General features: G+C 46.7%; 2 protein-coding genes across 2 annotated transcripts; one reads left to right on the top strand and one right to left on the bottom strand.

Annotated features, from left to right (window-relative positions):
- The first annotated feature begins 1598 nt into the window (after positions 1-1598).
- LOC136537553 (uncharacterized) lies at positions 1599-3957 on the top strand. The gene is made up of 4 exons (XM_066529486.1): positions 1599-2154; positions 2268-2319; positions 2425-2492; positions 3256-3957. Exons 1-4 carry the CDS (start codon positions 1981-1983, stop codon positions 3721-3723), a joined length of 762 nt encoding a protein of 253 aa, XP_066385583.1. The 5' UTR covers positions 1599-1980; the 3' UTR covers positions 3724-3957.
- Positions 3958-33069: 29112 nt separating this feature from the next.
- LOC136537554 (pumilio homolog 24-like) lies at positions 33070-38896 on the bottom strand. Its single transcript, XM_066529487.1, has 17 exons — positions 38628-38896; positions 38462-38515; positions 37972-38033; positions 37817-37898; positions 37593-37716; positions 37384-37467; positions 37145-37259; positions 36735-36885; positions 36418-36630; positions 36113-36184; positions 35899-35949; positions 35748-35798; positions 35543-35653; positions 35327-35467; positions 34545-34619; positions 33693-33931; positions 33070-33466 (listed from the first exon to the last, which is right to left on the bottom strand). Exons 1-17 carry the CDS (start codon positions 38844-38846, stop codon positions 33337-33339), a joined length of 1974 nt encoding a protein of 657 aa, XP_066385584.1. The 5' UTR covers positions 38847-38896; the 3' UTR covers positions 33070-33336.
- Between the last annotated feature and the right edge of the window lie 33193 nt (positions 38897-72089).

Below are 72089 nucleotides of genomic sequence, written 5' to 3' on the forward strand. Positions count from 1 at the left end.
CGGCGCGATTAATTTTGAAAATGACTATTCACTCTCTTCTAATCCGCCATCTCGACCCTATACACTAGTGTAACACTGTTTTGTAACTAAAAATATAAAATGTGATCCCAACATGATTTTGTAATAATGGCCCTGTTCATTTCGCTAAAATTTGGCTTATATTGATGGTTATGCTAATTTATTGTGAGAGAAAAACATAGTTTGTTCACTTAAAAGTATTGCTGAAGTAGTGTTGAAGAACAGAAATCTTTTATTTGATGGAACATGACGAATGAATGGGAAATAGAAATTGGTTTCATTTCAACGTAGAAATGTTATTCATCGTGTGATTGTATTGTAACATTTTTTTTGTTGCGACGTGACCATGCCTAATTAAGAAACATAAACTAGCATGTCATGGAAAGTTGATTTTAGACTGCAAAATTTTCTCTTGCCTGGTGGCCTTCCCTAGAGTGCGCAGCCGTTGGTCGCAACCAAAAGGAATGCACACATGCAGATAAAAGGAAGCAATCGATTATTTATTTTTTTTTCTTTTTTAATAAATGTTTTATCTCTCATAATATTTAAAGAACTAGAATAATGTTAAATCAAACAATTTGAAGTTCGACTAAACTTATTTAGATATAAAAACATCGTTATTTTGTTTTATAGTGAATAAGTAATATTAGATTCATCATAAAGTATATCTTTATAGTATACTATCTGGAGTCAATCATGCTGACAATATTATCTACAAGCTTATTTAAACTTAGAATAGTTTGACATTGGCTACAGCTAGAATTGCATCTCTTTGGGGGGAAGCTAGTACGGGGTCGTTTGGGAGAGCTCCAGCTCCAGGTTCTCCAAAGAGAAGCATTTCTAACCAGCTAAACGCTCAAAATACCAATTAAGAATCATTTCTTCATTTACACTAAAAGCTGGTAGCTTAAAAAAATCTACTTCACCCTGCTCCATGTTACATTCTAGTAGGGATCAGGGAAGAATTAATTCTTGTCAGCTCTCCACCTCGCTTCCTCCTACGAATCCAATAAAATCACTCGATGGAGAATCAAGGAGCAGACCAGATTAGGGAGCGGAGCTCTCCCGAATGGAGATGATTAATCCAAACACCGAGTTGTCTTGTCATTTCGCTGCATATCAATCTCTCTCCAAAGTCCAAAGAGGAGAACAAAACTTGAGGGAGGACTTTATCACCAAAATAATGTCATGTTCGCTTTTCTTATAATACATACTTTTCAGCTTGTTTTTTTATCCGGAATAATGTTTTTCTCTCGTAACAAATTAGTCGGAAAAGTGTTTCGGCTTATTTTTTAGCGAAACGAAACAGAACCTAAAAATAGAGGGAGGAAACGTCAAACGTGCACGTACGGTACGGGCACAACACACGGTGATCAGCTCGAGACGGGAAAAAGAAAAGAAAAAAGAAGCGTGCATCCTCTGTTATGTTCCTCTGCTCTGCTCGGCGCGCTCCTTTTTGTCTCTGGGGTTTGGTTTCGAAACGGCCGCCCCCGCAATCCCCGCAGAGGAGACCCAGCGTACCGATCCCCCCAACCCAACCGCGAATCTTTCTCCCCTTCGCATTTCTCTTCCGCGTTCGCACGCACGGCGACCCAACCGCCCGCGCCGAGTACACCCCCGAGACAACCATCACCCCAGGCGCCCCCGGATCCGATCCTCCTACTCGCTTGCTGTTGCTGGGTCATGGCCACGACCACGCACGGCGCGCGTACGTGACGTGCGCACGTGCATGCGCTCTCGGCCTCGATCGCCCACTATTACTAGCGCGCCGTGCCGTGCCACCGCTGGGGAGTCTGCTGGGAGTGGAGTTGTGGGGTGATCTTGGATTGCAAGCGTTCGCCGCGCTCGTGCATGGCCGCCATCCCCCGCCGATCGCGGATCGTCGTCGTAGTCTAGATACCAGTTGGGCGGGCGCGGGCGCGGCCGGGGCTAGCGGGCGGGCGACCGATCGATCCAGCAACAATGGTGGGCGTTGGCGTGGGGCGGGACGCGGGCGCGGACGCGGCGGCGGCGGCCAGGGCGCAGGCGGCGCGGGAGGTGTGCGCGGCGTCGGCGGCGTTCGCGTCCTGCACGCACCGCCGCCGCCGGTCGTCCCCGCGCGGCCCGCACTTCGTCGACTGGTACCTCGTCCTCGCCGTGAGCACTTCGTTCCACTCCCTCCTCCAGTCCTCCTCCCTCCCTCCGATTCATTCACCCCACCCATTCTGAGTCGTTTCGGTTCGTGGCGCCGTGCGCGCACCAACGCGCAGATCGGCGAGGCCGCGTCGGAGGACGCCGTGCGGAGGCGGTACCGGCAGCTCGGTGAGCACGCTCAATCTCGCCACGCCGTGGGCGCAAATGGATCTCTGATTCGTTTTGCTAACAGCTCATTTTGTTCCGTGGGTTTGGACGCACGCACGCACACAGCGCTGCAGCTGCACCCGGACAAGAACAGGCACCCCAAGGCGGAGGTGGCTTTCAAGATCGTCTCCGAGGTACCGTACCACACCACCCGCATTCCATTCCCCAATGATTTTCTAATGAATTCTTGCTGCAATGCCGCCCCCTCCTCAATCCTTGTGACGCTTTCGCCTCATCTACTTTGGATTGGAATCGCCTCGTCTGCTTTGGATTGGAATCTCCATTTCCGTGATCCACTCCAAAGTCCTAATCCCAACAAGTAGCAGTTATTCGAACCAAGTCAAATTTGTGTCAGCATTTATGTATCAAAATATATCTAAATCTTAAGGATATGTATTTGATATACAGTATTATAGATGGTAGTGCCTTTTTTTTTGTTATAGATATAGATGTGGTCAAATTTAAAATGGTTATGCCTCTAAAAGAACGAGAATTCTTGTGGGAGAGGAAACATGCATAAACACCGGCAACTGCTAGCACTAGCAACTTCTGCGTCTCCAACATGTCGTCTTGCATTGCATTGCATGCGTGCGTTGGATTCGCCATATACCATAGAGATTAGAGAGTTACAGATACTGCTCATGGCGGTTAATGGAGTCCTCCACACATCGCCCGTGCCGCCACGGTAGCTAGTACTTACGCGGCCGGCCGTCGTGGTCCGGTCCGATGCGACGCGGTGCCGCCGGCTGCCGTACGCGTACCGGCGCTTCGAATCCGACCTCGTCACGCACCGCTGTTACTGCCACCACCACTACTCCTAGCATTTACAGCAATCATGTGGATTGTGGAGTGGAGTGGTGGCCTCTAACTGTGTAATTGATCTCCGCGTGCAAGCAGGCGCACGCGTGCCTGACGGACCAGGCGCGGCGGCGGGCCTTCGACACGGAGCGGCGGGGAAGCTTCTGCGCCGCGTGCCACGACCGCCACGCCGCCAGGTGGTCCAAGCCGCCGATCCTCCGCGCCGCGGCAGCGGCGGCCAGGAGCAGCAAGGCAGCGCGGGAGGTGCAGAGCCGGCTGCGGGACGAGTGCCGGGTCATCGACGGCTGCCTGCGGGCCAACGACGCCGCGGCCCGCGCGCGCCGCCGCCAGTCGTTCCCGCTCTTCGACCCCTCCGACTACCCGCACGTCCGCCCGCCGCAGTTCGGGCTCGGCGGCGCGGAGCTCCGGCGGTCCGGCGAGCGACTTGGTCGCCCGGAGGTGGATCAGCAGGCCCTGAATCGGAGGTGGTGCAGAGACGGCGGCGAGTCGCCTGTGTACCAGATCAGGACGGCGGCGACGGAGTGCACCGAGAGGCGTGCATGGTGAACTCGTCACGTCATCAACATGAGCAGCAGGGATTTCCTCTCTTTTTTCCGTCTCATTCTTTTCCAGTTTTTCAGCTCGAACAGGAAGTATCAAACCAGCTTTAGACCAGAAATTCTCGTAAGGATACAGATTACAGAACAAGCAAGAAAAGCATTACACCATTCACTTGTTGACATGAGCAATTTTTTTTTTTTTTTTTTGAAACGAGACCTCGTCACGATTTAGCATCATGGGACCGAGAAATATGATGTATCACAAACGCACTCGCTCATAGTTTGTTAAATTTGAAGTTAGTAGTCCACTACCGCCTTATTCCTCAATAAGTTCTATATAACATCATGAATAATGTTAGGTGTTGCTGCATATCACTGTTGTGGCATGAACATCAATAACGCTGAGCAACATCTATAGAACTCACAAAATTTTCTTGTTAGTTTTTTTCCTATGCAAATGCATCTATCATATTTCGCAAAAAAAAAAATGCATCTATCATAAGCATCATTGCATTCATGCACCAAATTTGTGCGCTGATGCTCCCAATAAAAAGAGTAGAGAGCTCCATATCTTTATATTCCTGATCAGGCATGTAACCAATGGAACTGACAAACGAGCATAGAGCTCTATATCTTTGTGTTGCCGATTATGCCTGCAACCCGAGGAAATAAGAAAAGAGACAAGGCTCTAAGACCTGTTGCTAAAAACACGTGCGAACAAAGTATACAACAAGAGTTAAGGCTCACAACAAATTGAGCTAAAGCTCAATCATTTTGTGTCGCCGAAAACATGAGCGCCAAAAGATATGGAAAAAGTCATGGTTCTACATCTTCATGTTGCCTAAAAATTGGGCATAAAAATAGAGTTGTCAAAGAAGAAGAAGAGGAGGAGGAGGGGACATTGAAAGTGCATCTAGCCCTTTAGTGAGTTTTGGATGATTGAATGACAATGTGATTAAAGGTCTAACCGTTTTACTAAGTGTTAGACAGGAAATGGACTATCTCACAGGTATTTGATAAAAGCCAAAATGATGTGTTGTTGTATAAACAATCTAGTTTAAGCACAAGACAACAATGTAAATATAATTCATGCAAGGCTTATTCATTGTGGGATATCTATGATTCATGAGAAAGCAAGCACATTAAGAATTGGTTGACGAGACATGAGGGATTGCTTATAGAATGGTCTCATATTTGAAGCTTGCCAAACAAATAAAAGGATGGATTATGGACCTAATAAATGATTCAACATAAAGTGTGACTTGATGGCTTAAGATGGTGAATATAGCAAGGAAAGGCTTCGAGGTACTAAGCAAGGGTGAAGGCAAGCGACGGCTTGGCGATCGAGGAACCTAGCTAGGGTGAAGAAGAACGTACTTGTATTTAGTTGAGATACTAATCAAACTATGATGATCACATTGAAGTGGAGGATCAAATATATTGGATAAATCGTAGAAAGTGACTTGATACATTTGAAGTTAACTCATATTCATTTAATGGAATCAAATCACGTGCTCAAGATGGCTATGCTTAAGAAGAAAATCAAAATTGACATGGTGACATCCTCACTTGATGAAGATTGAGAAGCTAAGGCATTTGGTTTGAAGGAAATCAACTCAAGCGCTGCAAAATCCGTTTTCATTTGATCTTGAGTAAATAGGTATGTCGTACTATTAAGAGGGATGTGAAAGCATCTAGGCCCCTAAGTGGATTTCGGTGATTAATGTCAATATAATATTACTATGACTAACGTGTGTTTTGCAGAGGCAATTAAGTTAGGTCATGGTAATGGAGATTAATTGGGCAATCGAGGTTGTCATGCCCCTACGATGGAAATCGTTTCGGTTTTCAAAGGATGGACGACAAGGTTAAGGATAACTAGTTCTAAGTGTCAATTGAAGTTGGAGAGACACTTAGAGTAGTTTAGGACTTTGTTTTTTCCTTTGGCCGTACTATGAAGGGGGGTATGAACGGGTAGCTTGACCTAGTTGAGTCTAGTGAGTTAGGTGTGGTGCACACTTGTGAAAACTAGCTCTAGGTAGCTCCTATGAATGCCTAAAATCCTTTGGAGCAAACTTCATTCACATATGATCGAAAGTTGGAAGTGAATGGAGGGTCAAATACTGACCGGACGCTGGCTCCGGTGCGACCGGACGCTGGCCGCAGGGTCCGGTCAGTTCATTTGACTGTGAAGAACAAGTCTGGTGTGACCGGACGCTGGAAGGTCGTGTGACCGGACGCTGAGGGCCAGCGTCCGGTCGACTCTAGTAAGGGTCCAGACTTGAGAAAGTGCGACCGGACGCGTCCGGTCAGTGGTGACCGGACCCTGAGTATCCAGCGTTCGGTCGTTTACAGTAAGCATCCAAGAGCGACCGGACACGTCCGGTCGTTACTGACCGGACCCTGACAGCGTCCGGTCATCACTTGAAAACTGTTCGCGGGTTGAACTGACCAGAGCGTCCGGTCAAAACGATCGGAGCGTCTGGTCACCTCGCAGAAGCTCATAACAGTTCATTTTTTAGGCTGCCTTATAAATAGAAGCTCCACTCGTGAGTGGAGTAACTTTTGCTCATTCCAACAGCTAAGAAACACGTTTGTGAGTGCCAAGAAGAGCAAGGTCCTAGTGAGGTGTTTGTGATTTGAGAATCCAAGAGAGTAGCCTCACTAGCAAATCAAGAGTAGCAAAGTGTGCATCCATCTTCTCATTAGGCTTCGCATGGTCAAGTGAGAGTTCGTGCTTGTTACTCTTGGTGATCGCCATCACCTAGACGGCTTGGTGGTGATTGGGAGCTTGGTGATCACCCGGCGGAGCTTGTGGGTGACCCAACTCAAGTTGTGAACGGCTTTGGGTGATTCGCCGCGACGGAGTGTCGAAGAATCAACCCATAGAGAGCACTTGATCCTTGCGCGGATCAAGGGGGAGCTACACCCTTGCGCGGGTGCTCCAACGAGGACTAGTGGGGAGTGGCGACTCTCCGATACCTCGGCAAAACATCGCCGCGTTCCTTTCTCTCCCTATTTACTTTGAGCACTTACTTTGAGTATTTACTTTGAGCAATTCAATACTTGTTTTACATTCATAGAATTGCTATGCTAGAGTAAGTTTGGAACATAGGGTGCAAGTCATTTGTGCGTTGATTTGATAGAAACACTTTTCTAGGCACAAGGGGTTAATTGGGCTATTCGTAGGATTTGATTATTGCAAGAAAATTTAGAATTAGCCCAATTCACCCCCCCCCCCTCTTAGGAATCTTGATCCTTTCAATTGGTATCAAAGCCTCGTGCTCATGTTTTTAAGCCTAACCGCTTAGAGCAAGATGTCTCATGGGGATGGACCTCCTCCTATCTTCGAGGGGGATGATTTTCCATATTGGAAAATTCGCATGGAGGCTTACCTAGAAGCTCTAGATGTTGGAATTCTTAGAGCCGCCTCTCAAGGGTTCCCAACACCTAAGAATGCCGCACAACTTCAAGGCGATGAAGTAAACTATAAAAAATGGAATGCAAAGGCTCGCAACACCATCTTTAGAGGCCTTTGCAAAGATGTGTTTAATCGTGTAAGGAACCACAAAGACGCCCATGCACTATGGTCGGACGTTTGTGCGCTCCATGAGGGAACCAAGAGTGAGCGTGAGGAACGCTATCATCTTGTGATTAAAAAACTAAATTCTTTTGAGATACTTCCCAAAGAAAGTGCTAATGAAATGTATTCTCATTTAAATGTTCTTGTAGAGGAAGTCAATGGGCTTGGACTTACTCAAATGTCATCATCCGACGTTGTGAGAAAGATCTTGAGTGTCCTCCCCATTGACAAATATGGGCACATTGTGACCGTGCTACATCAAGGTGATCTTTCCGCCGCTACACCGACACAAATCTTGGGAAAGATCAATGCTCATGAGATGTACATGCACATCACGCCACAAGATGGCTCATCCTCTACAAAGAAGAAAGAGAAGGACTTAGCATTCAAAGCTAGCTAAGATAAGGGCAAGGCAAGACTTGAGTATGAGAGCTCAAGTGATGAAGATGATGAAGAAAGTCTTGCTCTCATGGTGAAGAAGACCGCCAAGATGCTAAAGAAGCTAAACAAGAGTGGCATCAAGTTTGACGGCAAGAAGAAGAAGTTCTTCACTAGCTCAAGAAGAAAGCCAATCTCCGAGATGGATTGCTACAATTGTGGCGAACTTGGTCACCTAGCTCATCAATGCACAAAGCCCAAGAAAGACAAGTTCAAGAACAAGGGCAAGAAAGATGATTCAAGTGATGAAGATGAAAAGAAAAAGAACAAGCCATACAAGAAGAGAGAAGGCAAAAAGAGAGACTTCTACAAGAAGAAGAAGAGTGGCAAGGCCTATATTGTCGGTGATTGGCTCACGGACATTGATTCATCAAGTGGATCATCCGATGATGAGAGTGACAATGAGAAGGTGGCCGCCATTGCTATTGATCTTGCATCCTCACCGCCACCATCGCCATCATCCTCTACACACCTATGCCTTATGGCCAAGGATGAATGCAAGGTAACTAAGAGTGATGATAGTAGTGATGATGAGCAAGCTAGTGATGATGATAGTGATAGCGATGATGATTCACCCACATATGATGATCTTGTCAAAATATTAAGAAAATACACTAAGATCATTAGAAAGAGTAGAGCTACAAATGAAAAACTTGATGCTAAAAATGATTTACTTTTAGCTAAGTGTGATACATTAGAAAAGGCTAATGATGAGCCCAAAGAAACAAATGACTCTATATCATCCAAACTCAAGGAGCTCAAATCTTCTAAGAAAGAGCTTAAAGATAAACATGATAAACTTGAGTGGGTGCACAATGAGCTTATCACTAGTCACAACAAGCTAAAAGATGAATATACGACTCTAAAGATCAATTATGATACCCTTGTTATTGCACAAGAATTCTTACCAAATGAGCCACATGATGCTACTAACCATGTTGTTAAGATTGATATAGCTACTTCATGTGATGATTTAATTGATAAGAGCATTGAGCATGGATCTAGTAGCAAAGGCAAGTAAGTGGTTGAGTGCAATGACTATGATGAGTATGTCAAGCTCAAGAGTGACCATGAGAAGCTCATGAAAAATCTTGAAGAGATGAAAAGTCACAACACCATTATGCTATAAACTCTTGATCATGACAAAGAGTTGATCCTTGAGAATGAGAAGCTCAAAGAAGAAAACAAGAAACTCAAGGAAGAGAAGAACAATGATATTCTCAAGGAAGAGAACAAGAAGCTCAAGATGGAGAAAGAGCATCTCAAGGTGGGATTGAGCAAGTTTGCTAGAGGCAAGCATCTCTAAAGTGAGCTACTCATGAATACCGTCATGAAGATGGATAGAAGTGGTATTGGATATATGGCAAGTGTAGAGAAGAAGAAGGCTCAAGCTCAACATCAACAATCAAAGCCAAAGCTAAAGCCAAAGAGATGTTTTGAGTGTGGACAAGAAGGCCATTTTGCTCATGAGTGTCAAACTCCACCACCACAACCCTTGCCCAAGCATGCTAGACCCTTTGCTTTCAATGCTCACTATATGCTTAGAAAAGATTCTAGTGGAAAGATGAAAGTCATGTTCTTAGGACCCCTCAACAAGAGTAGACCTAAGAAGATTTGGGTGGCTAAGTCACTTGTTGAGAAGGTGAAGGGCCCTCAACAAGTTTGGATCCCTAAAGCTTGAATCTCTTGTATGTAGGTGAACTACAAGACCGGTGGAAGTCATTGGGTTATTGATAGTGGTTGCACTCAACATATGACCGGTGATCCTCGTATGTTCACCTCACTAGATGAAGAGGTAGATGGACAAGAGAAAATAACATTTGGAGATAATTCTAAGGGCAAGGTTAAAGGATTGGGCAAAGTGGCAATATCAAATGATCATTCCATCTCCAATGTGCTCTATGTTGCCTCATTGAGTTTCAATTTGTTATCCGTTGGGCAATTGTGTGATCTTGGCTTCCAATGCTTATTCACCGAGAAGAAAGTTGTTGTATCCAAAGTAGATGACAAACAAGTGATATTCAATGGATTTAGATACAACAATTTATATCTAGTTGACTTCACCTCCGAAGATGCAAACTTGAAGACTTGCCTATTCACCAAAACAACACTTGGGTGGCTATGGCATAGAAGACTTGCTCATGTTGGGATGAGCTCACTCAAGAAGCTTATGAAGAATGATTTGGTGAGAGGGTTGAAGGATGTGAAGTTTGAGAAGGACAAGCTTTGTAGTGCATGTCAAGCCGGCAAGCAAGTTGCAAACACTCATCCAACCAAAGCTTTCATGTCAACCACAAGAGTGCTAGAACTCCTACACATGGATTTATTTGGACCAACAACATACAAGAGTTTGGGAGGAAATCTCTATTGTCTTGTGATTGTGGATGACTATTCAAGGTATACATGGGTGTTCTTCCTTCATGACAAATCCGAAGTTGCATCTTGTTTCAAGAAGTTTGCCAAAAGAGCTCAAAATGAATTTGAAGTGAAGCTCAAGAAGATAAGAAGTGACAATGGCAAAGAGTTTGACAACACAAACATAGAAGCTTATTGTGATGAAGTTGGAATCAAACATGAAGTCTCCGCAACCTATACTCCTCAACAAAATGGTGTAGTTGAGAGGAAGAACCGGACTTTGATCACTCTTGCAAGGACAATGCTAGATGAGTACAACACCCTAAAGCTCTATGGGCGGAAGCAATCAACACCGCATGTTATGCATCCAACCGCCTATTTCTTCAAAAGTTCCTTATCAAGACACCGTATGAGTTGCTCAATGAGAAGAAGCCGGACGTCTCCTTCTTTAGGGTGTTTGGTTGCAAGTGCTATATCTACAAGAAGCGGCAACACCTAGGGAAGTTTCAAAGACGTTGTGATATAGGTTTTCTTGTTGGTTACTCATTGAAGTCTAAAGCATATAGAGTATTTAATCATGCCACCGGCTTGGTTGAAGAAACATATGATGTGGAATTTGATGAATCTAACGGCTCCCAAGGAGCACATGAGAATCTTGATGATGTAGGTGATGAACCATTGAGGGAGGCTATGAAGAATATTCCGGTGGGAGACATCAAGCCAAAAGATGATGAAGATGATGTACAAGTCATTGACCAACCTTCTTCATCAAATGTACCACAAGATGGTGAAAAAGATGGGAGAGTAGAAAATGAAGATACTCATATCTCCCATGAGCAAATGGTGGTACAAGCACAAGATGTTGATGCTCCACAACCTCCTTCTCAAGTGGTCAATAGAAGAAATACACCTCTCCTACAAGATCATCCACAAGATCTCATCATAGGGAGTCCAACAAAGGGTGTGATGACTCGATCTCAAAAACTTACTTCATTTATTGCTCATCACTCTTTTGTCTCTTGCTATGAGCCTACCAAGGTAGAAGAAGCTCTTAAAGATCCGGATTGGATCAATGCCATGCATAAAGAGTTGAACAACTTCACTCGCAATGAAGTTTGGACTCTTGAAGAGCGACCAAAAGGTGCAAGAGTCATAGGAACGAAGTGGGTGTTCCGCAACAAGCAAGATGATCAAGGTGTTGTTGTGAGGAACAAGGCAAGACTAGTTGCAAAGGGGTTCTCTCAAGTTGAAGGTTTGGATTTTGGAGAGACCTTTGCACCGGTTGCAAGATTAGAAGCCATCCGTATCCTTCTTGCATATGCATCACATCATGAAATGAAACTATATCAAATGGATGTGAAAAGTGCATTTTTAAATGGCTTTATAAATGAACTAGTCTATGTTGATCAACCTCCCGGGTTTGAAGACCCTAGATATCCTAATCATATTTATAGGTTGTCCAAGGCACTATATGGGCTTAAGCAAGCCCCAAGAGCTTGGTATGAGCGCCTTTGAGACTTCCTCATTGAGAAAGGCTTCACCATTGGGAAGGTCGACACCACACTATTCACTAAGAAGCTTGAAGGGCATATCTTCATTTGTCAAGTATATGTTGATGATATCATCTTTGGATCATCAAATGAAGACTCATGCAAAGAATTTGGTGAATTGATGTCAAAGGAGTTTGAGATGTCAATGATTGGTGAGCTTACATTCTTTCTTGGTTTTCAAGTCAAGCAAATGAAAGAAGGCATCTTCATCTCTCAAGAGAAATACACAAAAGATCTTCTCAAGAGATTCAAGATGGATGAATGTAAGCCAATCAAGACACCAATGCCTATAAATGGACATCTCGACCTAGATGAGGGAGGTAACCCAGTTGATCAAACTCTCTACCGTTCTATGATTGGTAGCTTGTTATATTTAACCGCATCTAGGCCCGACATCATGTTTAGTGTGTGTATGTGTGCTAGATTTCAAGCTAGTCCTAAGGAAACACATTTAATTGCCATAAAAAGAATCCTTAGGTATCTTAAGCACACACCAAGCATTAGTCTTTGGTATCCCAAAGGAGCTTTATTTGAATTAATTGGCTATTCTAATTCGGATTACGCTGGATGCAAAGTTGATAGAAAGAGCACATTCGGAGGGTGCCATTTGCTTGGTAGATCACTTGTGTCTTGGTCCTCCAAGAAACAAAATAGTGTGGCTTTGTCCACCGCCGAAGTGGAATACATTGCCGCGGGTGCTTATTGTGCACAAATATTATACATGAAACAAACTTTGCTAGACTATGGTGTAGTTCTAGAGAAAGTACCTCTTTTGTGCGACAATGAAAGTGCGGTAAAACTTGTAAATAATCCGGTTCAACACTCTCGCACCAAGCATATAGATATCCACCATCACTTTCTAAGAGATCATGTGGCTAAAAATGATATATCACTAGAAGGTGTAAGATCCGAAGATCAATTAGCGGATATCTTCACTAAACCGCTAGATGAGGCTACATTTTGTAGATTGAGGAATGAGCTCAATGTACTTGATTTTAGTAACTTCACTAAAAATTGAGCTTGTGTTGTCCCTTGCATTCATTGTAATATACAACATGTTTAATTTGTGGCAATGCACATAGGGCTTGTCTAACATGGTTAAGATAACCGCTGAAAAGCGTGTGAAGAAGCTTAACCTTGGATCAAACCTGACAAGCAACTAGATTTACTTACAAGTATTGCATATGCATGAATGTTGTTTTGTCGTTTTGTTCCACTTGCCCTCTTGTTGCCTATTTTCTTAAAAAGAATTATAGCCTAAGGCAAAATATTTTGAAAAATATGAGGGGTTGAGAGCGGTCACTCACATCAGTCCCAATTGGTGTTTATTTGGATCTTATTCAAGTTGGGACTTGATTGGGAACAGGCAGCGCGAAGGAAGTTTGAAGAATTGCTGGAAAAGGTGCACCGGACGCTGCACCGGACGCTGCTGTCCAGCGTCCGGTCAGTTCACAGGAGGTGAACTGCTACTGAAGGAGTGACCGGACGCTGCGTCTGTGCGTCCGGTCAGGAAGGGTTCAGCGTCCGGTCGATCGAAGGGTGCACAAGTTGTACTGACCGGACCCTGCCTGCGTCCGGTCATGGACCACCGGACGCGTCCGGTCCCTATTCCAGAGGATCTGGACCTCTCTGGAATCGACCGGACGCTGGGTGGTAGCGTCTGGTCGCTACCACCGGAGCGTCTGGTCAGTGGATCTCGTGTGTTTTTAGGACTCTTTTCCGTTTCCTTTTCTATCGCGTTTGGGGGACTACTTAACCGTACCACTGCATAATTTTTTTTTGATCTCGTCGCGACCTTGCCTCGCCGCCATCTCGCCGCCGCAGCCAAGTGCGCCGCCGTGCTCCTGCCTCGCCACGCCGTCCCACTGCGCCCAAGCCTCCCCGCGCGCCCCCACGCCAGCACGGCCCGCACCTCCCTTGCCCGCGCTCGCCTGGCCCCCTCGCCAGCCGCGCGCCACTAGAGCTCGTCGTGCCGCCATGACTCCCCGCGCGCCACCGTGCCTCCAGTCTTCCAGGGTCATCAAGAATCGTCGTGCCCTAGTCCTACCTCCTTCATCGTTGGTAAGACCAAATTTTTCAATCTTGATCTGTTGTGACCTAGATCAAATTGCAGTCATTGATTTCCCATTTCATTCAGGCTGTTTGACCTAACCCTAGCCGGTTCCGAGTTCCCCGCGCGACAACTTATCTTTTCTCGGTTGGCAGATCGTCAGGTAGAAAGCCATTCGATTCAAATTCGCATCTACATTACTTTCTCTATTAGGGTTTCGCATCTATTAGACATGTGGTATTTATTTGTATATCCATCTATTCTATCGTGCAGCGAGTCGGTTCCGTTGTGGTTCTTGTGGCAGTTGGTAGTCAACTCGGAGCCAAGCTCGCGAGTAAGGATCGAGGCCAAGCCTCGAAAGCGGCAGTTTGACAGTTGATCTTCATCAGCGGCAGTTCACCATCTTGTCAGCTCAGATGGCTCGCACCAAGAACGTTGGTGGTGGCCCAGGTGATGATGATCGGAGGCCCCCACCTCGCCAGCCAGCCGAATCTAAGGGCAAGTCAACCAAGCAGGTGACATCCAAGAAGCGGAAGTACCCCGATGCAGAGACAGCGAGAGCAGCAGCTGTTGCAGAGGCCGTAGAGCGTGCTGAGAGAGGTGGTGCCCGCAGCAGAGTTGTCATTGCAGATCAGCTGGTTTCACCAGCACTGAGAGCTACGATTGAGGATGTTGAGCGTCGTCACAGGAGTCCAGCTGGGACTGCCACGTTTGCAGGACGACGTGTTGCCATTGAGGAGGGTCCATCAGCTCAGCAGCAGCCCCCACCAGCAGAGCCTCAGCCAGCCCAGGAGACTCAGGAGGGTCAGGAGACCGAGCCAGCACCTCAGCTACGCCGCTCGAGTCGTACCAGTGCTATAGTTCCACCGAGGCCAGTTACACAGCGCAGAGGTTCACATCCTCCGCCCAGACCTCAGGGTTCGCCTCTAGTGGTTCACCTCGACTTGAGGGCCGCCACCACCAGACAGGTTCAGCAGCTACGATGTGTTGAGTTTGAGGTTTGGTTTCCTCCAAGGAGGGATGAGAGAGCAGCTGAGGGTTTCTACACGCCACTGCAGGAGGATTTCTACAATGCTTATCTCAACAGTGGGGCAGTGTTCAGATCTCAGAGAGTCTATCAGATATAGTCTATTGTGGCAGCAGCCGGAGAGAGCATTCGGCCATACTTGTCATATTTGCCAGGACTGTCAGATCTGATTGGACGGACAGGGATATATGTACCATCTTGGGTCCGTCGGTTTTATGCTTCGCTCTACATCGATCCACATCACAGATTCATTCACTTTGCCTTCAAAGGCAAAGACTATAGAGTGATGAGTGGCAGAGTCAGAGAGATACTAAGGCTACAGGAGCAGCCTGTCAAGATGCATGAGGTTTGTTATGGACAGCAGGAGCCTCCTAGGTGTCCTCATGGAGGGTTGGTGCCCCCTACAGATTTAGTGCGACATTGCTTCAAGGAGCTGTTTGGAGAGGGGTCGAGCAGGAACCCTAGTGACTTGACTCCTATAGCTAGGGTACTAGAGGCCATCATCAGGAGGACACTGCTTCCCAGGTTGGGATACAGGGAGGGCCTGACTCGCTTATAGCTCTGGCTTCTTAATGCCATCATGCAGCAGACAGTATTTGATATCTGGGATCTCCTGCTTTCAGAGATGGAGGATACTATAGCTGAGGGATTCAAGGGTCGCAGGTAGCTTCCCTATGCTCACTGGATCACGTTCCTCATCCATAGAGTAGTGCTTGATAAGCCCCCTAGTATGATGGATGAGTATATAGGTGCCACCACAGAGTTCTCAGCTTACAACCTGTCACAGAGGATCAGACACACCACTCCTCAGGCACCTAGATAGCCTAGCCATCGTCCCGACGTGCCAGAGTCCGCAGCTTAGCAGGATGAGATCATCAGAGGGATTGTAGCCACTAAGGAGGAGGAGTTAGAGGCACAGCAGGAGGTGAGCGAGTACAGTGATAGCTCTGACGACGACTACCAACCTATACCTCAGATGCCTCCACGCAGACACGATGCAGAGGCTGGTAGCTCCAGTTCTGCTCCACCTGCTCCGCAGACAGACCCCGCTCTCATTGCTATTCTTGAGCGGATGCAGCAGGATCAGACACAACAGGCACAGGAGACAGCTGCCAACTTCGCACAGTTTCAGGCTCGTCAGGACGAGTTCTAGCGGCAGCAGCAGCTCCTTTAGCACCAGCAGTTACTTATGCAGCAGCAGCTCATGGGATTCATGCAGCATGTAGTGACAGCCATTGGGATCCCACTACCACAGCCTTCGCCCCAGCTTGCATAGCCTCCTACCACTTCAACGACTCCAGTAGTACAGCCTAGTGGGCTCCAGAGTCAGGGACAGCCTCCAGCTCAGTTTGCTTCACCTCCTATATAGGTGTCCCAGTGGTTAGCCTCACCTGTGGTAGCCCCGCAGTTCACTCCATTTCAGACGGACTTCACACCAGAGCAGTCTTCCTCGCTATTCGTGCTAGAGACGTCAGTCTCCAGGAGTCTTGGAGCATCCTTCAGCGAGTTGACCGGCATGCCTACTCTGCCTCATATGCATACCACCGGTCTGTCTACAGCAGCTCCAGTCGCAGTGACTACTCAGAGGCTCCCCTCGTGTGTCGCCTCGTCATATCCTACGACAGACATACTAGTAGCTTCCCAGGCAGCACCAGCCCTAGCTCAGACCTAGACCGCTTCAGCAACACTTCCTGCTTCAGAGGGTCAGTCAGTTCAGAGCTCAGGGTCAGATGATGATGGCGCCTAGTTCCATCTTGCTCCATGTACTTCAGCGCCCGACTCGTCCGCTGCAGCCCCGCCGACCAACCCTTAGGTTTTGGTGTTTGACGCCAAAGGGGGAGAGGGCTTGAGTATGTAGACTCAGGGGGAGCGAGTTTTAGGGGGAGCTAGTTTTCTAGTATTAGTTTATTATATACATTTGGAGTTTTATTTGTGTGATACACTATTACCTATGCATTCGTGTGTTTACTTTCATGCATACTATTATATATATGTGATAGTGCTATCTACGTGATTGTGATAGTTGACATGTGTGATTTCTACTTTGCATTATCTATATGTCATATCACTTGTGATGCTCATTTGTTTTTGCTTCCGCGTTTATACTTCGAAGCAAATGAGCTTTGTTACTAGTACTCATGCTTAATTCATATTCTTTGAGTACATTGTGTTGGTTTGGGTCATATAAGCTTGCCTAACTCTTTTGTTCTTATCGATAAAAGCTTATATGAACCAAGCCCATCAAAAACCTCACTCCATATAATACTCGAGGTGGTATTGTCATCAATCACCAAAAAGGGGGAGATTGAAAGCATCTAGGCCCCTAAGTGGATTTCGGTGATTAATGTCAATATAATATTACTATGACTAACGTGTGTTTTGCAGAGGCAATTAAGTTAGGTCATGGTAATGGAGATCAATTGGGCAATCGAGGTTGTCATGCCCCTACGATGGAAATCGTTTCGGTTTTCAAAGGATGGACGACAAGGTTAAGGATAACTAGTTCTAAGTGTCAATTGAAGTTGGAGAGACACTTAGAGTAGTTTAGGACTTTGTTTTTTCCTTTGGCCGTACTATGAAGGGGGGTATGAACGGGTAGCTTGACCTAGTTGAGTCTAGTGAGTTAGGTGTGGTGCACACTTGTGAAAACTAGCTCTAGGTAGCTCCTATGAATGCCTAAAATCCTTTGGAGCAAACTTCATTCACATATGATCGAAAGTTGGAAGTGAATGGAGGGTCAAATACTGATCGGACGCTGGCTCCGGTGCGACCGGACGCTGGCCACAGGGTCCGGTCAGTTCATTTGACTGTAAAGAACAAGTCTGGTGTGACCGGATGCTGGAAGGTCGTGTGACCGAACGCTGAGGGCCAGCGTCCGGTCGACTCCAGTAAGGGTCCAGACTTGAGAAAGTGCGACCGGACGCGTCCGGTCAGTGGTGACCGGACCCTGAGTATCCAGCGTTCGGTCGTTTACAGTAAGCATCCAAGAGCGACCGGATGCGTCCAGTCGTTACTGACCGGACCCTGACAGCGTCCGGTCATCACTTGAAAACTGTTCGCGGGTTGAACTGACCGGAGCATCCGGTCAAAACGATCGGAGCGTCCGGTCACCCCGCAGAAGCTCATAACGGTTCATTTTTTAGGCTGCCTTATAAATAGAAGCTCCACTCGTGAGTGGAGTAACTTTTGCTCATTCCAACAGCTGAGAAACACGTTTGTGAGTGCCAAGAAGAGCAAGGTCCTAGTGAGGTGTTTGTGATTTGAGAATCCAAGAGAGTAGCCTCACTAGCAAATCAAGAGTAGCAAAGTGTGCATCCATCTTCTCATTAGGCTTCGCGTGGTCAAGTTAGAGTTCGTGCTTGTTACTCTTGGTGATCGCCATCACCTAGACGGCTTGGTGGTGATTGGGAGCTTGGTGATCACCCAGCGGAGCTTGTGGGTGACCCAACTTAAGTTGTGAGCGGCTTTGGGTGATTCGCCGCGACGGAGTGTCGAAGAATCAACCCGTAGAGAGCACTTGATCCTTGCGCGGATCAAGGGGGAGCTACACCCTTGCGCGGGTGCTCCAACGAGGACTAGTGGGGAGTGGCGACTCTCCGATACCTCGGCAAAACATCGCCGCGTTCCTTTCTCTCCCTATTTACTTTGAGCACTTACTTTGAGTATTTACTTTGAGCAATTCAATACTTGTTTTACATTCATAGAATTGCTATGCTAGAGTAAGTTTGGAACATAGGGTGCAAGTCATTTGTGCGTTGATTTGATAGAAACACTTTTCTAGGTACAAGGGGTTAATTGGGCTATCCGTAGGATTTGATTATTGCAAGAAAATTTAGAATTAGCCCAATTCACCCCCCCCTCTTAGGCATCTTGATCCTTTCAGGATGCATCATATTGATAGATGATTATTCATAAGTGCTCAAGCCAACCCATGTGAAGTGTGAGTGAGAGAGAGACACTAGAACTAACTTGACCTTGCTGTGGCTGGAAATATCGGACATGTCCGGTATTGGCCTGACCGTAGCAACTTTCTTGGTGTTCTCGGTTTCGTTCATCGGAAGTCCTGACAAGAGTCAGGAGTTTCGAGAGTTGGAAGTCCTAGCAAGAGTTGGAAGTTCCGATGGCTCGTGCAGCTTCTAACGGTCCTATTTTTAGTATTGTGCTAGCAATACTAGACGTGTCCGGTATTCCAACGGCTAGAAAATGGCTAATTTTTGAGTGAGGTCTATAAATACCCCCAAGTCTCCATCTTTGGAGGCTGCTGATTCTGCTAACTTCTATACATGTTTTTTGAGCCTTGAGAACACTCTCCAACCTTCTCTTAGTGATTGATTGATCTATTTTACAAAATCTATCTTGTGGGTTGAGTGAGATTCAAAATAGAGAGGAAGCCATCCTTGAGCATTTGAGCATATTTGTCGATCTCGTGATTTACATTTGTTACTCTTGGACTCTTTGGTCCCAGACGGCTAGGCATTGCCAGAGAGCACCCAAGAGATTCTAGTGTGCCTCGGAAAGTTTGTAACGGTTTGATTCCACTGTCGCAAGAGAAGGGATCAACTAGTGGAAGGAGGAAAATGAGTTAGAATAGACTCCGGCTAGAGTGGCCTTTATGGTTCTCTAGAGCTGACCTTCGCTGGGTTGCTCGTAGCCCTCTCAATGGAGAGTAGGACTCGACAGAGTCCGACTTCGGTAAAACAAATATCATGTCTCAATTTGTCTTCATTTGATATTTGTGTTTCACTTGTGGTATTCGAGTTATTGTGCAGGCTCTCGGTCATTTTATTCTCCAGTAGGTACCTGTAGCCTAGATCGAAAAGCAAAATCAAAAGAAGTAAGTTGGGGGACTAAGCTGACGAACCCGTGAATATTGAACCTGTCTGGTATCAATATCGGACGTGTCTAGTATTTGGAGCCTGTGCTGTTTTATTTGTTCTTTGCTCTAACTCTTGTGTTGTAGGCTTATGGCTCTTAGACTTATTTAGTACTTGTTATATACTATGTGGTTAACTCGTGAGGGGTTTACTTTCTCTGATTTAGAAGTTCTGAGTTATAGGAAATTCCAATATTAATTGTTTCTGTATTTGAAGGTGTTAATTTTTAGAAATGCCTATTCACCCTCCTCTAAGCGGCATCCTCGATCCTTTTAGACATGCAGCACATGAACTTATCCTAAAGTCAGCTTATCATGAAAAAGGTGGATGTCCATCTTAACGTGCTTGGTACGATGATGATGGACAAGATTAGCGGTCATCAGCAGCGGAGCTTGACGTAAAATCAAGGAGGGTGTAGGGTCGAGATGGTGGATTAGAGGGGGGTAATAGTCCTTTCTAAAATTAATCGCACCGACTAACCAAAACAAATGCAGAATTAAAACTAACGGTCTAGCCAAGACTACACCCATCTATCTAAGTTTACAAGCATCTTAAAAGATCCTAATTAGGCAACAAAGGTGCCGAGCTAGCTAGAGCTCACCTAATCAATTCCAGTAGCAAGGTCACACAAACCTATGCAACTAGTACTCAAGCAACCGGGGGAGCTCCTACATAATCTAGTAAGCAAAAGCACAGAGCCACCTAAGCTCACTAGCAATGCTCAATAACAAGGCTACACAAGCCAAATTAGAGAGCGTAAATTACTTAGCTACACAAACTAAGCAATGTGACTAACAAGGTTACTTAAACTAAATTAGCCACACAAGGGAGCTACTTCTATGCTACACAAGCAAGAAGGTAACTAGCCAACTACACAAGTCAACTAATTACTAGAGCAACTACACAAGCACAAGTGTTTGAAAGTAAATACAAGCTTGTGTAAAGAGGATGCAAACCAATGAGAAGACAAGGTTGACACGGAGATTTTATTCTGAGGTTCACGTGCTTGTCAATATGCTAGTCCCCGTTGTGTTGACCGCTCACTTGGTGGTTCGGTGGCTAATTGGCATATGTAACACCCTCGGTGTTACGCCCTAAATAAATTACTAAACCTTGTCATGAGCATCATGTTTACGTGATAATGCATCTGATAGAATGAATAGATGAAGTATTGCAACCTAAAATGATCAATAAAAATGCTAAATGAGAAGCTATTCCATAACTCAGGCAATTATCAAGTAGGGTTTTAAATCATTTTTTATGGAATGAAATACTATAGAACATGTGTGTGATGCTTAAATAAAGTTTGAAGTAGAAACTTTATAGATGACAATGAAATACTTGATGTAGAAAAATAACATTCTAGCTAACATTTCTAATAGCCTAAAAATAGAACTTGAAATCAAATTCAGCTCAAGACCTAGAAAAATTCTTAAGTCCAATAACAGTATGGCAATGCTATGTTGGTGAATTAATTCTGGAAAATTGAGCTAAAGGTCAGTGCTATGTTTTTGCTCCTTATGGTAGCCTGATGTACCTCCTTCAGCATGGTCAAGGTGGTTTAGCCGCAACCGAGTTGGATGAGTGTTGAGAGACACTTTAAAATATGTGCACGAACATAGTCTTGAGCTTCCTGGCCTGTGCGCGCGGTCACCACGCGCGGCCACTCTACGTCACCGTGCCGTGCTCGCACGCGCTGGCCAGCTGAGGCCGACCTGGCTCAGCCACGGCTTGGCTATGGTCTGGCTGCGGCTAGCCGCCACGCCTATCGCTGGTCGCCTGCTCGGCCAGCTACTGCCGACTGTGCCCCGACGGCCGCCGCTGCCGCTCTACCGATCTGATACCCCACCCGCTGTTGCACTGCTGCTGTGCTACTGCCCTCCCTGCCTCGCACTGTGGCACATCCGCTGCCGCTACTACTCGCCTCACCGTGCATGTGGCCTTGTCCCTACTGCTAGCGCCATCGCCTCACCATTTATGGCACTGCGGCCGCACATGTCATGCTCGGTCGTGGGCACATGCATGTTCCCTCTGGCCGTGAAGGCCCATAGCACTTACACGTCTACCAATTTGCTAGTGGCTAGTCGTGCCCTACCAAGGCGAGGATGAGCTGAGCTCTGACCTACCCCCTCCCCTCTCTCTTCTCTACTGCCATGGTGGATAGAGCCATGCCATTAAAACAAGCAGGGAGAAGTCACCATCGCCTGATTCGTCGCATCTCTGGCTTTGCCATCAAGCCGCCTAGCCGACCGTTCCCACCTCGCCTTAAATGGTGCCCGGTCGAGCATCAATTTTGGAGCTTTTCCCCACCACCGTGCCGATAAGGCCGAGTCCGCCCATCACCGAGGGTAGCTCCCATCTGACCACCTCGAGCAAAATTGATTGCACCGCTAGACACACCTCGAACCCCTCTTCGCCCTGCACGCCTTAGCCAAACCTCTACCACCTCACCGTCATCGCTGACGCGACCGTGCCGCCGCAATGTGTGGCCGCATGGCTCGATCGCACGTGGCCAGCCCTCCACCATCGTCCTCCACTCCAACCGTCGCTTTGGCTTGGTCCATGGTAGCCTCCTGATGCTTGTGCACTAACCAATTAGGTCTATAGCTGCCCTAGCTCATCGGAACAGTGGCACCACCATCGTGGATGGCCGCGCGCCGCTACAGCCTTCCCCCAGTAAGTCATGTCACTCGCATCGACGCTTAGCGTAGCCGCTCATGTCAGAGATAGTGACCGGCCCGTTAATTGGGCCGGTGCAAGTCCTAGGTGGCCGACGTGGCCGCGCTATGTCACCATCGCCACGCCGCCATGCACTAAGTGGTCGAGGGTGCACGTAGAGGAATTCCAGGAAAGTCAGGGGGTTAAGTGAGAAGATTTGAGAGAGGGGGAAATAGAATTGGGGCTTAGGTGTGATTTGGAAGAAAATCGGGGACTCTTTTGCAAAAACGCCAGCACGCAGGCTTCCCCCCATGGGCCGGCCTAACGTGGGCCATGGAAGCGTGCCGCTTCGTGCGCGCGCCGGCGTGGTCCGCGTGTGTGGGCCACGCGGCAGATTGGTTTTTCTTTTTCTAGGAATTTGTGAATGGTTTAATAATATAATTCTGAGCTTATCTTTGGTAATTAATATAAATTCATGTAGGTGTCCAAAAATCACAAAACAAATTTTGTTAGGTTCCTAAAATCTTGATCTATCTGTTGGTGTATTTAGTTCATGTTTATATGTGTTGACACTAGGAGCTATTAAATCATTTGAAAGTGCTTCATAATATTAATTTCATTATTGTAGGAATTTTTGTGGTGAATTGATGATAGTTTTGATCCTAAAATTTTTATAGCAGTTTTATTGTATTATTATGTGCTCACTGTAATTTTTGTAGCTTTAGAATAGACTAAGCATTATGGTAGTTAAATGCTCTTTGTTTCAATATACATTAAATCACTAGTAGAAATAAAGTTATATCCTTAAATTGCCAAGCTAAGAGTTTGTTAGTTGAAGCCAACACTTTGCTTGATGAAAATGATAGTTAGCTTAGTATCTTAGTTATTAGAGTTATCTTAGTAGCTTAGTATGTGTATTCTTATTTTAAGAGTTGTTGTTGCATAAATGCTAAATGTTGCATCATCATCGCATGCATGTAAAGAATGAGTTGGCGGAGATCGTGACCACCGGTGATTATGAGTTTGAGGAGATCATTGAGGAGTACAAGGAGGAGATTCTCATGCAGGAGGAGGCCTCGGAGCCACCACTAACTGACTCAGCTGACACCGCGCCTATCCAAGGCAAGCCCCGGTGCATAACCTCTATTTTATAATTCACCGTATATATATGTGTGTGTTGTGCATTTATGTTACAGGAATTTTATGGAAACCACATGCATAGATATACTTGTCCTAAGAGTCTTACTAGTGTAGGTTCGAGTAGCTGCTATGCTTAGGCTTTCGGTAGCGTGGGTAACCTACCGTTACTCACAATAGGTGATTATTATTACTCTCATAATAAAATGATGAAAAGAAAATAGAGACCGAGCAGGGATATGGTATGGGTTATGGTGGGTGTGACGAGTTGTGTCCCATGGCCATGGGGCTTAGCTTGGTTTCACTGTTTTTCCTGTCCATGTCGATTGAGGACCGTCCGTTGCTATGGATGGTAGTCAGGTCACAGACTTATTATCCTGAGCACATACTTGCTTATGGGAGCGGGAAGGCTCGTTACGTCCTTGTCGTGGGTTCCAACTCTTTTTGGACCGACTGATTGGAGGCGGGGAAATGTGGAGGTCTAAGAACCATGTTGAGACCGGGTCTCAAATGTGGGGGCTTGGAGTCCAAGTTTGGACGGGGACTTGGACCCCATGACAGGAGTGGAATGGGTTGGTATTGCTTGTGCCTGGGGTGCAAACAGGGCGTGTGTTTTGGGGTACCTAGCTGGGATACATTGGTTATGGTCTAGCACCGTAGTAAGAACTGGAAGATGAAAGATGGTGAAATGGTTCTGATTGCTTAACCCTTACTTGAAAATAGAACAGGTGCTTACCTAGAAATGTTAGCTAAGGAAGTAATCATGACTGCTAATAAAACGTGACTGTAAGGATGAACTATTAGTAATGCTTTCTGCAAACAAAAAGAAAACAACAAACCCATATTGCCTATCATATCCTTGAGAGTCAAGAAACTATTCCCACTAGTCGGGTAAGTCTTGCGAGTATATTGTGTACTCATGGTTTATTTTACTCCTGTTGTAGGTGCAGTTTGAGGAGTAGCTCTTATATGGAGGATTCTTCTGGTGGGTATAGACGGATCCTTGTATCATTTCCGCTAGATGTTTATTTTTATTCCACTGTTTAATTATCGCACTCTGAACTCTGGTATTGTAATAAATAATTTCAAAGAACTCTTGTTGTATGAAATGGACTAAGTATTGTAAGCTCGTACTCATTATTGAATTCTAGATGTAAAACATGGATTGTTTCGAGTTCTTCCTTAGGGTGTGCTCGACGGAACTATCCGATGTTGCTCACTTTTGTGGTGCTTAGTGTCAAGTGGAAGACGAGCGCCTCCGAAAGCGTGTTATTTCAGGTGGTTCTGCCACAGCATCACCCACCAAGCCCGCATGTCGGGCACCGCAAGAACCTACCCCAAAAGTGAGGGTAGCTCAATGACACGCTTAACTAGAGTTTCTCTTCGCGATCCTCGTGGGGTGAGCACAATCCCCCTCACAAATCCTCATCCGAAGTACCGAACAATCTTCTTACATGCTTCAACGGAGTCACAAGCCACCAAGCCATCGAGAAGGTGGCAACCTCCAAGAGTAACAAGAACCACCAACTTGCAACTCGATCACCTAGTGCCACTCGATGCAACCTCACGATGCAATCGCACTAGAATCACTCGCTCACTCGATCGGATTATCACTATCAAGCACAAGTGAGTTAGAGGGCTCCTAAGCACCACCACATAATCCACCAAAGCTCTAGTGTGCTCAGCAAACAGCCCATGGCTGGCCACCACTTCTATTTATAGCCCCAGGGGCTAAAATAGCCGTTACCCCTTCACTGCTAGAAATTCACAGCGACCGGGCGCGCCGGTCATGATGACCGGACATGCCAGGCCCTACGTCTAGTCACTCTTGGCAGTCCATGTGTCACCTGGATTCAATCAGGGCTGCCCGGTCCCAACGGTCGGCTTTGCACGCCAACGGTCAAAGAACGACCGGACGCACTGCTGGCCCAACCTGACGCTCCAAGCCACGTCCGATCACACGTTCATCCATGCTGCTGAGACACTGACCAAATGCCCTACTCTAGCACCTAGCGCTACGCCACCACCGAGTAGGTCGACTCCATAGAGGGTCTAGATCTGGCAAAATGCGACTGGACGTGTTAGATCCACAACGACCGGACGCAGTGCCCGAATCCAGTCCTTCTTCGCTTGCCACGCATCATCGCCATGCCTTGCGCTACAACATCAGCGTACGTCATGGTGACCGGACGCTGAAGCGTCATGTCCGGTCACCTCCATGCACCAGCGTCCGGTCAATTGACTGAGAATGAGCCTCTTCTACTTACATTGATCAGACATGCAGGTCCTGCAGAGGCCAGCGTTCGATCACCTATAGAGACCTCTTTTCGAATCCTTTTCTTCACTGAGTTGATCCACACCAACTCCAACTTCTCCTTTGCAAATGTGCTAACACCACCAAGTGTATAACACCTTATGCACTTGTGTTAGCTTTTTATAAACATTTTTTAAAGGATTAGTCACTAAACTTGTCATGCCACTCGATCCTAGCAACGACATAAAGTTAGATCACTCAAGTGGCACTAGATGACCGATATACAAACAAGTTTGCCCCTCTTGATAGTACGACCATCTATCCTAAACCCGGTCATAATCTTCTCTACACACCTATGACCGATGAAATAAAATGCCCTATAGGTTATGCCTTTGCCTTGCGCATTCCATTCCATCTCCTCCATCGTTGATGCAACACATTCACCAATCAATCACAAATGATATGATCCACTTCATATCACTAGGTGACCTTGTTGGTTCATCGATCTTGACTTCACTTGCTCTTCATCATTGCCTCGATCCATTGATGCCAAGTCATCACTCAACTTGCCCTTCACACTTGCAACTGGTCCGTCGAGCTAAGTCTTGTCTTGATCTTCTCCACCTTGATCACATGACTCCATGTCATGTCTCATATGCAATGAGCTCCTTTATCACATGTGTGAGCTTTGCATCAAGTTCAAGCCATCTAACATCTATGACATGTATTGCTCACACTCATGAACCTATGGACTAATTACTTGTGTATTTCACTTAAACACATATTAGTCCACCTAGGTTGTCACTCAATTACCAAAACCAAACAAGGCCTTTTAGAGGGGCCAAACATAGAAGACTAGCTTCTTAACTAAAAATAGAGTTGGAAATGTTATGGGTTATAGATGAGCTAATGCCTGGGACCTAGAACTAAATGAATAGATTATAGCCTTGCTTTAGAAATATATTCAGAGAAGGGGGCAGTTGCCCAGCTTCGCCTCCAAGAGGCTCTACCCATGGCGGTGTAACACCCCTGGTGTTACGAGCTTGCTTAGCACCGAGATTGAAGCCCGAGAGAGAATAGCCAAACAAGTTTTCGGGTTTTAAAAATTTAAAATGCACATGAAATGATAAGTGAATCCTATGTAACTCACTTTTGTGGACTCAACTAAATATCCAAGTTAACTTACTTAGTGCGTAAAAGTGCTAATGAAAATCCTAACAAGAAGAATGGGATACGTCGTTTTAGTTGTTTGGCACAAAAAATAATTTATATAAACAAAAATAAAATATAACTTGTGTGTAGTACTTAAGTAAAGTTGAAGATGCAACTTTAATTTTTGAAAACAAATGTTGTTAACCAGTGTTCTTGGGAGCTCAAAAAGCGAATTGGAAATTAAAATCAACCCTTTTCGTTAAGTCGGTAAACACTTGAACTATGTTTAAAGTGCTATTTTGGCGAATTATATTGAGCAAAATAATTAAATAGTGCTTAAATGTTTTGTTCCTATGAGTTAGTATGAAGTATGGACTATTGCATGGCTAGTGGCTGTTAGTCCAAACCTGAAATCTTTAATTTTTCTAAGTATGGAAAGGCAGTAGACAATGCCATTTTGGCAATTAATTTTTGAAAATTTTAGTTAAACACTATAGCTATGTTTTGGCACTATTGATTGCACTGAAGTGTGATCTTTGTAATGGAGTAGGGGTTAGAGGGGTTTGAGCTCGTTTGGGCCATGCAAAAATCTAGTGAAGTTGCAAGAAGGTCATGGTTGTTGGCGGTTGTGACTTGTGGCCGCGGTCACCACGTCGGTTCATCACGCCATAGCCGTTAGCCACGCACTGTCCCATAGACTATGCCCGTTGATGCGCACAGCTATCGGCTGCGGTGAGGTTGGGCCGCAGCACTGCCACGCTGCTGTTGCACGCCGCGGTCATGACCTTGGCAGTGCTGAGCACGCCACCGAGGCTCCTCGTGCGTGCCACTACTGTGTGCCGGGCCAACACCATGATGTGTCGAGCCATTGTGCCTTGGTTGCGGCTGCCCCATCATGCGCAACGCGCTCTCAGCCGTGCACCTCACCTATGCGCCGCGCTGCTCTTGTCGTGTCGCCTGGCCTTACTGAGCCGGTCCCACCACAAAGCTACAGGGAGGGTGCAGCCTCGCGCACGTGGAGCAGTCATCGTGTCACTGCCCTCCCCCCATGCCATTTTGTTGCACCGCCCCCGCGCGACAGCCTTGCGCGCTATCACTATTTTGCTACCTCCGTCCGTGTCCTGACAAGGCCGAGCCATCCCATCCCGGCACTCCATGACGCGCTCTCTCTGAGCCTCACCCATGTGGATGCCCTCGTTTCATTAACACAACCTCAGCCAAAGTTGGTCGAGCCTTGAAGGATCGTTGTCCTGTCTTCCCTTTACCACCGATGGAACCACGCCGCTTCGCAAGTTAAATGTGCGCTATCCATGATATCTCATCTCGGTTTAGTGCTCCAGTAGCTAGGAATAGAAGCTAGCTAGTAGCCCGACCCACACCAAGGCGCAGGCAAGCCCTATTGCCAGCCAGATTCGAGTTTTTGCTCGCCTCCGATCGATTTCACTGCCATGCCGTACTCATGTTGAGGGTGAGCCTCTTGTCACCAATAGCAGTTCAATTGATGGGTGTTTTGAGGTCTCCTTGACCCCCTCGTGCTAGTGCTCTCCTTCTTTTGGTCAGAAGCTTCATCGGTGACGAGGTGACGCGCCGGTGTCCGCCTCAGAGCATCGCTGCCCTGCCAGCTCGCACGTGGCCAGACCACCTCAACCCTTCCTGGTTTCAACCATCACCACCACGTGCACCTCGGTGAGCTCCGACTGCTTTTCCGCCACTGCGTTACCTCTGTTAGGGCTCTAGGTCACCGGTATGGCCTCGTCGTCGTCACGAAACATGTTGTCCTAGCCGCCACCGTGGTAGGCTATGTTGTAGTGCCTCTCCTAATACCTAACCATCGCCTCTAGAAGCACGCTGTTGAAACTTAGATGCTTGGTCACCGTAGGTCACCGAAGACCCTTGTCGATGGCCGGCGTAACCGTATTTGTCGCTGGTGTGCCACGCCGTCGCGCACGGGCACGCCGGGGAGCCGCCCATTATGAAGACAACACTTTTCAGGGTGTTTTGTGCAAAGCTTGAGTCTAATGAAATAGTGATTCACTATGTCGCTTGATTGTCTAACAGTGCGAGACCTCTTTTGCAAAAGCGCGAGCGCGCGTGGGCTCTCCCGCCTTGGGCCGTTGCTGAGCCAACCGGCCGAGCACGACCACACCACGTGCGGGCTTCGCGGGCCACTAGGCCGGATTAGTCGCCACCGGCCTTTTCCTTTTTCCTAAAGCGTTTTCTAATTTAGTTTCTAAAGCAAACTTGTAAATTCCATATAAATTTGTGTAGTTGATCAAAAATGGTGAAACTAATTTTGTTAGGTTCCTAAAATCATGATCTATCTGCTAATATATCTTGTTCACATAGCTTCATAGTATTTTTAGGAGTTATCTAATTAAATTAAGATGCTTAATATTGTTAAGATATAAACTTGTAAGAATTTTGTAATAAATTGGTGATAGTATTGGCTCTAAAAATTTCATAGTAAATTCCTAATATTATTAGGTGCTCACTTAATTTTTATAGCTCCATAATAATTAGTTTGCTAAGATAGCTAATGAGCCCTAGTTTGAATATATATTAAATCAACAAAATGAAGTAAAGAAATACCTTGGGATTGTAGAACTAAAACACTTATCGGGAAACAACGCCTTATGCAACAACGTGAATACATAGCCTAGTAAGTTAGTCATTAGAGCTAGCTCGTAGCTTGAGAGGCGTAATCGTATTTTAAGAGTTGCGGTTACCGTTGATTAATTGCGTCTCTGCGCTGCATCCACGTATGTCATAATAGGAATAACGATGGATCGTGGAGATGATCGGAGTAGCGAAAAAGATGGTGCATTGATGATCGTGTCATCATGATGTAATGCTAACTTTTGGTTATATCTTACTCAGGCAAGCCCCGGTGCATAACTAATATTATTCTGCATTTTAGTTTATGCTTGTGCATTAAGTTTAAAGGAGTTGAATGAAATCCACTTGCATAATTATATCCTCATCCTATGAGTCTTACTAGTGTAATAGGATCATATAGATTGCTATGCTATAGGATTCCGGTAGAAGTCGGGTGATTACCTGTCACTCGCGAGAGATAGAAAATATATTATTGTTATTATTACCATCACATGGAATATGAATGGATAATAATTGGGGACCGGGCGGAACTGTACTTTAGATTTGAAATTGGATTGGGTTGGGCAATCGAGCGAGGCTTTGGTTGCACTCGTTCCGTCTGTGTCAATTGAGGACCGTCCGTTGCTGTAGATGGTAGTCAGGTCATAAACTTATTATTCTGAGCACATACTTGCTTATGGGAGCGGAAAAACTTGTTACCCTCTTGTCATGGGTTCCGGCTCTTTCCAGACCGACTTTTAGGGGTGGGCATTAGGTGAAGGTCTAAGCACCATACTAAGACCGGATTTCAGGTGTTGGAGGCTTGGAGTCCAAGTTTGTACGGGACCTGGACCCCTTGATAGGAGTGGAATGGGTTGGTCTTGTTTGTGCTTGGGGTACAAACGAGGTGTGTGTTTCAGGGTATCCAGCTAGGATACATTGATTCGTGAATCGCCGTTTCTGTGAGACGGTGCGACTTGGCTATGGTCTAGCACCGTAGTAAGAACTTGAATACGAAAGATGGTAGAATGGTTCTAATTGCTTACCACATGCTTAAAAGTAGCATAGGTGCTTACATAGAATGGTTAGTAAATGAACTAATGATGACTGCTAATAAAATTGAATATAAGGATCCACGTTTAGTAATGCTTCCTGCAGATGCAATAACCCACAAGCCAGATAGCCTTGTATATCCTTGGAGTCTTTTATTTTCCTCCTATCGGGTAAGTCTTGTAGAGTACAATCGAGTACTCAGGGTTTTATTCCCCCTATTGCAGGTGATCGGAGGATACATAGATCTGACTCTTATGTATGGAAACCTTCTGGTGGGCTCAGAGAGGATTCCTTTTACGCTACGACTGTAGTGTTTATTTATAACCCTCATTAAAAGTTTTTAGAAGAAAAGTTTTATGATCTATCATCATATCTGGTTTATAAATGTTCACTATGTTAATGATTTGCCATTAACTTTTATTTCCGTTGTAACTCTGATCATATGTTGTTCTCCGCTGCAAGATAAAAATGTGAACCTAAAATGTATAAACTCTTTCACAAGTAAAATTGTCTTAATTCCGCTATTGCATTCAACTTGTTTAAGTACTCTAATGTTGTAATAAAGTGATGTAAGAAATGGTTAAGAATGTTGTAAGCTTTATTCTCTCATTTATGATCTTAATGGAAGAATGTGGATTTTCGAGTTCTCCTTTGGGGTATGCTTGACGGAACGGCACGATTTAGTGCACTCTCTTGGGTACTTAGTGTCTAATGAAAGACAAATACTCTTAGGAGGACATTAGATTAGACGGTTCTACCACATACGGTCATATAGAGACGCTAATATTGTCACAGTAAATGACGGTCGCAGAAATAATCAGGACATGAAGCTCTTGAAGCAGTGTGCAACCAACAACACTCAACCATAGCATGTGTGATGGCCCAATACTGAACCTCGGCGACCAGGAGACTGTTGCCTAATGCTTGACCTACTAGGACACCAGGTTCTTACACAAGAAGCTCTTGAAGCAGTGTGCAACCAACAACACTCAACCATAGCATGTGTGATGGCCCAATACTGAACCTCGGCGACCAGGAGACTGTTGCCTAATGCTTGACCTACTAGGACACCAGGTTCTTACACAAGAAGATGCATGACTCAAAGGCTATGGGCAACGAGCCAACGACCAACCCAAGGCATCGTGAGTCACTCACGGTGATACAGGCTTGTTTGGTTTGAGCTCTGGCAGGCAATGCCTATCGAGGCAAATGATCGTGGCCTCAGGAGTCCAAAATCGGACGCCTGAAAGTGTTGTTTAGCCCATGTAGCTCTGGCCAGGAGCCACTCTCATGTGTACTTGCTGATAAGGGCACGCGATGACCTGTAGGAAGCAGAGGGATGTGAAGAAGGAGATGGTCGGATATTAAAGGCACTAACAAGTGGAGCCATGCCACGATGATGCTGACATGTTGGCCCTTGTTGTGCCATAAAGCGAAACCACCAATTAAAACGACTTGTGGGATAGATGAAATGGTTTTAATAGGTGAAAGGGTAGAATATATGATATTTAGCGGGTTAAATAGGTTAACATTAATATTCAGGAATTATATAGAAATTTTATATTCCTCATATACACCAGATTTATAGTATGAATAACAATTTCTACACCTAAAAAGACTCTAAAGTCATCATCTACCCAGTGATACCAAATCTTGATCCTTACTCATGTGTTTGCGTCCAATACGAATTATGCCCTACTCGGAGCTCATATGTATAAATTCAAAAAATTATGACTCTGGTGTAACGTACGGGCATATATCTAGTAATAGAATAAATTTGTCATGACGAACGACCTACGTTAGCAAAAGAATATGGCTCATGTGTTCCTACCACTACTTTTTGAAGTCTAATTATGATTTTGTCCTATTTATTTAACTTTGCAATTTTGCTCATGCTTTTTTCAAAATAAAAATCAGAGTTAACATTTGTTTCGTTTAGAAGAGTCAACTGTTTCAGTTCGTGAGAAAGATAAGAATCAGAGTTCACATTTGTTTCATTTAGAAGAGTTACTGTTTCCATTCAGTTAAGAATCATATACAGTTTTCCTATGAATTTCCCTCGGGTCCGTTTGCATCATTAAATTGAATTAATTTTAATAACCATAATTTAGACACATGTTAATTAAGTTAATATGGTTATATATGAAATATATTTGTATATTATTGTGGATCATACGAGAGAGATACGTATGTGTTGCATTTCTACATAGGGGAGTGAGTTGAACAGCATGTTAAGTCGCAAATAGAAAACACATGTACATCTATAGAATCAATTTCCTCTCCCACACTATAAATTTGAGATAGGCTTATATGTGGACTTTGAAAAGTTGTGAAATGTCATATTTCAGCCAAATAGCCTAGTCTATTAACTAGATTCCAATTCCCAAAAATGAAATGATCCAAACGTTTTCTCAAAGTTTTCCCAATACTGTGATTTATCATATATTTTAACAACGTATAAAAAATAGCATCAAACTTGCAAATATATCATATCTAAACATAGTTTAACAAGTTGTCTTCTTCATTTTTTTCGTTCCTTTAATTTATTCATTTGACTTTTGGAGTCTAGAACCAGAGCGAATGAGAGAGAAGGGTGCCTTAGGATTAAAAAAACAAGGATAAAATCATTATTGGCCTTCAAAGTAGGACAAGAACACCAATCTCCCAATACAATTACTGATAAAAAGGAGCATTCAGAGTTTAAAACGAAATACTGGATCTGGTTTACTATATATCCTATTACAAGGTTACAGCGGACTGGCGTACACTCGAACGAGTGACTAAACATTTATGGGCAGAAGGTGCTCAAGCGACAAAACCCTATCCAGATCCCTTACACAAGAACGGATGGCCCTTGAGTCCTTTCCTGACGCAAAAAGGTCCGCGCGCATGAGTCATTTCTGAACAACCTTAGGGTCTGGCACTTTAAGGATGCCAGCATCAACCAGTGGCTGCAGCTCAGGTTTTGCAAGATCCTTGACCTCCTTACTTGGCGATTCCAGGAAACCTGCAACCACCTTCGAACTGCAACCAGACGTCCAAAATATAATTTGTGAGGTAGATCCAATAACACCATGTAACTATGCAAGTGCAGCAATATGTTGAATTGTCACAACTTCAGAGTCAATAATGGAAAAAGGGTTAAACATTAAGCCATAATTACACAAACAAGCTACATCTGCACTGCATGAGTTTTGGAAGCACGAGTACATGGCAATATGGCATCACATTGAGAAGTAAAACATTGTACCTGTGTCCTTCAGCCCATATCTTGCACTTCCCTTCAAGAGCCTTTCTCCAGAGAATGACTGCAAACGCTGGACAGTCAATTACCATTCTTCTGATTACACGGCTGGAAAAGAAGTTCTCAAATGCATGTTCAATATCTTCAGTCTTCGGTTGGGCTGCATCAGACACTATTGCATCATGCAACATGTGGATCCTATCAGTGAGGCCCTCCAAAACATTGTCTTTACCACCAACAGCGATCTTCAGGTTTCAAAAATAGCACCACGCAATTCAAGTCAGGATAGTCATGAAATTTATACAAATGATAACAGGGGGAAAAACTATAGGTAGGTCTGTATGAAGCATTATGTACATAGTTATTCTCCTGTCGACTCAACACTTCAAGACACTAGGAACATCCCAAAGAAAGTAGATTGCATTAACTGATAGAGCTTTCTCCACATTAGATAGAGAATCAATAGCCAGATTAACATAAAGGTCCACAAAAGTCATCATTTGTCAGTCCAATTTTGTACTTGAAGATAAAATTAATATGGAATGGACAATGGTCATTATTAGAAAAAATGGTTATCTTTCAAAACAATGCTATAGGAATTTTGGACTTCTACATTAAATTAACATGGCATGAACAATGAGCAATGGTCATTATTGGGTAAAAAAAGGTTATTATACAAATCAATGCTGTGGTAAGGAATTGCTTTGGTAAAAAACTACCAGAGGAAAAAGGTTTATGCCATACTAAGGACAAATTGAACATCAAGATCATGATGGCAAAAAGAGTTGCACATAAAAATCATAAACAGTAAAGAGCAGGTTTCCCATCTCCATGGAGCCATGGATAACAGCAGATCACCTCATATAATACTTCTTTGCCAAAATTTGTTCGAAGTAATTCTCCAACATTTTCAAGGCATGATTGGATGAGCGCCTGCAAACAAATTTAAAAATATATATTAGGAGGACGAAATCCAGTCATCAAGTGCATGAGATGCTTATAAGGAGGATAAGATGTTTATGTTTACTCCAGGTGCTTGAAGTGTACTAACAAGTTAGTTGAGCTTATTTAAGAACCCGTTTGCATTGGTGGGACTAACTTTTATAAGGGCATGCTTAATGATGTAGTATTCTTTCTCTTTAAGCACTAATGCAAACAGGAGTGAATGTAATCTCCAATACATCAATTTCCATCCACAAGATTATTTCATATTTGGGTGCCATTAGTATTTAGCATGTATGCTTCCACAACATAGTAAATAGAATTCCATGGAGATATGTGCAACCACAAGAAGACAGGCCAAGGCACAGAAATATAATCAGAATCATTGGTAACTTCAGAAACAGAAGGGCAATAACCTATCTTATTTCAAAGGATACAGAATAGTCACTACGTACACAGACAAAAAAGGGTGGATACACAAGAAATGCTGCAGGTGACCTACTACTGCACATAATTTACTGTCCACTTATTTTGCTTGCTTTCTATAACCATGGCTGTTCAGACAAAACATTGTGCACTGAGATCAGCAGCCTGGAATTAGAGTTTTTGTGATTAAACTATATCTACCCTAGTTGCAAGAATTAACACATTTCTTAAAAGAATGATATGTTCTTTAATGAAATAGGTACGGGCATCACCTCGGCCAGCTCACTCTTGATCAACAGTTCATGTCGCCTTTGTAATGGATCCTTCTTGCTCTCAGACACAATTTGCATGCCTTCTAAGCCATTGGGATCTTCATCAGTCACACCATCTACTTCATTTTCTGATGTGTCACCCTGAACCAGAAACGTCAACTATTTAGGATGTCTTTCTCTATAGAATACTTGGAGATGAAAGAGTAGCTAACTTGCCTTTGTTGGACTAAGAGAAGGTACATTGTAGTTCAGACAAGCCAGATTATCCGGAGAAAGATAGCGTGAGCAAAGAGGGTGAAGTAGTTGCAGCAATGGTCGTCTCCCATTCTGTTCCAGCAAGTAGATCCATTAGTACTAGTCTTAAGTGCACAAATTTACAAAAAATCCAAGATAAACTATTCGGACAAAGGGAAACTATTACCTTGTCAAAAATGAGTTGCTTTATATGTTTTGCCAGCTCTTGAATGACAATCTACCAGGCCAAAGATAAACTGTTAGTGTTGCCCATTTCTAGCTGCTTTGCAACAAGAGGCATGATTCTCAGAGAAAGCAAACTGTAGGTGCTAACCAACCTTAGAAACAAGCTTTGTGTCATCAACAATGGAACTAATGCAGATAAGGAACTGGATAAAAAAGAGATGTGTTAGCAGAGGACTGAGGGTAAATCGAATCCATTTGTAAGAACAAACTTGAATCTTGTCTAGAAAAGGGAGAAACGCTTAACAGGTCACAATATTCCCAATTTAAGAGCCAAAATAATTGTAAATAAATACAGTCATTACTCACAAGACATCCAAAATCACTTAGAGCAAGCTTCATAATGTGCCCCTTCAAACTTTTAATGATCTTCTTCCTGTCCTGAAATACATTGCCATGTCCATTAGTCTTGTTAATGAAGATAGTACATACAGCAGAAAATAAATACGCAATAAGGAGTACTCGGTACAATGTAGTGCATAATCAATTTGCAAATATACAAGCACCACAAAATTTACAAAAATAAACCAGCACCAAACAAAACACCAGTGGATAGTAGCGGAGAAAGTGATTGAACTGGAGTTAATATATAATAAGAACCTGTACAGAAATACCTTTGCACTGCCATGCTTGAGGCAACTAATTCCTAGTTTTAATCCTTCCCTTGTCTGCATGATCCTAACAATAAGTGGCTCTTTCGACCTTTTCTTCTTAGCTTTTGTTTTCTTTGGTAGTTCCGGAGCATTTGATGGTTCATCTCCATCTATGATTAATGCTCCTTGAGTAAGAAGGGGGATAAGTTGACAAATAACGTCCGAGGCTGAGGTCTAACAAAACAGACATAGGTTACAATGTGATAAACTGAATACTTAGTTCACAGATGAGGGCAGGTAAAATAAACATTGCACAACAAAGGATACAATGCGATTACCTTGTCTGCAATTGTAAAGTACTCCAATATGGCCGTGTGCACTATTGAATACTCAACAGTACCTTTCTCCAGGATTTTATGAATCACAATAGTCATGTACTGCAGGACAGATGATATCTGCAACCCAAGCTTGGAAATTGTATCTATCAAACTGGAAAAGGAGTTGAACATTAGGATTTACCACAAAATAAAATCCATGGAACTGTTGTATCTAGAGACAAAAAAAATCTCTCGTACGGATAACCAAAGTCACATTAATTTCCCCTATAATTCTAAGACAAGGAAAAACTGCAAAAGACATGCTTAGCTCTAGGTTATTACAACTGTTCAGAAGATGTTCAGAAAGAATAAATAGCAAAGGGGACTTCTAAAATACATGACCAGGATTCCAGGATGTATATTGTACCAACCAGCAGGAACTTTGCAAAGTCAGATCCTGGAATAGCTGAAGTTCAGTGGAGTACAGTTCCAGTAACAACTGTCTTTTCTGACGTTTTGTTCCCCGCTGAAATGCATAATCAACGACTGCAAGAAAGAACATATACTTGTTTCAAAAAAAGAAAGAACATATATTGATGAGACCTTGATTTGAGAAGAGAAAATGGCGAGTCTAAAGCCATTCACTGCAATAACATAATTGAACACACACCTGCAGCTCCTATAGTATGATGAAGAAGTTTGGCAACACGACCATGAAGAGAAGAGATGAAACTGGCAAACTGTTTTTTAGAGGCTGCAACCGCAAACAGGAGACATGTTAATGAAGCTAAGGGTCATATCAAACTATCATGTAACATTCTAACATAGCCACATGCCCACGCGTGATCTGATCCGTATATAAAGTTATACGAAATGTACCGAGTTCTACAAGCTTCTTTACAAGGAAAACCGCATATTTCTTGCGAGAAAGATCGAGCAAATGTGGATGTAGAACATCAAAAATAGCATCCCTCTCTGACTGTGAGCACCACTTTACACATGTCTGCCAAAAGACGGTAATCAACTGATCATCAAAAGCCAGGACACAGGCAACATAACAAAAAACGCAGCAGATTGAAAAATACTGTGTGTGCTCAGCTTACTTGAAGAACACGTGCGGTAATATGTGATGTGGCGATATCCAAATATTTCCCATCCATTTTCTTGAGAGCCTCACTTACTACCCTGGAAAGGTGACAATTATGTCAATGTATATGATTGCAAACATAAGATACAAGACTGTGATCCAAATGCCTACTTGGACCTCTCCTCTTTGCTCACATCGTGGCATCTCATCTTTTCCCACAGTTTCGTTAGTTCCTGCCGGTATTCAGGGTCAATCAGAGCAAAAGAGCATTGAATATAGCAAACTGACAAGTTTACTGTCACCACAAATGTCAGTCGAGGTTGAAGAACTTGTTAATGTTGATGATCTTTGTGGGGGGTAACGTCCCAATTCGAAAAGGCAAAAAAATCAGGTTTGGATAATTAAGCACATAATAATCATCAAAAGAACCGTCCAATATCTAAGTATCGCAAGAAGAACCTTGTTGCAGAAACTGACTCTCTTTACATAAATACATACAGGTTGATGTGTTCAGTCCATAGTGGATTGATCGACCACAATGCAAGTCAGGTTGCAGCTTTACAGCAAAAGTGTTACAACTAGAATCATAATTGTGACCTAAAAACAGGTGCTGCAAGCCCCAAATTGGAACATACGGTGCGAAAAAAAAAAGCTGAAGTACCTTCTCAAGGCTGTAATGCTGCTTCCTCTTCATCTTTCTGGCCTCCGACATTTCCTGTTACAGTCCAGCCCGTCCGTCAATTGAAGCTCAGAGATACAAATGCAGCGGCCTCGATCGAAGCCCATGCTCCAGCGCTTCCGAGCACAAACGAGCATTTAAGAGATACCTTGGCCGCGAGGCGCTTCTCCTTGGGGGTAACCGGGGTCTTCTTCCTCGCCACAGCCTCTCCGGCCCCGCCATCGGCCGCGTAGCCGCCGGCGGCCGAGTGCTTCTTCCGCTTCGCTCCGTCCCCGCCTCCCTTAACATGCGGCCGAGGCTTGGCCTTCCCTTCCGCGTGCTCGCGCTTGCGCTTCTTCGCGCCCTGGAGATCGCCGCCGCCCGCCATCGCGCGCGCCGCTCGCTGCTCTGCTGTGGCGACGGAGGACGAGGAAGGGGTTTACCGGACCAGATAGGCCCTAGCTAGGGTTTATACGAGCTCGCCCGCCAGTGGCTAGTATTAGGCCTCAGTGGCGGCCCGCTCAGGGTATCTTCCGGTTTCGGGCCATGGCGCCTGCAGATGCGTCCGGTCCAGCAACCGAGGCCCATGGCTCAAGATGTTTCGAGGCGTTTGCTTTGCTCGGGCCCAGCCCAGCTGACCGGTCAAAGCGAGCGAGGGCAGTTCCGTCAATTCGTTGAGGGTGGGAAATTGAGGGTTTTCCCGCCGCGAACAGCGTGGGCCTGCACTTCTGCCGCCAACCCAACCTACGCCGGATCGGCTGGATGGGCCTCGGCTCCTCTTTTTGGGTCGTAGTGCCGGTCTGGCCTAGATCTGGTGCGGCGCGGCCACGCGTGGGCGCCCGTGTGGCACCCTCGCCGCATCCTCAAATTTGAATTGAAGTTCGCAGAGGGCACGTACAGCGGGGCGATTTAACCCGTCTCTATGTCTTATTTTTTTGCAGAAAACACCCTCGGGACCGAGAAGACCGGCGAGTCTGTCGTCTCACGAGGCAACGACGTCCCCTCGTGCTCCAGACTGAGTCGCCAGACGAGGACGCGCTGTACAGCATCGTCGCCTCCGAGCGACGACGCGCGGACCAAGCCGTGCGCGCGGGAGTGTAACACCCTCGATGTTATCCTGTTAATCATCTACTAAAACATATCATAAACATCATACTTGTGTGTTAATGCATATGGTGAAGTGTGTAAATCAATTTCTGTGACTCAAAATGATCAATAAAAATGCTAAACGAAAGTTGGTTCGATGGTTCATGCATATCAAGTAGGGTTTAAAACCAATTTTTATTAAGCAAAAATACTATAGAACATGTGTGTGATACTTAAATAAAGTTTAAAGTACAAACTTTGTAGATGACAATGAAATATTTGCTTTTGAAAAATAATATTGCTTTGTAATATTTTCAATAGCCTAAAAATCATAAATTGAAATCTAAGTTCAGTTCAAAATTTAGAAAATTTCCAAGTCTCTCAACAGCTAGACGCTGTTATGTTTAGCAATTTATTTGGAGAGATTGGGTTAAGGAGTGGCGTGGTGCTATGATTCGATTTAGTAGTTCCATGTGCCATCTTGAGTGTAGTGAAGCCGGTTTAGGTTTAGGAGCAACGGTTTAGTCGTGATCAGCGCTTTAAAATTCATGCATGTACTTGTCTCGGGTTGGTTGGCGCCAGGTGCGCGATCACTGCGCGGCCTCCCCACGCCGCGCACATGGTCGCGTCTCGCGCAACCACCCTGCGTCGCCATGCTGGGTCGGTCGGGCCGCTTGGGCTTGGCCGATGCTGGCCGCAGCAAGCCTTTGGCCCCGCGCCCTGCTGTCCTGCCTCGCGCCGCCGCCATTGGAGCCATCGTGGCCGCGCTGCCGTTACGTCCGCCCACTGCTGCCTCGTGTCGCAACGCTGCCGCTGTCGCCGCGTCACTCTCGTACTCGCGTCTGCTCACTGCATCGCGCTACCCCCTCCCTGTCTCGGTTGGGTGCCGTCCGCACGTGATCGTGCACGTCGTCGTCACGCTATTAATGGCGCTGCGGCGCGTGGGCCATGGCCAGTCGCGAACGCTCGCACTTGTCCCCTCGTGCTTAGACGTAGGTCCCTTGGCCACAACCGCTCGCTTTCCACCAAGGCGAGGATGAACCGAGCCCACCTGTCGTGCCCCGTTTCTCTCATTCTCCCTCTGTTTTCTGCCGCCGTCGAGTCACGGTCATGGTGAGCCAGAGAGCGAGCACCTATCACCAATTCCTTGTGCTCACGTCTCCGCCTTTATGTCCTCTTATCGACCGCTCCCACCCCGCCTTGATTACATCTAGGCCGAGCTCCAATTTTAGAGCTTTGCTCCCGCCGCCGCGCCATTAAGGCCCCGCCCGCCTCATCGTGCCTAGCTCCAACCTCGTCATCTCGCGTCGAATTGACCGCACCACTAGCCCCGCCTAGAACCCCTCTTCGTCATACGCACGCTAGTCGCAGCTCTAGTGTCGTCTCCTCGCTGCTGACGTGGTTGTGCCTTTGCGGTCCACCATTCACCTCACAGCGCGCACGTGGCTAGGCTCGCTCGGGTTGTCTCTAGCCGAGCCGACACCTTGGTTAGCTCATTGGTGAGTCATTGTTGCTCACCCACTATCCCTACTGCCTTGTTGTTATTGCGGCTCACCTAAACGTTGTCACCATTACCGTAGGGTGCCCGTCGTCGTGGAGAGGTCCTTCTACGATGTCCTAGCTCGTGCAACCGCCGCCCATCGCCTCGCGTCGACCCCTTGGTGAGATTTGGCCTCGTAGCTAGGTTAGCATGGGTCCTACTCCTAGGTGGCCGACGCTGTTGCCAGTGCCACTGCTCGCCGTGCCAGAGCGTGCGGGTGAGGCTAGGGACCGTGCCATTGTAAAGAGGAGAGAGTACAAGGGTCTTTTTGCATAGGTGCTGTCTCTAGGAATAGTAACGTGGATTGCGGGTTGTTTTCTTCATAGTCCAGGGGTGTTTTTGCTAATATGCCAGTGCACACGGGATTCCCCCACCGCGGGCCACCTCGCGCTGCAGGCCGGCCTCGTGTGGGCCACGCCTGTGGGCCACCGCGCGCTCACGCGTGCCCTACATCGCGCGGGCCACGCGGGAGAATTTGTTTTTCTTTTTCATAAGGAATTAGAAATAGTTTTCTGATTTAATTTTAAGCTGATCTTTAGTAAATCATATAAAATCATGGAGGTATCCAAAAATTGTGCAACAAATTTTGTTAAGTTCCTAAAAATGTGCTCTATCTATTAGTGCATTTAGTTCATATATATACATGTTGATACCAGAAGCTATTAAATCATTTGAGAGTGCTTAATATTATTAGGTTAAATATTATAGGAATTTTTATGGTAAATTGATGATAGCATTAATCCTAAAATGTTTATGGTAGTTTTCTGGTATTATTATGTGCTCACTGTAATCTTGTAGCCCTAGAATCGACTACTTAATATGGTAGCTAAATACCCATTAAGGCTAAAGGAATAATGGCATGATGTTGGTTTATAAAAGTTAAGCACCTGTAGGGTAAGCTTGAAATCTATTTGGTAGAGATAATGCTTAGCTTAGTATCTTAGTCATTAGAGCTAGCTTAGTAGCTTAGCATGTGTATTCTTATTTTAAGAGTTGTTGTTACTAAAATACTAAGTGTTGCATCATCATTGCATGCATGCAGAGAACGAGTTGGTGGAGTTCGTCACCGCCGAAGAGCAGGAGTATGAAGGGGGGTCAAGGAGTACAAGGAGGTGGTCCTCGTGCAGGAGAAGGTCCTAGAGCCATCACTGACTAACTTAGCTGACACCCCGCCTGCCCAAGGCAAGCTCCGGTGCATAACCCTTATTTTGAATGATCACTGGATATATATATGTGATGTGCATTTACGTTATAGGATTTAAATTGAAACTACATGCATAGATAACATACATATGAGTCCTACTAGCATAGGGCGAGTAGCTGCTATGTTTGGGCTATCGGTAGCATGAGTAACCTGTCATTACTCTTAATAGGTGATTATTATTATTACTCTCATGATAAAATGGTGAAAGGAAATAGAGACTGGGCAAGGATATGGTACGGATATTGGTGGGTGTAATAGGTTGTGTCCCGTGGCCAATGGGGCATAGCTTGGTTACACTATTTTCCCTGTCCGTGTTGGTTAAGGACCATCCGTTGTTGTGGATTCTAGTCAAGTCATAGACTTATTATCCTGAGCACATACTTGCTTATGGGAGCGGAAAGGCTCATTGCTCTCTTGTCATTGGTTTTGGCTCTTTTCGGACCGACTGATTGAAGGTGGGGATGGTGGAGGTCTAAGCACCACACTGAGTCTAGGACTCAGGAGTGGGGGCTTGGAGTCCAAGTTTGGACTGGGACCTGGCCCCTTTGACAGGAGAGTGGTGGGTTGGTGTTGCTTATGCCTGGGGTACAAGCGGGGCGTGTGTTTCGATATACCCAGCTGGGATACATTGGTTCACGAATCACCGTGTGATCTAGTATGACTTGGCTATAATCTAGCACCATAGTAAGAACTAGAAGATGAAAGGAGATGAATGGATATGATTACTCAACTCTTGCTTGAAAGTAGAACAGGTGCTTACATAGAATGGTTAGCTAATGAACTAATCATGACTGCTAATAAAATATATACATAAGGATTCACTACTAGTAATACTTTTCACAAAAAGGAAACCCAACAAACCATAAAACTTATCATATCCTTTGAAGTCAAGAAATTATTTCCACTAGTCGGGTAAGTCTTGCGAGTACATTGTGTACTCAGGGTTTATTTACCCCTGTTGCAGATGCAGCTTCAGGAGTGACTGTTGTGTGGAGGATTCTTCTGGTGGGCACAGGCGGATCCTTGTATCTTATTGTTACATGTTTATTTTAATTCCGTTATTTAAATTCCGCACTCTGAACTTGGTATTGTAATAATGTATTTTTGAGAACTCTTATTGTATGAAATGGACTAAGTATTGTAAGTTCGTACTCATTATTGGATCCCGGGTGAAAAACGTGGATTGTTCGAGTTCTCCCTTGGGGTGTGCTCGACGGAACTGTCCGATGTAGCTAATTTTCAAGGTGCTTAGTGTATAATGGAAGACGAGCGCCTCCGAAAGCATGTTATTTCGGGTGATTCTGCCATAGGTGGTATCAGAGCCAATATTGAGTTACGAGTTTGATAACTCTTTTCAAAACCTAAAATTTGACCAACAAAAGTTTTGCGAAAAATATGATGCGATAAAATTACGTAAATAAGTATAAGCCCTAGCAGTATGGTCTATCTAGGATAGTGGCACTGGTTTTATCTAATCAGTTTTTTATAGGTAAACTAACTTACACTGCGTAAGAATCGTTTAGCAAGCGGAAAGTGAGTGTGCGATGTGCCGATTTTTTTTGTGAATGTCGCTATATTCTAGCTTGAGTGAACGGGTAGGCCGATGCATGCATCATGAAAAGAGAATCTTGCTTATACTAAACTTTCCCCACATGTATAATTTAGATTAGTGAATTGATAGGTTAACCTAAAAGAATGCTTTAATAAAAGTCTTATCATTTTTTAAGTCTCTTGTTCCTAATTTGGAGGGTTGTCCCTAATGGTTAGTTCTTATCTATTTATATATTTACCTAAGGTCTGGTCAGGGGAGTACCAGTGCTGGGGCAGATCAGGATGATAACGGTCATGGTGAGGACAATGGCAACACCAACAGGGACAGCCATGAGGCCCCACTTCTGGCTCCTCCTCCTCCGCCACCACCACCTCCGATGACCCATGCGGAGATGATGGCGGAGATGTTGGCTGCTCGGCATGAGTCAGCCCATGCCTTGGATATGCTTGCCTAGGCCATTGGTGGCTTTGCCCGTGGAGGCCCTGGTGGCAACAACGGGAACGGGGGTGGTGCCCGCACTCCCATGGGGCCTTGTTCCAACCAGGACTTCCTGAAGACACACCCGCCCACATTCACGCTAACTGCTGAGCCTTTGGATGTGGAGCATTGTCTTCATATTCTGAGTAGAAGTTTTAGCTGCTCACTGTGACTGCAGAGCAGAAGGTGCGCTTTGTCGCACAACAGCTTCTGGGGTCTGCCAGTGCATGATGGGATACTTTCAATGCCATACAGCCGGCGGACCACTATGTGACTTGGCAGGAGTTTACCACTGCTTTCTGTGAGTACTATATTCCCGCTGGTTTGCTGAATAGGAAGTTGATTGAGTTTTTGGATCTGAAGCAAGGGAGTATGACTGTGATGGATTATGTGAATAAGTTCAACCATCTTGCATAGTATGCTGGGATCCATGTAGATACTAATGAGAAGAAGAGGGATCGTTTCTACCATGGCCACTCTTGCATCTTGCAAAAGGAGCTGTACACTGGGGGATATTAGACTTTTGGCGCTTTGATGAATGCAGCCATTACTATGGAGGGACTTTAGTGTGATTCTCAGGCGAAGTGGAAGCGTAAGCGGGTGATCACTGGATCTTCTAGTCACCCATAGTCTTAGAAGGTGCAGGTTGTTAGGAGGATGTCCTATCACTCTCCGAGTGGACAGCTGCCTCACCAGACTCAGCAGACACACCAGGCACCTCCCACTCAGTACCGTGCACCTACTCTACAGGTGCAACAGCAGCCTCAGGGACAGCAAGTTTCACCTCATCAGGGATAGGAGAACAAATCTAGTGCTTGTTTTAAGTGTGGCAAGGAAGGCCACTATGCTTGGGAGTGTCCACAGAACCAGTCTCCATAGTCTTCCTAGCCTTCAGTCAACTCCTGTCTGATCAAGAGAATGATTATCAAGAAGAAGGTGCCCGTAAGCCACTTTAGGCAAGTCAACATCACTGAGGTTGAGGAGATTTTACAGAATGAACCTGTGATGGCTGGTATGTTTATCATTGACTCCCACCTAGCATATGTGTTGTTTAATTCTAGTGCATCATATTTATTCATGAGCATGGAGTTTACACATAGGCATAATATATTACTAATGGCTACTCCTATTGTCTATAAAATCAGTACTTCAGGTGCGTAGTTGTGTGTTAATACTCGAACGGGCACAGTCAGATTAGTGCTAGCCACTCACACTTACCGCCTTCAGTTCATGGTGTTGCCTGGGCAAGGCATAGATGCAATTCTGGGCATGAACTGGTTACGAGTTTATGGGGTAGTCTTGAACCTTAAGTAGAGAGTTGTTGAGTTATGACTTCCTTCTTCTGAGCATAGGATGTCTCTCCTTATGCTCTTAGATCTAGCCTTACCAGTTGTTGCTCATGTTGAAGCTTCTCTTGATCTTGTTTCTATTCATGTGGTCTGGGAGTTTCCGAATGTCTTTCCTGAAGATCTACCTGGGTTGCCACCGGATAGGGACGTAGAGTTTACTATTGAGTTAGAACCTAACACTGCTCCTGTCGAGGATCAAATACTGGGGTACCCAAAGAGGAGGAGCTCATAACCATCAAACGTCGATGCTTCTAAACAGACAAGAATGCAACTACACTTCTTGCCCAGCGACCGAAGGTTGGCTCCGCCTCGCCTGACCCCTAAAGGCTGGCTCCGCCTCGCCTGATCCCCGAGGGCTAGACTCCGCCTCGCCCGATGTCTGAGGGTAGACTCTGCCTCGCCCGATGGCTAAGGGTTGGCTCCGCCTCGCCCGACTTCTGGGGGGGCAGACTCCGCCTCGCTCAACATCCAAGGGCTAGTTCTGCCTCACCCTTCCCTCGAGGGCTAGACTCTGCCTCGCGCCGATGTCTGGAGGTAGACTCTGCCTTGCCCGACATCAGGGGGTAGACTCTGCCTAGCCCGACGTCTATGCGTTACTCCTTCATAACTATGCATGCAGATAAGGCGGGCACTCAAGTCAACCATAATACCGAGGACCATACCCTGCACGCCTACAGTAAAGTACTGTTAGGATATGACAAGATGGGCGCTTTAAGCCCTTCTAGGCATATCAGAGCCCAAACAACATTGTGGGCGCTGACATTTGTCCTATAATGTTGTGGGCGCCGGCATTTGCCCTTAGACACAAATCCTGACGGGGACATACGACAACCACTACAGTCTAGGAGGAAACTCATATCATCTACAGTAGCGAACGTGGGGCCTCTACGTCGACTGCTCCCCGTAGGGTCGCAATTCGACACCCTGGTGCTTCGTGCCGCCCACCGAGGTAGGATGGGACATGACCACTTGCTGAACGAAGCCAGAGCATGGTCTTATCAGGATCAGTGGACATGCTATCCCTAGCACTGTCTGCCATGTCAAGGGGACTCGCTCAGAGGAAAAGGAGGACCCAGCGTCGTTGAAGGATCTCTTTGGCCTCTAGTTTTTTCCTTCTCCCAGTTGTAAATCACGGCTTACCCTTGGTCTATAAAAGAGGAAGGCAGGGCACCCCACTAAGACAACGGATCGATTCAACACATCACGCACCACATCACACATAGCTAAGCAACCTCGAGGCTCTTAGTACCCATTCGACCTTTCCATCTGAGACTTAGAACCTGTCCCTCTCTCACCTATTTGTACCGCCTACTATGAACCTTTTAGTGCAAATAACATGAGCAGCAGTCACGAACTGGACGTAGGGACATTCTGCTCGAACCAGTATAAACCTTATATCTTTTTAGCACACCATCTGAGCTAAATGTGCAATAATACAAATTTACTAGTTGGTATTTACTCGAAACACCAATAGCTCCTATTTCACGATGTCCCTACCACATGGCTCCTAAAGAACTAGCAGAAATGAAGAAGCAGTTAGAGGAATTATTGAAAAAGGGCTTTATCCATCCTAGCTCTTCACCATGGGGTTGCCCAGCTCTTTTTTTAAAGAAGAAGGACGGTACTCTATGGATGTGTGTGGATTATCGCCCTCTCAATACGGTAACCATTAAGAATAAGTATCATTTACCTCGTATTGATACTTTGTTTGATCAGTTGGGTGGTGCCAGGGTGTTTTCAAAGATTGATCTTCGTTCTGGGTATCACCAAATTAAGATCTAGTCACAAGATATACCAAAGACAACTTTCTCTACTAGGTATGGTCTGTAAGAATACCTAGTCATATCCTTTGGTCTCACCAATGCTCCTGCATTCTTCATGTATCTCATGAATTCAGTCTTCATGCCAGAGTTGGATAAGTTTGTAGTGGTGTTCATTGATGATATTTTGATATACTCCAAGAACAATGAAGAGCATGCACAGCACCTTCGGATAGTACTGACTCAATTAAGGGAACATAAGTTGTATGCCAAATTCAGCAAGTGTGAGTTTTGGTTAGATCGAGTGCAGTTTTTAGGACATATTCTGACACCTAAGGGTATCTCTATGGACCTAAGTAAGGTGCAAGATGTGTTAAATTGGAAGTCTCCAAAGTTAGTGCATCAGATCCGTCAGTTCAATGGTCTTGCTGGTTATTATCGACGCTTCATCCCTCACTTCTCTAAAATAGTCCAACCAATGACCAAGTTGCTCTAGAAAGATGTCAAGTTTGTATAAAGTCTGGCTTGTGAAGAAGCTTTCCAAGCCCTGAAGAAGTTTCTTACCTCTGCTCCTGTTCTTGCCCAACCAGATATTTACAAGCCATTTGATGTGTATTGTGATGCCTCAAGGACCGGATTGGGATACGTGCTTATATAGGATGGATGTGTGCTAGCTTATGCTTCACGCTAGCTAAAAAAGCACAAGGTGAATTATCCCACCCATGATTTAGAGCTGACTGCTGTGGTGCACGCTCTAAAAATTTGGAGGCATTATTTGTTGGGAAATAAAGTGCATATTTATACGGATCACAAGAGCCTCAAATATATTTTCACTCAGTCTGAGTTGAATATGAGGCAATGGAGATGGCTGGAGCTAATCAAGGATTACAATTTAGAAGTTCATTATCACCCTGGAAAAGCTAATGTGGTGGCTGATGCGTTAAGTCAAAAGTCACATCAAGTTAAAGAAGAATCCTTGTCTCTCAACCATGCCGAGGTGCTAGCTCACATTGCTCTAGTCTTGGATCTACTTGAGCAAATTATTGTAGAGCAAAGGCAAGATGTTTCAGAAAATTCCGCATATCAAGAAGTATGCCAAGTTGTATTTTGACCAGATTGTGACCTTGCATGGAGTTCCACTAACCATTGTTTTCGATAGAGGGTCAGTCTTTATCTCTTGTTTATGGGAGCAACTCTAGAAATGTCTTGGTACTAGTCTCCTCAGAAGTTTAACTTATCATCCATAAACTGATGGTCAGACAGAAAGAGTCAATCAGGTACTTGAGGATATATTGAAAGCTTGTGTCATCTCCTATCTAGAAAAGTGGGACAAATGCTTGACTCTAGCTAAGTTTTCTTATAACAATAGTTATCAAGAAAGCATTCGAATGGCACCATTTGAGGCCCTATATGACAAGAAATGTAGGATACCTCTTAATTCAGTTGAGATGGGAGACCATGGTTATTTTGGACCTGATTTTATCAAAGAAGCTCGAGAGCAAGTTAGTGATATTCAAAGTTTTTTAAAGACTGCTCAAAGTCGTCAGAAGACTTATGTGGACAAGTGAAGAAGGCCCTTGCAATTTGAAGTTGGTGATCGTGTGTATATGAAAGTGTCACCCATGAGAGGGGTGCATCGCTTTGGTATCCGGGGAAAGTTAGCTCCTCGCTATGTTGGACCTTACAAGATTTTGGCCTGGTGTGGTTCTATTGCCTACCGTATTCAGCTCCCGGATATTTTGTTAGTAGTACATAATGTGTCGGGTTCATAAACCCAGGGTCCCTCGGGGACTGACTTCCCCGCAAAAGCTCGGCCCAAGCAGACAGCACACAACTCGTGGGCTGGCCCAAATACCTGAGCGACAGGCCAGAGGAGCGATCCAATCTCCGACCGGAAGGCCAGACCAAGGAGGAACAGCGCCCGTTCACCAACTTCGGCCCACCTCTCCAACCAGAGCGCGCGCTTCGGTCTTTAGCCCACCTTCAGACAGCCTCTCTGACCGAAAGGCCTGGCCAAAAGCACCGCTTCCAACTCCGACACCGCGCTCTCCGACCAAGGGATACGCTAAGCACCTGCTCACTGTTCTTCTCCGATTAGCACAATCAGAGCCGACTAGAACCAACCAACCGAGGACGCCTGCTCAGAAAGGACCAGGGAATGAACGGAGAAAGCAAGGCAGGGTGTGCAAGTCAAACCACGATACCGGGACCATACCCTATACACCTGCAGAAATCGTACTCGGTAGTTTCCCTGACACAAATAGTGTTGTAGGCGTCGACATTTCCCCCTATAGTATTGTGGGCACCATTAACTCATATACGGTAAAGCACCCCCCACATGCCTCTGAGCATCGACAGTGTTATAGGCGCCGGGATTTACTGTACCAAGTGAACATGATAAAACTCCTCACATGCCTCTAGGCATCAACAGTTTATGCAGGTACCGATATCTGCCATACCTAAAGAAGGCAATGCAACCTCCCACATGCATCTAACATTCTAAAGTGACATCAACAATGTTATGGGCGCCTACCATTATCTTATACCCACCGACATGGGCAACAAAGCTTAGTAGCATACGTACCCTCACCCTCTCACTTGTAAAGCCATCAATTTTATCTATAAAAGGGGATGCGCTCCCTCCAACATAACTTAGTCCCTTTAGATTCATTAGATCGACCAAGTTCACTAGTCCACAACCGTAGAACCACCAGGTTTGAACCTCAAGCACACGCTTGAACACTTAGCTCATAGCGGAGCTCCTGTCGCTCTCGGCCCTTCCGACCGGAGTCTGACTGGACCTCTCGTACACACCATCTTTCTCCCTCTCGTTTGTAACCCCACTGCAGACTTCGAGCACCTGGGCTCAGGAATAAAGTCATCGACTGACTCAAACTAGATGTAGGGCACGTTGCCTGAACCAGTATAAACCCTGTGTCATTGGGTGCTAGGCCACCTCCGATCTCAACGTACGGCAAAACTACAAATATTTACGTGTTGGTCACTTTCTGCACCGACAGTTGACATCGTCTATGGGGAAGACGCTGTACGTTCAATACTTTTTATTCATCGGATGGCCCACTTTTCTGCCACCTTCGCCATGGCGGGCTCTAGCAACACAATTCCCTTCGGCTCACTGGAGTTTCCTGCTCTCCCACCTATTGGGACACGGGTTCCACCCATCTTTGAGCCATCCTAGGCCTTCCTCCTCGGAAGACTGGACTTTGTTGCCGACCGACTTGACATACTACACCTCCGCGAGGAGGCACTCGTTTTGGCACCCATCGGAGGGGCGCCATCCATCGACTCCGGGGCGCACGACTTTGACGACGCGGCATCTACGCTTCATTTCGAGCAAACTCTCTACTCAAACCCCGCTGTAAGTAATATACGTACTGTTATTTATTCTTTATTTACTATCTCCCACCGATCATCCGGCGGGACCGTATCGCCCACGCCACAAACACCGTATGATTGGTTCCCCTATGGCCTCGCGTCCTCCACGGATGCGTATGCTCGAGGGCTCCGAAGGATGTTGGCGCCATCCCCCTCACATTCGAATTCATGGGAATGGCAAGCTAAGCTCCTGTCGCTTTCCACGAACTCTCGGATGACGAGGTCGAGAGCGACGGTTCTAGCATCGGCGACATGGCACCCCACCACCGTCCATGCCAGGAGTACGCTATGGTGGACGCTCCAGGACAACCGCCGGTGGTTGTGGAATCTGTGCAGACTCACACCCCTTCGGACTCACGTGCGGGGGCCCTCGCGTCTGCGCAAGCGCACGTCGAGGAATTACGACAACGGCGTCTGTTGATGAAATATGGTCGGCAGTCTACCTAGGGGTTTGCTCAAGGTAGTAGATTATCGGCAGACAGATGCGCAAGCTACAAACAAGATGGTGACGCAAGACAGACACAAGATTTTATCCAGGTTCGGCCACCGTAAAGGCGTAATACCTATGTCCTGCGTCTGATTGTATTACTGTATGTCAATGAGAGATGTTTTTTAGAGGGGTCCCCTACCCACCTTATATAGTTTAGGGGGTAGGGTTACAGATCTAGAAACTAATCCTAGCCAGTTACAATTGCCATAGGTGGCCGGATAAGGATTCCTATTCTAACCAACCAGGATCTCGTTTGACCTCCAAATCTGCCTTGATTCCTTGCGCGGGATTCCGAACAGGTTGGCCGGGCCGCGCGTCGTGTTCTAGTGGGCCAGACCTCCTGATCCGGGCCGGCCTAAGCCTAGCCATAAGGGTATAGGGGTTAATACCCCCACAGCTAGTCCCCGAGCACCATGTATTATGCTGCGACACGCCGTTCATTCTCCTTCAACTAATGCGATTCGTCGTAATGTCATCTCCAACTGGTTGAAATATTGACCAATCGAATATGCCAGAATTCTAGTCAGAACAGAGAGCAGTGGACCACGATTATAGCCGAAGATTCCGGTTGTCCGAAGAATGCATGGTCCTCTAAAGAAAAAAGAAAAAGATTTCTTTCCTTATCAAGTGTGCCCACTTGTATTTCTGAAAAGAAATATAAGTGACCCTTGGACAATAATAGTTCTGGCGAATAGTCAGAGCATAAGGGTCGATAAAATAAACACATTCACCGCAAGGTGAAGTGTGCCCACTTAGTCCCCGAGCCTGGTAGTAGGTGACATAGGCACGTGGTGACAGGGTCTAAAAAGAATTTCCACTGAAGTTAAGAATCCAATCGTCGTACAAGCAATACGAGATGCATCGGCAGGTGCATCGTACCGATGTAGTCCCTGAGCTTGCTGGAAGGCGAAGTATGAGCCTTGTAGCAAGGTCTAAAGGAGAAAAAATATCCCAACTGTATGCGAGTTGCCAGTCGCATGTAGTCGAGACGCAAAGTCCCCGAGCCATGGTCGGAGAGTGGTCGAGGTAGTCCCCGAGCGTAGGTCGAGAAGCGAGTGATGAAGTCCCAGAGCTATGGTCGGAGAGTGATCGAGGCAGCCCCGTGCGTAGGTCAAGAAGCGAGCCACAAAGTCTCCGAGCTGTGGTTAGAGAGTGATCGAGGCAGTCCTCGAGCACAGGTCGAGGAGCGAGCGACAAAGTCCTCGAGCTGTGATCGGAGGGTGATCGAGGCAGTCCCTGAGCATAGGTCGAGGAGCGAGCGACGAAGTCCCTGAGCTATGATCAGAGAGTGATCAAGGTAGTCCCCGAGCATAGGTCGAGCAGCGAGCGACGAAGGCCCTGAGCATAGCTCGAAATTCCTACAATATAAATATGTAGAATGGTAGTACATGATGTACAAAATAATAAATTATGGAGAAAAATTAGCGGTGAAGAAATAGTGTATGATGCTCAGCAGTCATTTGCAAATGAGCATGATGTGATAAAGTAGTTGGTGCTTTGTAAGCATCAGTGTTAATGTGAAGTTTGTGTTTATACTTAATATAAACTGCCCAACCAGTTAGTATGTAGCTAAGTCTCTAGCTCTAGCTAGCCCGTTAACCATAACACAGAGCGCGGAGCCCGTGCATGTGTAGGAAGAACAAAGCGTCGCTAAGGAGCCACTGCTGACCACCCATAACGTAGAGGGCAGACGCTCGTGCACGTGTAGGGAGGAGCCGGAGATAGGGCCGTCTCTGGAGGCATCGAGCGTCAACATGACTGGTCGAGGATTTGCATTAAGTATAGCTGTATGTTATATTTAAGATGGTGTACATGGACAAACGTTATTTGAAGATTAATCATGACAAGGACGTTGTGGAGAAACGTCGTAATGAAAATTATATTAAATATAAATATTAGAAGTGTACTTATCTTTGGATAGAAATCTGGTCGGCAGTGATGAAGTTGTCCGGTCCTCGAGCTTTCTGACCTATCGTCATGACGGTGGTCGCGGTTGTCATAGCGCCGTTCTTCGCGGCGATCATCATTGCGATGTGGTCTGGTGGTCGAGGTGGTCGGAGCTCGGCAAAGCTGCTCAGGACATGGTCTAGTGGTCGAGGTGGTCGGAGCTCGGCGAAGCCGCTTGGGACGTGGTCTGGTGGTCGGAGCTCGGTGGAACTGCTCGGGACGTGGTCGACGTGGTTCGCCGATGGCTTAGCGTGGTTCGCTTGATAGATCGACAACAGTTCGGACGGCTTGCTTTTGGCTCACTTGGCGGCTTTAGTTCATGCTGGCACGTATGTCACGGACTCGAGGACTCGCTTGGCTCAATGTGGCTCGCTCGGTGGCTTGCTTGATGGTTCGACGCGGCTCGCCGACAGCTCGCTTAATGGCTCGACACGATGTCGATGGCTTGGCGCGGCTCGCCGATGGCTCGGCGTGGCTCGCTTGAGCCTTGCTTCGGTTGTTGTAATTGGACAACTCGCATGCATGTTGTAGTCGTAGTCAATCCGGCGTGGTCGGAGCGCGTGTTCTGTGCAAAGGCCAGGCTCACAGACGCGCAGAATCATGACGTAGCTTGACAAAGTCCAACGCATGGGGAGGCGGAGGCCTCGGGTGTGTTCAGCAGAGGTGGGGCATGGTAGTCCGGGATCTTCCTTGCCGCTCTAGGCGGTAGCACGGCCCCCCGGCGAGACAATCGTCGGAGTCCAAAATTGGATCCGTATTGCTCCTGGCCTTGCTAGCCGCTTGTACATGCAGCCGTGCGTTGTGATTTTGTGATACATGTCCATGCATGTTGAACTCTTCGTCTTTTTTCTCACTTGTTCCTCCGAGCTTGATCCCGCTGACGATACGAAATGATGATGAACGCAATTAGATTCTTGAAATAATTATGCATATGTGTAGGTATCTGGATACGTATTATATCATAGGATATTATAGATTGAAGATTGACTTAGCTTTCGAGATGAAACTACATGTGACAACATCGAGCAGCCTGCATCCCACTACTCCGTAGATCTAGATGCATACGTGCTCGAATATTTCTTCGATTGCTCTAGTTTGCTCGTACGGCCGATTAGCATCTTTGATGGAAACATAGCTCCATGTTGCTTTATTGCTGGCTGCCGCTTGATCGTTGGAGTGCAGAAGATGCAAAATTAGATCCGTCCACCGAGGGATTCCGCCGCCAGTCGCTAGGTCGTCACGGATGAAGTTGGTGAAGAAAATCCCATCTGGTTCGCCGGAGGATCAGCACGCACACCCCCTACCTGGCACGCCATTATCGACGAAATATGGTCGACAGTCTACCGAGGGGTATGCCCAAGGTAGTAGATTATTGGTAGATAGATGCACAAGCTACAAACAAGATGGTGACGCAAGACAGACACAAGATTTTATCCAGGTTCGGCCGCCGTAAAGGCATAATACCTACGTCCTACGTCTGATTGTACTGTTGTATGTCAATGAGAGATGTTTTTTAGAGGGGTCCCCTGCCCGTCTTATATAGTCCAGGGGGCAGGATTACAGATCTGGAAACTAATCCTAGCCAGTTACAATTGCCATAGGTGGCCGGATAAGGATTCCTATTCTAACCGACCAGGATCTCGTTTGACCTCCAAATCTACCTTGATTCCTTGCGCGGGATTCCGAACAGGTTGGCCAGGCTACGCATCATCTTCTAGTGGGCCAGACCTCCTGATCTAGGCCGATCCAAGCCTAGCCATAAGGGTATAGGGGTTAATACCCCCACAGCGGCAAAACCAGCCGCCACCTACGTCGGCACGCTCGGTGCAGCACACTATGCCCTAGGCGCATAACCCGGTGGGCGGCGCCTGGGGTCGCACCCGCTAGGTCCAACATGACATCATGAACGAGGGGAACTATCTCGCACAGTTCGCTCGGGCTAGCCAGAACATCACTGCTGCGGTAATGGTTCTGCACGGCGTTCCCGAACTCGTTGACCCCCAGGAGCGGGCTATCTACCTAAACCTCCGGGTCCTGGTAGAAGCCGCTGCCATTCAACAGATAGAAAGCTCCGCATCACGACTCCGACACGCACCCTCTCTCCCCACCGGGGGAGCGGGGACATGCTAGACGGATCGTTCCATCTGCTCACCGCTACAGCCATCAGGTGTGGCCCAGTACGCAGCAGCCGTGCCATGGTCTGACCTGGTGCCTACCCCACATTGACCGTCGGTGCACGAATGGACCAGTCTGCACCAGGACACTCGCAGCATCATCAGCAATCGGCATCAGGTCCAGCATGATGAGGACGCCCGCCGAGCGGCGGTAGGAGCAGGCAACGCAGATCTTGGCCGGACCATCGAGGGGAGCAGTGAAACATGCCCTAGGCGTGATCGTCGACCAGACGACCGGAGTCCTAGCCCTAAGGGCCTAGGACCATGGACCTTCGGCCGGCGTATCCAGAGAGCACCATTCCCGTAGCGTTTCCTACCACCCACCAACATCACCAAATACATCAGGGAGACAAAACCCAGGCATTTGGCTCGAAGACTTCTGGCTCGCCTGCTGGGCTAGAGGAGTGGATGATGACTATTTCACCATTCAATATCTTCCCATTTGCGTAGGGGAACAAGTTCGGGCATGGCTTGAATTCCTCCCGCATGACAGCATCCGCGACTGGGCGGACCTCAAAAGGGTCTTTATTGGAAATTTCCAGGGGATGTATGTCCGCCCTAGAAACTCCTGGGACCTCAATAGCTGCCAGCAGGAGCCCAGCGAGTCCCTATGGGATTACATCCGTAGGTTCTCCCAACGATGCAACTCCCTCCCAGATGTCGTTGACGCAGACATCATCAGCGCATTCCTCTCTAGGACAAACTGCGAGTCCCGGATCCACAAGCTTGGCTGTCTAAAACCCCATACCACTCGTGACCTGCTCAACGTCGCCACTAACCACACCTCTGGCGAGGAGGCGGTCGGAGCGGTCTTCAGCAGAGGCCAGGACAAAGGCAAGGCTAAGTGCGTGGACCAAGACGAGGGCCCCTCCACATAGAGGGGCAAGAAGAACAAAAAGGATCAGCGCCGATCGGACAACACCACGATGGTCGCCGCGGCTGATCGCATGGGCAAGTAGCCCCAATAGGGGTTACCTGGCCACTTCAACAAACTCATGGATAGTCCATGCACCAACCATGCCTACCCCGTTAAACACCTCTACAAGGACTATGAGCTCCTCAAACATTTCCTCCGACAGGCCGGCGGGCCAAAGGAGGGAGACGGCAAAGGGGCGACAGCCAAGAAAGGAGGCGTGATAGGCAAGGATGGAGACGGCTTCCCCGAACCTGTGGAGTGCATCATGATCTTTGGTGGGTCCGATGCCATCTGGACAAAATGCCAGCACAAGGTGCGCTACAGAGAGGCATGCGCCGCCGAGACGGCCATCCCCTCCTTCCTCAGCTGGTCGAAATCTTCGATCACCTTCGATCAGAGGGACCATCCCTCCCACGTCGCAAGACCAGGATGCTACCCACTCATCGTTGGCCCTATCGTCCGCAAGAAGTGTCTCACCAAGGTGCTGATGGATGGAGATAGTAGCCTCAACATCCTCTACGTCGACACCCTCGACGCCATGCACATTCCCCGGTCGGAACTCCACCTAGCAGGTTCTCCCTTCCATGGGGTGATCCCAGGAGCGTAGGCATACCCACTCGGGCAGATCAATCTACCCGTCACGTTTGGCAAACGAGCCAACTTCCGCTTGGAGGTCCTCACCTTCGAAGTAGTGGACTTTCTAGGGTCCTATCATGCTATCTTGGGGCATCCATGCTACGCCAAATTCATGATGATCCCCAACTACACCTACCTCAAGCTAAAGATGTCATGGCCAAATGGCGTCATCATTGTAAGTAGTGCCTTCTCGCATGCCTTCACGTGCGACCGTGAGCATTTCGAGCTCGCCACCGCGGTCATCAACTCGTCTGAGCTCCCGTGGCTTGGGGAGTCGTCAACCCCAGCAGTCTCGGACTACAACAAACCAACCTCCTCGATGGCCTTCCGCCCACTCAAGAAAACCAAGACGGTACGGATCGAGACCTAGCTCCCGGCCAAATAGGAATGCGAGCACGTTGACTTCCTACGTACCAATCGTGATGTCTTCGCATGGTAGGCTTTTGACATGCCGAGCATATCACGGGAGGTCACCAAGCATGCACTGCACCTCATCCTGGGCTCGAAGCCCGCCAAGCAATGCTTGTGTCGCTTCGACGACAAAAGACGCAGGGCAAAAGGCGAAGAGATCGCCAAACTCCTGGTAGCTGGATTCATTAGAGAGGTATTCCACTCTGACTGGCTTGTCAATCCCATTCTTGTTAAAAGAAGACTGGGAAGTGCAAAATGTGCGTTGATTATACTAGCATCAACAAAGCATGTTCAAAGGATCACTTTCCTGATCAGCTTGCAACCTTGTTTATCACCCCGTATGGTTCATACTGCTATGTGACCATGCCTTTCAGCCTAAAGAACGCTGGCACCACCTACCAAAGGTGCATGCAGCAATGCTTCACCAACCAAATCGACCCGCTCGATCAGCCTGATCAAGTCGAGCGACCAAAACCAACAATCACTGTCTATGTTGATGACATAGTGGTCAAAACAGCTCAAGCTTGCGACCTGATCGTAAACTTGGCTGCGACATTCACGAACCTTCGAAGGTTCAACATCAAGCTGAATCCCAAAAAATGTGTTTTTGGAGTTCCGAAGGGAAAGCTGCTTGGATACATCATGTTCGAGCATGGCATCGAGGCCAACCCTGAAAAGATCACGTCCATCTCCAACATGGGCCCCATACACAATGTCAAGGGCATACAAAGGCTCACCAGCTGTCTAGCTACCCTAAGCCGCTTCATCTCTCGGCTCGATGAATGGGGGATGCCACTCTACAAGCTCCTCAAAAAGACGGACGCCTTTGTTTGGACTAAGGAAGCCCAGTAGGCTCTAGAAAGCCTCAAAGCATCCCTGACGTCGGCCCCAATCCCCATCACTCCCGAACGGGGAGAACCCCTCCTCCTTTACGTCGCGACAAGCAACCATGTGGTGAGTGCCGCCCTGGTCGTCGAAAGGGAGGAGCCGGGACACCAGCTCAAGGTACAGCGACCCGTATACTTCATCGGAGAGGTACTTACCGACCCCAAGGTCCGGTACCCCTAGGTGCAGAAACTCTTATACGCCATGCTAATGGCGACTAGAAAGCTCCTACACTACTTCACTGAACACAAAGTTATGGTCGTCACTTCATACCCGCTCAGAGACATCATCCGCAACTGTGACACTGCAGGGCGAATCTCCAAGTGGGCACTCAAACTCATGGGCTATGACATCAGGTATACCCCTCGTACCGCTATTAAGCTCAGGCTCTCATGGATTTTGTCACCGAATGGACGGAGGTCCAGCTACCGACCTCGGACATCACCCACGAGTACTAGACAATGTACTTCGACGGGTTCGTAATGGCACCTGGCTCGGGGGCTGGAGTGGTTCTAATCTCCCTAGACAGGAGTAGACTCCGCTAAGCCATCCACCTCCATTTTTTGGCCTCAAACAGCGCCACGGAATACAAGGCCCTCATCAATGGACTGTGCATCGCCATCGAGCTCGGCGCTACGCGACTCTACGTTCGTGGTGACTCAGAGTTGGTCGTTGATCAAGTCATGAAGGAATCCTCCTGTAAAAGCCCCCTCATGGTAGTGTACTGCCAGGAGGTGCGCAAGCTCAAGGACAAATTCTAGGGGATCGAGCTACACCATGTCCCCCGAAAGGACAACTATGCCGCCGATTTTCTCACAAAATTGGCCGCCAGGAGAGACCCATCCCCAAGTAGGATCTTCATCAATGACCTCCATGAGCCATCCACTCGCATCCTAGAAGGTCCGACCCAGACACACCCCGATGCCAGACCAGCGCCCGGGGGCTCTGATCCCAGTACCTCCATGACAGCGTCACCCATCGACGTCGCTGTATTGGCACTCGATCAAACCGACTAGCAAACGCCACTACTCACCTACCTCCTTGAGGAGGTTCTCCCACCCAAAAGGACTAAAGCTTGATGGATCACTCTACGCGCCAAAACCTTCGTCGCGCTCAGTGACGTACTCTACAAATGGAGTCCATCAGGATTGCTCTTGAAGTGCATCCCCATCGACCAGGGGAAGCAGCTCCTCCTCAAGGTCCATGCCGGGATTTGTGGACATCACATGGCCCCAAGGTCACTGGTCGAAAAAACCTTTCGCTAAGGTTTTTATTGGCCCATCGCACTATGAGATGTAGAGGAGGTCGTCCACAGATGTGAAGGATGCTAGTTTTACGCTCGGCAAACACATTTGCCGCCATAGGAGCTCCAAACCATCCCCATCACCTAGCCATTCATGGTCTGGGGCCTTGACATGGTGGGACCCCTCAAAAAGGGCCTAGGCAGTTTCACTCACCTACTCGTAGTAGTCGACAAGTTCACCAAGTGGATAGAGGCCAAGCCCATCACCAACATCTGCTCGGAAGAGGCGGTCAAATTCTTCCTCGATATTATCTACCAGTTCGGTGTTCCTAACTATATCATCACTGTCCACGGAACTAACTTCACCGCAAAGAAGTTCCTAGACTTTAGTGATGGATACGGCATCAGGATCGACTGGGCCTCGGTCAGACATCCATGAACCAATGGTCAGGTCGAGCGTGCCAATGGCATGGTCCTCCAAGGACTCAAGTCATGCATCTTTGACCAACTCAACAAATACGTCAGACATTGGGTGGCAGAGATCCCAGCAATCCTCTGGAGCCGGAGAACGACCTCAAACCGATACATAGGGTTCACACCCTTCTTACTGGCTTACGGAGCTAAGGCAGTGTTGCCCTCCGACCTCGACCACAGTACCCCAAGAGTGAAGGCTTTCGACCACGACCGAGCTGTAGAGGCTCAGCAAGACGCAATCGATCTACTCGAGGAAGCCCATGAGACGATCTCATTCACTCTGCTCGCTATCAGCAAACTCTTCGCAGGTACCATGAAAGAAAGATCAGGGGAAGAATCCTTGAAGTCGGCAATCTCGTACTCCGGAGGACCCAATCAACAAAGGAAAAACACAAACTCTCTCCACCATGGGAAGGACCCTATACGGTGACCGAAGTAATCCTACTAGGCACCTACTGGCTAGAGGACGATAATGGCAACATTCTTACCAACACTTGGAACATTGAACAACTATGTCGTTTTCCCCCTAAAAATTTGGTCTTACTACTTTTTTAGTCAACACTTGCTCCTGTAAAGCACCCCGGCCCAAACAGTTTCAGCCCAGGTCGCTCGGGGACTCCATGAGGGTATAATACTGAACATTACCTCTCTTTTTGTTGTCACATGGTAAACAATTTTGTTCCCAAATGGAAGCACATTCCTTTTCCTTTGACTGTCCTACGTAACTTTGTTCTTACTCCTAACTGAACGCACCCCGCCACGACCTACGGTTACGAGCAGCCGAGCCACACGAGCCATGCCTAAGTTCTTAAAAAAGCTACAGCCTACAGAACTAATGGGCAGGTGCGAAAAAGAAAGGACAAAAACAATAGCTATGCCAGGATAAAAACAAGGAACGGATAGTGATTCTATCACAAAGAACAGGACTAATGTATTCATTGATACAAAAACAGTTCACACAGAGGCTCACGCACGAACTCAACTATTATATTTTTTTGCTAAAACTACTTCCATTCCAAATACTACTATAGCCATTCAATGACATCGCATGACGCCAAAGGAAAACGACACTCGCCGCCGGACATAACCACCGCTGTAGGGGCCCCTGCTCGGTTCTGTTCTCGACTTCGGCGAGCGCAACGGGTACCTCAAGAGACCCGCCTAGTTCCATTCCCTCGACTTCGGCGAGTGCAATGGGTACCTCAAGGGCGCCGCACCCATAGATGCTCAGCAGAAGAGCATGGGGCCCCAGACCTTCTCATGCAGTCGAGGCAGCTCTAGGGCAGGGATGCCACCACCAAAGTATGGCCACCATGGCTAGAAGAGATCTCATCAAACTTTATGAACTAGCCAACCTAAGCAGCTGTAGGCATAGAGCCCTCCACCAGCACGATCCTATGCAACTTCCCCTCCGTATACGGCTCCATCCCAAAAAAGGCCTCGCAGACGAATCCAGCACGCCACCCCCTTCGGCGGAAGCCATCCCTTCTTAGGCAAAGACGGCCAGCACTACCCTGGGTAGCCTCTAGCTCAACATCATGCTCTGGATTTGTGAAAGGATCTGTAAGTCCTCCCCCTCGCTTACTACCTCTCTCACTTAGGAACCATCATGGCATACATGCACTCTCCGTGAGGAGGAAGAAGGAGGAGAGACAACAGTTGGAGAATAGGCAAAGGACCGCGATGGAGAGCCCTCTCCCTCCCCCTATTTAAGGAGAAAACACGATAGCTAAAGAGGGGCAAAAGATAAAAGCAAAAAACTCTCTCTCTTCCCCCAATCAATGTGGATGGAAAATGATGGGACACACCCTGACCACTAGGATGCACGCTGATCGATGGAACGATGCCCGGTCAGATAGAACGCCGCCTGGTAAGACAGGACATGGCCTAGGTATGGCCCACCACTATTGCACACCGGGCACGAAAACCAAAGCATCACCATCGCACAGACAGCTCTCCGCCTCCCTAGGCGGGACTTGGAAAAACCCGAAACAGGATCTCCACCAGGAGAGACCATCGGGCTTCCTAAGTTGATCGAACGGCTCAGAAAAACACACCGAGAGACAGGTAGGAAGCGAAGGGATGCCCCATGTAGGCCATGCCGACTCCGTCATGAACGACGGGCACGGGTCCTGGTCGAACGTTTCCGATTGAAGCTCTCCAAAACCCCATCACTCAAGTCATCAAGGTAAAAAATACCAACCCTCTCTATTTCTTTATAATCATTTTATACATCCATATGTGCATTTATTCCATACGCCCATGCCTCCCGGACGATTTGGGCTCTGAACCGCCTGAGGGCCCGAGAACTAAGCATCACACATGCAGCGAAATACATCACAACGCTCCGTATTGCATCACGAAGTGGAAGTTGCCTCATTCGACATGAGCAACAACAAAGCCAGGGGAGAAAAACATAGATGAGCCCCATGCAGCCCTTGCCTAGTCTGGTAGAAAGGGTCATCTCAACCTTCTCATTTGATCCTGAACCTCTTGCCAAGCCCACAGAATCTCCATCAAGGGAAGGCCGTTAGGCCACCAGGGTCAGTCTTCGAAATGACCCAGTCATCTGCCGGGTTGCAGGTAAAGGAGCAGTGGAATGTCATAAGAGGGCTATGCCAACCCCATCATGAATGATGGACCCAGATTTCGCTCGATCATACCCGTTAGCGAACTCACCGAGCGCGTCACTAGAGCCCGAGCGATCAGGACAAGCAACAAAACTCGGCCCCTTTGGTTGTGAGGAACCTAGGACGGGGTAACACACACAACTCACACCGACACCTACTAAGGCCCAAGAGGGCTCAGGGGCACAAGACACAAAACGTCTGGGTCTGCGACCCCAAACTCACCCTGTCTGGCTACGCTCCGATTGCGCTCCAAAACACCTAGGTCTGTGACCCCGAACTCGCCCAATCCGGCTATGTTTTGACTGCACACCAAACGCCTGGGTCTGCAACCCTGAACTCGCCCCATCAGGATCCGCAAGCACCGCCTTGTCACCTCGCCTGATCCCTAAACTAACTACCTCGGCTGCGCGGGCTACACCGAGGCTAGGATCCGCGAGCACCGCCTCGTCGCCTCGCCTGATCCCTAAACTAACAAACTAACTGCCTCGGCTATGTGGGCTGCACCGAGGCCAGGATCTGCGAGCACCGCCTTGTCGCCTCGCCTAATCACTAAACTAACAAACTAACTACCTCGCCTGATCCCACGACGTGCACTGATGCCAGGATCCACGAGCTCCGTCTCATCTGATCCCCAACAACTAAACTGCCTCGGCTACACGATGACTCCTTGGTTGACAAACTCCGTCTCGACCGAAAAACACGCACAACACGCTCGCTGGCAAACACCCCCCAGCCGGTCCTACCCGAACCACCCGGGGGCTCGGGGGCTACACCTATGGGTGCGCTCACGCGCACCTGCCGACAAAAACAAAAACCTCACCCGCTGGCAATACGAAAAAATCCCCCAGATGGTTCTGCCCGAACCGCCCGGGGGCTACACCCGCAGGTGCACTCATGCGCACCCGCCATCAAGACAAAAATCTCCCAGATGATTCTGCCCGAATCGTCCGGGGGCTCGAGGGCTCCTGTCGGGTTCATAAATCTAGGGTTCCTCAAGGACCGGCTTCCCCACAAAAGCTCAGCCCAAGCAGATAGCACACAACTCATGGGTCGGCCTAAATACCTGAGCATAGGGCACGTTGCCTGAACTAGTATAAACCATGTGTCATTGAGTGCTAAGCCACCTCTGATCACAACACACAGCAAAACTATAAATATTTACGTGTTGGTCACTTTCTGCACTGACATAATGTCTTCCATGTTTCATAGTTAAAGAAATGTTTGTGGGTCCCCGATGAAGCTATGTAAATTGAAGGACTTTCTCTCCAACCTGACTTGTCTTATATTGAGCATTCTGTCAAGATCTTAGATGAAAAAGAAAGAGTGACCAGAAATAATGTGGTGAAGTTTTATAAAGTTCAGTGGCAAAATCAATCGGAGGACAAAGCAACATGGGAGGAAAAAAGCTATAAATTGAAGCATTATCCTCACCGTCTTTCTAGTTCACCGAGGTAGTTGTTTAAATTGAAATTTATTTCTTATCTCTTTTTCCACACTAGGCACATGAAATCTTGGGGTGAGATTTTGTTTAAGGGGGTAGAGCTGTAACACCCTTGGTGTTAACCCATTAATCATTTACTAAAACATGTCATGAGCATCATACTTATGTGTTAATGCATGTGGTGAAGTGTGTAGATCAATTTCTATAACTCAAAATAATCAATAAAAATGCTAAACGAAAGTTATTTCGATGGTTCATGCAAATCAAGTAGGGTTTAAAACCAATTTTTATTAAGCAAAAATACTATAGAACATGTGTGTGATACTTAAATAAAGTTTGAAGTACAAACTTTATAGATGACAATGAAATATTTGCTTTTGAAAAATAATATTGCTTTGTAATATTTTCAATAGCCTAGAAATCACAAATTGAAATCAAGTTCAGTTCAAAACTTAGAAAATTTCCAAGTGTGTCCACAGCTAGATGCTGCTATATTTAGCAATTTATTTGGAGAGATTGGATTAAGGCGTGGCGTAGTGCTATAATTCGATTTAGTAGTTCCATATGCCATCTTGAGTGTAGTGACACCGGTTTGGGTTTAGGAGCAACGGTTTGGTCGTGATCAATGCTTTAAAATTCGTGCGTGTACTTGTCTCGGGTTGGTTGGCGCCGGGTGCGTGGTCACCGCACAGCCTCCCCACGACACGCACATGGTCGTGTCTCGTGCGGTCTCCCTGTGGTGCCATGTTGGGTCGGTCGAGACACCTGGGCTTGGCTGAGGCTGGCTGCTGCGAGCCGTTGGCCCCATGCCCTGTTGTCCTGCCTCGAGCTGCCACCATTAGAGCCGCCAAGGTCGCGCTGTCACTGCCATCGCGTCTGCCCACTGCTGCCTCGCGTCGCGACGCTGCCGCTGCCATCATGTCACTCCCGTACTCGCGTCTGCTCGCTACATCGCACTGCCCCCTCCCTATCTCGGTTGGGTGCCGTCTGCACGTGGCCGTGCATGCCATCGTCACGCCATCGTCACGCTATTAAGCAAGTATGTGCGTGGGCCATGGCCGGTCACGGATGCTCGTGCTCGTCCCCTCATGCTTGGACGTAGGTCCCTCGGCCACAACCGCTCGCTTTTCGCTAAGGCGAGGACGAACCGAGCCCACCTGTCGTGCTCCGTTCAGGGGCGTTTTTGCTAATATACCAGCGTGAGCGGGATTCCCCCACCGTGGGCCGCCTTGCGCTGCAGGCCAACCTAGTGTGGGCCGCCACGCGCTCACATGTGCCCTACGTCGCGTGGGAGAATTCGTTTTTCTTTTTCATAAGGAATTAGAAATAGTTTTCTGATTTAATTTTAAGCTAATCTTTAGTAAATCATATAAAATCATGGAGGTCAAATAGCTGCTATGTTTGGGCTATCGGTAGCGTGAGTAACTTGCCTGTTACTCATAATAGGTGATTATTATTATTACTCTCGTGATAAAATGGTGAAAGGAAATGGAGACCGGATAGGGACATGGTACATGTATTGGTGGGTGTAATAGGTTGTGTCCCGTGGCCAACGGGGCATAGCTTAGTTACACTATTTTTTCTATCTATGTAGGTTAAGGACCGTCTGTTGCTATGGATTCTAGTCGGGTCACAGACTTATTATCCTGAGCACATACTTGTTTATGAGAGCGGGAAGGCTCGTTGCTCTCTTGTCGTGGGTTCTGGCTCTTTCCGGACCGACTGATTGGAGGCGGGGATAGTGGAGGTCTAAACACCACACTGAGTCTAGGACTTAGGAGTGGGAGCTTGGAGTCCAAGTTTGGATGGGGACCTAGCCCCCTTGAGAGGAGAGTGGTGGGTTGGTCTTGCTTGTGCCTGGGGTACAAGCGGGGCGTGTGTTTTAGTGTACCCAACTGGAATACATTGGTTTGCGAATCGTCGTGTGATACAGTACGACTTAGCTATGATCTAGCACCGTAGTAAGAAGATGAAAGGGGATGAATGGATCTGATTGCTCAACTCTTGCTTGAAAGTAGAACATGTGCTTACATAGAATGGTTAGCTAATGAACTAACCATGACTGCTAATAAAATACATACATAAGGATTCACTACTAGTAATACTTTTCGCAAAAAGGAAACCCAGCAAACCATAAAGCTTATCATATCCTTTGGAATTGGGAAATTATTCCCACTAGTCAGGTAAGTCTTGCGAGTACATTGTGTAGTTAGGGTTTTATTTACCCCTGTTGAAGGTGCAGCTTGAGGAGTGGCTGTTGTGTGGAGGATTCTTCTGGTGGGCACAGACGGATCCTTGTATCTTATCATTAGATGTTTATTTCAATTCCGTTGTTCAAATTCTGCACTCTGAACTTGGTATTGTAATAATGTATTTCTGAGAACTCTTGTTGTATGAAATGGACTAAGTATTGTAAGCTCGTACTCATTATTGGATCCTGGGTGAAAAACGTGGATTGTTCGAGTTCTTCCTTGGGGTGTGCTCAACGGAACTATTTGATGTAGCTAATTTTCGAGGAGCTTAGTGTCTAGTGGAAGATGAGCACCTCCGAAAACGTGTTATTTCGAACGGTTCTACCTACAGGGAGAATCCCCCACCCACACGGGTGGCCGTCGTGTTTGGCATGAGGTGAGGCTGTGCCCATGCTCGATGGCCTCGTTGCTGCGGTGGCCGTGCGGGGGTGGTGTGAAGTGGCGCTGGTGGTGGCAGGGACGATGGAGAGGGGCAAGAAGTGGCAAATTGAGGGGGCCACGTGGAAATCGAAATCAGAGGGGGAGACGGTTGTGGTGCTTGTCTTCGTCCACACAGTCCTTTGATGGGTGGTTGCCCCTACCGGCGCCGTCAGGTGGTGGTGGCCTAGGGTCTCAGCTGCGCTCCACCAGCCCCATGTCCACTAGTTTAAATGCTCATGTTCCTATATAGATTCCAGGCTAGCTGTAACACCCCAGTGTTATGCCTGCATTTAGGCACTGCTAATCATACATATCGTGCATCATCAAGCATCCTAATCATACCTGCATAATCTTGCATATAACAACTGAAACATTACTTCGAAACATACGAAACATGTTTGTGAAACGTAAATGATGCATACACTTATTAGAGTTGTTTTGCTCTAATTCTTGCTTGCTAGTTGAGTAGAAACTGTTGGTTATGCTTGTAAATCATCTAGAATTGTTTAGCACAATTTTTGGAGCAAGGTTTGTATTCAAATTAATTCAAAATTTTGCTTCCAAAGTAATTTCCAAAAATTAGGGTTTTGAGTTACTTCATCGTAGTAAATGTTATGGAACACTTGGACAGTTATAGTGAATATGACAGTATGGAAGTTGTTTAATGATCATTGGTTATCATTATCTACTTAATCACATGTTTACTCTAGTATAGGTGCAAACCTAGTTGACAGGTTAATAATAATTAACTTGGCAATAATGCTTTTAGAAAAGGTTTTTGACATGCTAAAATGCTTCTTTTTGCAAATGAGTCAGCTACCCTACTATAAAGCCCTTCATAATCCTTGGTGTCAATTATTTTCGGTTATGTCGGGTAAGTCTAGCTGAGTACCTTCTAGTACTCAGGGTTTTATTCCCACTTGTTGCAGATGGGCAGATGTATTACGGCTACTGTATCAACTGCCTGTACCCTGCGATGGGTGATGCTTAGGACCATGGGCATGGTCATTCCTTATGTCTCATCTGATGCTTTTGTTGGAGATGATCATTCGCTGGCACTATATTTAAACTCCGCGTGAGTGTGTGTGTGGTTTGAACAAATGACTTCCGCTACTTTTATTCGAACTGGTTTTGTAATAACTATGTTGAAACTCTGATGTATCCGTGATGCAAACTTTTATGTAATATGTGATGGTGACCGCTAAACTTATTACGATCATGGCTGGGACACGAGTTGGTTTGAAATCCTTCGTGATTTCACGGACTACCGGGTTATACGGGCTTAAGTTTGCTCAATTGTCTGCTCTGGTGGATGATTTTCTTACTTAATTTCGTATAATTGGTCGGTTCTGTTACAGCTGGCATCAGAGCATGGTTTAGCGTGTTACTGTTCACAAGTGTATTTAAAACAAAAAGGCATTTGGAAAACGTGATTTTAAAACTATAAAGTGTGCCAGTGATCATATCCTTTATGCCCAGTTAAGGACTTTAGGTGGCTTATTTAAGTACTGACTGGGGTTCTTGCATCATATTTCTCTTTCGTCGCTCATACAGCGTGCTATTGTATGAGTGCCACTTGGTTGAGTGGTAATGAATGGATCATTTGCCTCTACGCCTCGGTAAGTATGAGTTGTGAGAGCATGATCGGATACACCGCCGATCTAGGGTGAATGCTTATATGATGCCGGAGTAATTACATGTTCTACGCATGTTTTACAAAGGTATCTCATGTATGGGTCTTCTGTCTGTGGAGGCGATGCCGTCAATAGGACGATGGTTCGGGTAGTTACTACCGTTGTACACGTATCTGGGGATTCGTGTAGAGCGTGTAGATAAAATTTTACCGCTTTTATGCATTCATTGGGAATTAGGCTGAAATGAATCTTCTGCAGGTACATAACAACGCTATCGTGTAGAACGTATTAGCTACGTATTTGAGAGATCGTTGTTATGCCACCGAATTCGTCGTTAGAAATTATTATTCCTAAGTTTGTAAGAACGTACGACATGTACATACATCATGTTACTTGTGCATTTCATTCATCTCATGCATTCCTTCCCTTATAAATTGATTATCTCATTTTGATAAAAGTTGTATCATCTAAAATATGTTTCCCCGAGGTAATAAGAGAACTTTTGCTACAGATGGCCCACACGAAGCAGACCGCCCGTAAGTCCACCGGAGGCAGAGCACCTCGACGTCCGTTGGCCCTGAGGGAGCACCGCACCACGGACACCTTCTTAAGCGAGTTTAGCATGCCAACTTTGCTTTGGAGAGTGCTCCATGATGTGGGGTACCTAGAGGGTCAAGAGCCGGTGTACTCTTGGAATGAGAGCCAGTTAGCAGATGATGGACTTGCAGTGGTGGAGATCACGGTTCCTCCTCTCGGTGATGCTCCAGATTGGGATGGTTGGCATTTGGAGTTTGAGGGTCGCACTCCAGCGGAGGGTGCAGAGGGAGCAGCCTTCCGTGTCATCAGGGACATTATGAGCAGATTTCCCAGTGAGCTTGCAGCAGCTCTAGCTGGTACTTTTCCTAGGGATGATCCTCGCGATGCCATTTGGGTTCAGCCTCAAGGAAGTGCATTGGTCAGAGGTCCAGCTGAAGGACAGGCTAGCGACAACCAGGCGATGAGTGCTATGTTCGCCGCCATCAGAGCATATGAAGGTCTCGAGAGTACCTACTAGACTTTGACTGGCTTGCGTAGTGAGGATAAGCTCAAAGGGAAGAAGCAGAAGAAGAGACAGGCACGTGCTATAGCTAGCTTGCAGGAGCAGTTGGCTGATATGAACTTATAGCGAGATCAGGCGGTTGAGAGAGGTGATAGAGCTATGCAGCGAGTGCATACGTTGACTCAAGCCAACAACAATGCAGACCGCATGATTGGACAGTTGGTTCAGGAAAGGAATGAAGCCTGGAACGCAAGAAACCTTCTGCTGCAGAGGGTCAATGAGCTAGAAGAATACAACGGCAACCTGCACGAGGAGTTTCACGCGCTCTACAATGGGGTTGGCCCATATGCTCCACCGAACGCCGTTGGCATGGACATCGACGACGACAACCAGAACGAGCTTGTAGTTTCACCTGGAGGCGATGGTGACGTCTCCGATCCCGACGATGGCCCCGAGGAGTAGGCTAGTTGCTTTGCGCTAGTATCTAGGTCTTGTCGCGATGACCTTTCTTGTGTTGGCATGTAATCTATCGTAGGTTGCTTCGAACGTATGAGACTTGGCATGTGGTTGGAACTTGATTTTCGAATGCGATATCTGAACGCATAAAAAGTCCAGTGTATGTATGCTGGCAATATGATTGTATGGACGCGATGTTTGCCGTTTAAGTAATTCGATTAAGTGCTGTTGTTTTAATTGGAATGCGATTGTTGTGCCTCTGTTTTATTGTATGAATTTATTCTCTCCAGTAAATTCAGTACGGCATAATTTTTCCTTCACTCGCAATTATTACAGCTCCACTCAATCGTTACTTGTTGCTGAAATATGCAGATGACAAACACTCGCCGAACCACGTATGAAGCCGCTGAGCCCGGTGCTAACGGTACGGGGACTGGTGGTGGTGGTGGAAACCACGGCAACAACAATGAGCCTCCCCATGAACCGCATTTGCCACCTCCTCCCCCGTTTACCCCCGAGATGTTTCTCGCACAGCTACTCGGGAGTCAGCGCAACGTGGAACAATCTCAGAAGAACATGGAAGATTTTCTTCGGACCATCGCCAACAACGTTCAACGTGGTAACAATCAAGGTGGTGGCATGGGAGTAAACCAATATAGCATCTTCAAAGATTTCATGGACATCAGGCCGCCAGTATTCAAGGAAGCAACAGAGCCACTCGACGCTGAGGAATGGATCAACACGATGGAAGATAAATTCCGTGTGTTGAGGATGACTGAGGTTCTGAAAACGGAATATGCCGCACTTCAGTTGCAAGGACCGGCGGGAATGTGGTGGAAGCACCATCGCACCACCTTCTCTCCAAATGCTCAGATTTCTTGGAGAGAGTTTGCTGAGGCCTTCCATGGAGTCTATATTCCACCCGGGCTGATAGAGATGAAGTTGGGAGAGTTTCTGGCATTGAACCAGGGTACCAAGACCGTGACGCAATACCTGCATGCTTTCAACAACTTGTGTCGCTATGCTCCCGACATGGTTGACATAGATACCAAAAGGATAGCCAGTTTTAAGAGGGGTCTCAATCCAAAAATGATGAAGCATGTTGGTACCAACAACCGCGTCAGATTCAACGACTTCATCAGCGACTGTCTGAAGCAGGAGAAGAATAACAACGCCAGTACCGCAGCCAAGACACACAAGAGAGCCTTTGAAAGTGGGCCGTCTCAAGCTAGAGCACCTATGGGAGGTCGTCCTCCATATCGCCCATCGGCACCTAGCGCTAGATTCTGGCCACCTCAGCCAAGAAGCCAGAATTTCCGTGGACCTCAAAAGCCGTACATGATGGCAGTACAGCCCAACAAAGCAGCCGCAATTGCGGTGCAAGGCAGTTCCAAGGGAGCTGTGGGATCTGTCGGGACAGTAAGAGGACCCTGTTATAACTGTGATCAACCCGGTCATTTCTCGAAGTTTTGTCCGTACCCGCCCAAGAAGAAGCAGCAGACTTATAATGCTAGAGTGCACAGTACAACAGTGGATGAAATTCTAGAGGGAGAGCCCGTCACTGCTGGTAAGTTTCCTATCAACGAAAACCCTGCAGTTGTTCTATTTGATTCTGGATCATCGCATTCTTTTATGAGTCAAGCATTTGCACAGAAACATGAACAACTATGCACAGAATTGGGTTATGATTACCGTATAAGTTCAGCAGGGGCTGATGTTTTGACCAACCGGATGGTTCGAGGGGCAACCCTTGAATTAGGTAGCAGGAAGTTTCGAGTGAACTTGATAGTTATGCCTGGGTTAGTCTTGGATGTCATTATAGGGATGAATTGGATGAAGGATTGGGGAGCAGTCATAGATACGGGAAGTCGAGTACTTACCCTTAAGGATCCCCTGGGTGAGGGTACTTTCCAAGTATCATTGCCTTGAAGAACAGACCTTATAAGTGTTACATGTGCTACGGTAGTCATTCCTATTCATCAGATTCCGGTAGTGTGTGAATTCCCGGACGTATTCCCGGATAAGCTACCTGGTCTTCCGCCAGATAGGGAGATTGAGTTTGGAATTGAGCTAGTCCCCAGAACGGCTCCGATTTCAAGGAGACCCTATCGGATGCCTCCAGATGAGTTAGCTGAGCTAAAGAAGCAATTAGAAGATTTGTCAAAAAAGGGGTTTATTCGGCCAAGCAAGTCTGAATGGGGATGTCCCGCTTTGTTTGT

The sequence above is a fragment of the Miscanthus floridulus genome, chromosome 2 (assembly GCF_019320115.1).
Source record: "Miscanthus floridulus cultivar M001 chromosome 2, ASM1932011v1, whole genome shotgun sequence".
NCBI lineage: Eukaryota > Viridiplantae > Streptophyta > Magnoliopsida > Poales > Poaceae > Miscanthus > Miscanthus floridulus.

Excerpts from the sequence above, each read along its gene's own strand:
- LOC136537554 (XM_066529487.1), bottom strand. The coding sequence starts at position 38,846 with ATGGCGGGCGGCGGCGATCTCCAGGGCGCGAAGAAGCGCAAGCGCGAG. Across the intron at positions 37,468-37,592 it reads AAAGAAGCTTGTAGAACTCG|CCTCTAAAAAACAGTTTGCC; the intron begins GTACATTTCGTA and ends TTGCGGTTGCAG. Across the intron at positions 36,886-37,144 it reads ACTTTGCAAAGTTCCTGCTG|TTTGATAGATACAATTTCCA; the intron begins GTTGGTACAATA and ends CTCCTTTTCCAG.
- LOC136537553 (XM_066529486.1), top strand. The coding sequence starts at position 1,981 with ATGGTGGGCGTTGGCGTGGGGCGGGACGCGGGCGCGGACGCGGCGGCG. Across the intron at positions 2,155-2,267 it reads ACTGGTACCTCGTCCTCGCC|ATCGGCGAGGCCGCGTCGGA; the intron begins GTGAGCACTTCG and ends ACCAACGCGCAG. Across the intron at positions 2,320-2,424 it reads GAGGCGGTACCGGCAGCTCG|CGCTGCAGCTGCACCCGGAC; the intron begins GTGAGCACGCTC and ends GCACGCACACAG.